The 72,089-nt window shown below is 35.2% G+C and overlaps 2 protein-coding genes across 7 annotated transcripts; one reads left to right on the top strand and one right to left on the bottom strand.

Annotated features, from left to right (window-relative positions):
• Positions 1–26,344: 26,344 nt before the first annotated feature.
• Positions 26,345–43,782, bottom strand: LOC110370169 (uncharacterized). Of its 6 annotated transcripts, none has more exons than XM_064036889.1 (8): positions 42,148–42,388; positions 36,437–36,603; positions 32,864–33,032; positions 31,729–31,929; positions 29,508–29,613; positions 28,268–28,392; positions 27,899–27,980; positions 26,345–27,755 (listed from the first exon to the last, which is right to left on the bottom strand). In XM_064036889.1, the coding sequence occupies exons 1-7, from the start codon at positions 42,179–42,181 to the stop codon at positions 27,934–27,936; spliced, it is 849 nt and encodes a 282-aa protein (XP_063892959.1). In that variant the 5' UTR covers positions 42,182–42,388; the 3' UTR covers positions 26,345–27,755; positions 27,899–27,933. The 6 variants fall into 6 exon arrangements, with proteins under 6 accessions (XP_063892959.1, XP_063892960.1, XP_063892957.1 ...); XM_064036890.1 differs by having other exon boundaries at positions 27,899–27,965; positions 42,148–42,386; XM_064036887.1 differs by lacking the exons at positions 27,899–27,980; positions 42,148–42,388 and adding an exon at positions 43,624–43,782 and having other exon boundaries at positions 36,437–36,600.
• A 15,121-nt stretch (positions 43,783–58,903) lies between these two features.
• Positions 58,904–59,239, top strand: LOC110370190 (insulin-related peptide 2). Its single transcript, XM_021325930.3, has one exon. It carries the CDS (start codon positions 58,904–58,906, stop codon positions 59,237–59,239), a length of 336 nt encoding a protein of 111 aa, XP_021181605.3.
• Positions 59,240–72,089: the final 12,850 nt, after the last annotated feature.

Genomic DNA, 72,089 nt, shown 5'->3' with positions numbered 1-72,089 from the left:
CGTCACCACTTAAATCAGAAAATAACTCTAGCTTGTACAATTTCAAAACGACACCCCTCTGCTTCAATCTCAGCAGCGTGTTAATATTCTATTGCTAGCTGCTGGCTGAATAAATTTAATAATATTGAAAACATCTCCACCTTGAGTTCCATTTTTAAATTCTCCACGCGTCCTCATATTCCTTCTAACCTGCTCTCTGACTTCCCAGAGATACAGCTCACAGATTTGTTTTCCCCCATCGTCACGTACATACAACACTCTTTGAGGATTATCTTGTTTGCACTAGATCTGTTAACAGTGTATGGCAAGCCTTATTTCGGGGGAAAGGAGTTCTTATTGTGAGTAATCCGGCACATCAGAGGGATTGCGTTTTTTATTGTCATGTGACCTATTTTGGTTTGCTTTGTGTTGGATTCGATATGGTTTCTTTGTTTCTTGTCAGAAAAAATTTTTGTTGAGAAATATTAAGTAGGTTGTATTCATGAATCATGAAAAATGCTACAGGTTATAAGATATTTGCTGTGTTATTTAGTTATGTCCGAAATTAATTTACCAGCTAGTAACGTCTTCTAAAATTAACCGGCTTTCAGAACATAAGCCTAGAAAAACTTTCGGTTTATTTTGTATCGGAAATCTTCTGACATTTATTTTCTAAATATATAAACAAAAACATTTCTATTCCATTCCAGTTGTTTCACAAGGACGACATCGCCTACGTTTTGACCGTAGGCGTAGTATATCGATATAAACTAAAGCTGCGGCGATAACATTGACAAAACGCCCAGTGTTCTCTCAAAGGAATACAGTGGGCCACAGGCGGAACTTTGTCAAAAATCTTCCACGTTCCACATTCTAAAGTTGTGCTAAGCTTCCCAACAATCCAGGTTGAATAAACGCTATTCAACAAAAGGCACAAAGCGAACTGTAAATTGTGTGTCGGAAACAGAATCAGATATCAATCGACTCTGTGCTCTTCCAAGTCCAGAATTTCCAGCGTTTGGTAGCTGTTCAAAGTGATAGTTTAGGACTAGATATATGTACGATGTAGTAGATAGTATGGGACGTTTCAGGGAACAGCCGTGTCATGTAATACGAGATAAAGCTGTCCTTTATCTATGTTACCACTGATGAGCAACGAGCAACGAAGGTTGGTCGGTCTCAAAGTGCGAGGGAAGTTTAGATTCAAATTAATTATTTCAATTTTATGGATTCACAAATTAGTGTAAGGAAATTGGTTTGCTAGTTTTTTTTTACACAAGTTAGAATAGGTTGGTAGTCCAACACTTGTAAAATATTATCTATAGCTAAAGAATATTTTTGCAGTATGGACCGTTTAAATTAAAGAAAAAATACTATGTAAATGTTAAACTGCATTATTAAATAATATTTTATGTCTTAATATAATCAGCTCTATTTTCCGTGAAATGGTATTTACGTCTACTGGAAGGTAAAAGTGTAAAAAATATAATTCGTTTGAAATTAAATATGTATAAAATTAATTAAAGAATGCAGTATCGAATTTAGTATGAAATTCCTTCCTATCGTCAATCAACATACTTCTGTATTTACACCAGTTTCTAGGAATATTGAATTTACTGAAATCAGTTTCAACACAGTCACTGTGTAATATTTGTATCATTTAATAAGGCAATATACAACCATTCAAAACAGGATGATATTAAGTGACCAATTATTCGTAGAATCCCAATCTATTTGACACTCCATGGAATTTGGTTGGGCTGGAACATGGATACTATGTTAGAAGTGTTATTTCGTTAGGGCGGTTTCAGACTAGCAAGTTTTCACACGTTCTCTGCAGTTTGGGATAAATATTATGCGTGCAACATTCTGGGCTAGAAAAATGTAATGCATTTGTGGCATAGTGGTGAGTAGCATTCATTTTCTGCAGCTCACTGTTTGCCAACATGCGCTTTTAAAAATTACCTATATGCTATGAATAAAAAACTTTTTACAAAAAATAAATTAAAACGACTTTGAAGTGTCCTCAAATCCAAAAGCAACAAAAAAACTGTTAGCTGCATAGGTCTACATAGAAGTCGATATCTAAAGGTTGCAGCTTTGTTTATTTCGCACCGATTTCTAGATGGACTAACAGTATTTTTGTTGCTTTTTAGTGTTTTCAGAAGTCGCTTAAAGAATTGATAACCTCCTCTTTTTTGGGAAGTTGGCTTAAAACACGCTAGTCTGAATCTAGTCTTACGGCAGGCTTTGGCTTGCTGCCTATGTCATCACGCGTCTGGCTGACTGGCTTAGGCGTTGTCGTGGAAACGGTACCCGATTCAAGACGATCTATAATTACCCTCGTCTGAACTGATGTGTCTTGGTGTCCTGTGAATGTGGAAAGGGCTTGTGAGGTGTTAAGCTATTGGAGATTTCCTGGAATACCAAATGTGAGATTGTTGCTATATTCTGCAAATTTGGTAGTAAGTAGGGTGCGTTAAGTTTGTCTAGCTATGTTCAAAATGATTCAATTTAGTTGTTTTTTAATATGTACTAGCCTTTTCCCCTGGTTTCACTGCATCCCATAAACTACTTACTGCCCGTTTGGGATTTTAGCCAAGATATACCAGGATACGTTTTTTCAATCAATTAAGTAGTTTCGGAGCTTAAAGGTAAAAATACATGTTTCCTCTTTATCAGGTATATTAGTAACGATCGGGTTTTTCGTCGATTTTTTACTATAAGAAAAACTTGAACACAAAATTTAATGATTTTCCAAATCTGATTGTCAATTTAAAACTACTATTTTTATTTATTTATTTATTATTTATTCCTTTAATTCAGGCAACTAGGGCCCATAGAAAAAACAATACACAAATTATTATGTTCGTAATCGTACTAAGCTTTTACGAAAACGAAAATTCGTGGAAATATGTCTCAACTGTTCTGTATGAATGCGATTGATTTACAATCGTTTGTCATTACAAAGGGTACAATCTTTTGTTGAAAGAAAATACTACATCATGCCTTAAAGGCCTTTTGACTTTTCAGTTTCTACATTGCGGAGTCAATGACATTATTCTTTTCAGGCATTCGTCATTGTTACTGGCAGTTTTGAAATTGTCAGCTGGCTGAGGCGTAAGAACGTGAAACTTTTCCCATAGTTTGTACATTTTGTCACCTCTGAGTAAAATATGTTTTTATTTATGTAACTCAATATCTAATGCGTAATATGGACAGCACCATTAAGTAAAAGTCCTTTTATTGATAAGCAATATTAAGGGCAAGTGTTACCATTAAAAATTAACTTAAACCTGCTCATATAAATTTTTCCATAAGACTTCTTTCAATACTTTTCTTAAAGAATGAGAATCCAGAATGGAGTAAAAGAAGGTAAAAGAATTCTCATTTACAACTCCAATTTTATATGTAATAGTAAACTTTAATATAAATTCGAGTTACCATAGTAAGGTTGTTCTGAAGTTGCAGTGAAACTGTGATACGTCGGGACAAAGGAATAGCTAACGAATGTTTGCCATTCTGCACTGTCAACGGAAGCTATCGACCTATATTTCTAAGAATGCCAACTAACAAGAAAAGAAAAAGTGTTTTCTGTTGCTCCAATAAATAAAGGAACTCGTTAGCAGTATGTTTTTGTTTCATTAAGAAGTTGATGGCTAATTTGTGTTAATAGATTTGTAACACAGACTTTTCTCTTCACAGTGATAGAACTAGACTAGACTATACCTCTATGTACTTGTCTTAGTATAAAAAAGTTAAACAGACGTTCGACGCGTGTTTAAGAGAAATTCTCAAACACGTGACGATAACCTATTTTACTTTTTTGTAGTAAGGCCACACGTGTTCGAAGCCTCCTGTGAAATAAAATTACTTTCTATTTCTGCTAAATTTAAAGATTATCAGTCCAGATTTAGAGTTTGGCACGCATGTACACTTGGCTTAACAAACAACGTTATCTTTGACATGCTATCTGACACAGTCATTACGCTGTGGTAATTTGTTAATTGTAGTTAAGCCTGATTGCATGCTAGAATTAGTATTCATGGTTGGATCCCAGCCAGAAGCTTTATCTTGAATCTGCACACCGAACTAACGGGATCGATTCGATTCCGAAAGTCGAGATAAAGGCATCGAGTAAAATCGATTACTTGATTACAAATTGATCATTTGTCATTGCATCGTTTAAAGTCATTGGTGCAAACGTTTGAATTGTTACTAATTACTGGGTAAACTTGAACTCATGTAATGACAGGCAGAGGAATTAGGTAATAATCAGTAAATAGCACACAACCCTTGGAGTGTGATCTAAAGTGCAAACATTACGTAAAAATAACTTATCGATGCTTACGCGCTGTATCTATATTGAGATTGGTTGAGTCCACATTAGTACCAAGACATTGAGAAGATTCTACATCAAAAACAAATAAACATCTATCCTAAACAGTAACCAACTTGAGTTCTGAAGCACAGAATCGGTTTAATGTGCATTCTAAGGAACTAGGCGAAACAGTGATCTTTCTTCTGTCTCAAGTCAACACATATAGTAAACTAAACGTTAAAGACCTAATGATGAGCACACCAAGTTATACCCAAAGCCAAAATGCGTAGAAGGAGTTACTTGCAAGTTCTTCTCATTGAGACCAACTCCTTGGAGCCGGAAACCTCGCTACTTTTGTTTCAAAAGAACCTGAAAAAATAAAAACATTTGACTTTGAAACTATGGTACTTGAAAAAGTTAGCCAATACAATAAATATTTTCTTTTTTCACAGCGAAAAAAAAATAAAAGCCAGCCTCAATTGTTTTTTTATTTGATTGAAAATATTTTAAAGTTTGAAATCACTCAATAAACTATGTTATTTGACCGTTTGGAACAAAAATAAACTAAAGGGTCAGAGCGGCCGTCGGAAGTTTGAAACAATATCCGGAACAGATGAAAACAATTTGATTTCATTAGTTTTCAACTAATATTGCTTGTGATATTAGAAACTGTTAGCCAGTTCATCAGTTATTTGGAAAAGTATTTTTAATTAGACTATGTAAATACGTTGCTGAATTATTTTTTAATCACTTCGGAACCTTACGTATTATTTAATAATTGGGAAATTATGTCACTTAAACAAAATGGAACTGAGAACCATTATATGGCCGGTTTCTGAACAATTATAATAGTAGGTCGGCCAGTCATGACTTCTGACTATAAATGGTAAAATAAGTTTAAGAAGTTAAATTAAAATAAATTAGTTTAAGGCTAACAGTTTTGGTCAGGATCTATCCTAACCAAATTTAAGTCCAACCAACTTAAGTTAGATTTAATTTCCACAAAATAAAATAGGGCAGTAGGTCACCTTTGCACAGGACTGGCGACTAGCCAACGGCTTTGAAAGCGTAAAGTGAATAAATCACAACCTTCATGATAACCTTGTGAGCGATGATAAAATATATGGACTAATAATAGACCACGGAAGTCTGAAAATTCTATCATATATGGAAACTTGTCAATTTGATTACAAAGCATAACACTAATGATACGTATTATATTATTTTTAAACTTAAGCTGGATGACGCTATTGAGTGTAATGGGCGACTTACTTAAAGCTTATATTGATTAAGGAAAACATTTCTTTAAATGTTATATTTTACTATTATATGCAACCCTTATCTCACGCGATAATGATAGTCAGACTTGGAATATACATAATTATAGACACCAAAGGACAAGTCAGCTGTAAGCCCTCAAGGTCTATTAAGAAACTTGAGAATAATATTTTCAAGTACCAAAATAATAATATACAATGCAAATTCTTCGTCCGTAAAATGCTTTTCTAGCGTCTACAACTATCATAAGTCAAGAGACGATGTACGAGTATACGCATTCATAATTTTGAATAATGTTAGCAACATTTCACAAAGAGAAACTGTAGCTCCGAATGTGGAGCTCAGGTTTTGAATGACCGCGTGCGTTTTGTTGCTGCTTGTGTGGCCGCTGTACCATCAAGTACTTTGATCTCAACAGTCCAATTTGTAGTATGTCTGCAGTATGTATACCTCTTCTAATTTACCAGTATGACAAAAGGTTCGTTTTGTCCGAAAGGTCATTTGAAGTTGAACCTACTTTAATAGACATACATATGTCTTAAGTCAAAAACATTGACTTAAAACTGCTAAATAGTAAGTAATTTACCTATAAGCAACTTTAGCCGCAAAGCTAACATTTCTGATGTCACCCGGCTAGAATTGTTCTCACACAGAGACTTTAGTGAATTATCCCCCTGGCTCAAGGTGAACTGATAAAATGACCAAACTTTTAAGTCCAGATTTGTTCACTAGTCAACTAATGCTGTATTGTAGATGAACTGAATGCACTGAATGTGGGGCTCAGGTTTTGAATGACCGCGTGCGTTTTGTACCAATCTGCTTCTGTGGCCGCTGTACCATCAAGTACTGGCTTTGATCTCCAATTTGTAGTACGTACCTCTTCTAATTTAGTTGATTCTATTGTAGGATAAGTATGACAAAACGCTTGTTTTGTCTGAAAGGTCATTTGTAGGGATAGCCATTGTAATACAGATATGTTTTAAGTCCCACACATTGACTTTTGAAGCTGCTAATGAATTTATGAGAGGCAACTTCAGAACATTTTTGAATGTCGCAGCTAGGGCTTTTCTTCTTTAGACTTTCGTAAATTATAACGCTTACTCAAGTTGGCTTGGTACAATGACCAGACTTAGTCTAGGTTTCTTCACCAGTCGAGTAACGGTGTATCTGAGCAAAAAGGCTTATAGGCTAAATAACTTTTCACCGAAAAAACTAACAAAACCACATACTGAAGTATGGGCTTACAAAACTAAATAACTGTATACAAATTCTATGCTGGGAAATCCATTGAATAGCAAAATAATAATTTAGTGGAATTTTGTGGTATTCACATTCCCATATTGGAATCATAAGCACCACTAATTTGTAATATGCTAACTACTTCTCAGAATACAAATTGCTTGCATGCGCGCCAATGCCGTATTAGTTCTTCAGTAATACCTAGTTTGAGAAATGCTAGTTCTCGCGTAGCTCCAATTTACTGAGAAATTGAACGGATCTTCAATTACAGTAAAAATCTTCTTCGTGGAAACACTTTTTTATTTCACTTTGAACGCTTTTGATATTTATTTGCAGTTGAGAGATTCAAGTAAAGTATAGCACTTCATCATCCTCCTGCCCTTATCCCAATTATATTTGGGGTCGGCGCAGCATGTTTTCTTCTTCCATACTCTTTTATCTGCCTTCATCTCACTTAGTAAAGTATAGCACTTATCGAAAAGGAATCTACTCATACCGATCATTGATATCTTTTGTCTACATTACAATATTGCGTTTATAGTCTCTTGGTGAAACAATTGGTTTCATTGCATAGGATGCCAAACAACAACGAAATACTGCCATTTACTTCAGAAATCCAATACGGGTCCTTACAATAGTGTAACACGAACACTTGCTTCAGTCCAAGCCTTTGTTTAATAATGGGAACTATAGAGTTGCGCAGAGCCATGGAGGAGAGAAAGATAGCGGAGATGCCCTAAGAAAGGTGAGTCAGTGTGCCTTCTAGTAGGTCAATGTAATGTACGGTAGGCGTGATCAGTTACTGGAACTAACGAGGCGTTCGGCTTCCTCGTACAATCTGCCAAAGATTTTATTTTGAAAATAACAGGTGGGTTCTAAGTAAGGCATGTAAGGGCGGAGCTGGTTACGATTTTCGTCACCTGAACAGTCGCATTTTGGCGCGCTACTTTCTTAGGAGGTTTTGCGTTAGGTATGACACCTCTAGTCATTTTATCCTCCATGCTCACATCATAGTTACTACAGTTGCCATAGGCTACATTAAGGGTCGGTATTTCAGAAATGCGTGGGACGAGGGTCGTCACGACAACCTCATGATAAGAGGCAAATCGCAATTAGATAGGTATTATTAATAAAATATGTTTCGTACAACATCCATCGCTGAAGTTATTTGAAGATTTTTGGATATTAGTTTTATGAGAAACCTATTTTTTTATGTTTAGAGGTACATTTAAATTTATTTTTGATCGTAATATTAGCTTCTTGTTTTACCTGTAACTAGGTCGCGGTCCGATGTTGTATAGGTGTTTAGAAAACAGTCGAGTAGCAATACCAGGAATAAGAGAAGTTTCTGTTATCACTTCAAAATTATTCTACGCTGTTGTTATAAATTACAAACTTAGGTATCTGTTACTATGCCACTAAACAGCTGTGTTCCAGTTTGAAGATATGAGAGGGTGTAATTGCTAGCACATGAGACGTTACTATTCTATTTCTGGGATTGCACCGCATAAGCTTAGCTTTTGTTATTGTAGGAAAATGTGGTATCTAAGCTCTATTGTCGGATATGGTCTCCAATTGAACAAATGAGGTTCTATTTTGATGTTAGCTTATCTTATAGTTCTCCTGGCTATTTCACCGAAATGTCTCGAAAGAACTGCTTGACTTAACTAGAAATAAAATAGCATATAATTATTGTCAACATTTATCAAAAGCCGTTTAGTAGTTTTTGCGTGAAGGCGTTTTAAGCATCTACAATTCTAAGCATCCATACCATCTTCTAAGTGGTCAAAATATTAAACAGGTTTATAACTTAATAACCTAGTAAATAAGTAAACTTTCAAAAAATAATCTAAACGATAGTAATGTTTAGTTTATTTAGAGTTAGATTTATGTGTCCCAACACGAATATGAATACGAATTACGAATCCAATTTCATTCTATACCATACATGACACATTAAACCATCATATCTATGTAGCTTATCATAATAATTCACATATCAAATACACTATTATTTATTCTGTTTATATTTAAGGCTTAGTGCTGACAGATTTAAATAAATATTAAAGATATATCATATTTTGCGAAATATTGTGGCGACGCGCGGTGCTCTGCGGTCGACGTTCATCGCGTTTCATAAAATTTCCACTAGTCTGTCTGAAAGTTTATTTTTGTTTTGTTAAAACAGATTATTGTAATAAATCGTAGTAATATAATATGTTATTTAGTATAATGCTTTAATAGTAATTATTAAGTTACAGGTCAACCGAAGTTAAGAGAAGCTTTTCGCGGTTCGTACGTGGATGGATGACCATAAAACCATGTAGAGAGCCGAGAATTTGTGCATTTTGAGTAATCTGTGTGCTGGTTGTCTATGAACACGATGGGAATATGAAATAACATAGGATACGAAACCAATGTTTTCAGGAGACCAAAAATGAACTGTTACTGATACAATTTTATGTTTATATAACCTTATATGCGACAATAAGGTCCTACCCTTAACTATCCATTAGTGCAGAACAGTGATAAAGACCCGCAACTAAAGCCAAACCCATGAGAGGATACCCAATAAAAAGTAGTTTAGCATAAATCGTAGCCGTCATTTGCAGATTATGCCGCTTTTCTTTGATGTAAGGAACGTACGCTCTTCAATATCTTATTCGATATTTGTTATTGAACTTTGTTTGTTTTAATTGGTTGTGTTGGTTTTAATTTGTAAAGGATTTAAATAATGTAATTTACTTTTATATACATTTATCAATTTAACAACCAGTACCTATTATATACTTATTTATATAGAATGCCTTCACTGTCCTCAAACTGGGGTAACTAGGTAGAGTAGGGTGAAATTAGTACGGATTTAAAAGTAGTAGTAACTTTTACGTGCAAAAGCAAATCATTCACAACTTTTGGTTCAAATAGTAACAGTAACTATACCTACGACAATTTTTTTTTCACGCAAAATGCGTCGCTTCTAAAAATCCAGCGAAAACCCCTAGTGTGAAAACGCTGTTATAACTTACAAAACAAATTAACCCAGTTTCTGAAACATTCACCATATTTAGCACTTATCTCTTGAGAATCCACTTTATTAAGACTTTGGTCCTTCAAAAGGTCACACAAACGATTCATAATTCATAAGTCTGCAGAAAAGATTAGTCTTCAGTAATGGCCTCAAAGAGCCAAGTATTAAGATAAATGGTTAAACGCCGTGTTACTTATAAATATATATTTTTTCTTACATACTTTTTTATCGGCATCTTGTCTGTAAGAACAAAATACTCGACCTTCGTTATCGAACATCTGTTGTTATAATTTTTCATGCACAGTTCTAAGACATGGTATAGATTGTGTTATGATAATACACGAACAGTTAAAAAATATATATATTTTCCATGATTCGATAGGAGGCAAGGCTTAATAAACGAGTACTTTGAGATCCTGCATTTCTAATGTGAGAATGCAATATTCGGGGAATAATTTAAGCTCAGAAGCTTTTTATGACAAACAACGCGGTAGTTTAAACTAGACGGTGGGATAGAACATAATATTAGGTATTATATCGTACGAGTGTACCCGGTCGAGAAAATATCCTACAGCTTTGAACATTTTATAGTTTCGAATTTCACATCCAAGAATCCTATTTTAATTTTAAACGGGTGAATAGCCACGTCAAAAGATGTTCCTACAATCTTGTTCAGTTTCCCATTTCCTTGTCGACGAAACTTAGATCATAAAACTAACTGGAACCGTCATTAAAAATCACTTTTTGAAAAGTCTGTTAATGAAAAAGGCAACATAAGAAATGGTGCTAGCTACTCAATGCAGTTATCAGATCACAAAATAATCATTTTTGATTACATCGAACAAAAACAAGGTATATAAACTTCCCGCACACAGTCCACACGTATACGTACAAACTATGTGTACAAGTATAAGCAGCACTTTCGATCCTTTGGCAGAGGGGCAGGCACCGCAATAGCGTCTCCAATTAGTTACCTTCTCTAAGCGATGAAATGAATATCCACTATGTGTATAATATTCTATGTAATCCCGACATTGCTGTCGTATATAATGCGATGTGTGTCGATGTCGTGATACATAATAAACCGTTTGCTTAGCTTTCGATCAATATTGCCGACTGAATTAGGAGAATATCTTATAGCTTCGCTAGAGATATAGTGTAGGTATAACGTATTTTCGGTAACACTTTGTTGGTATCTCGGTCGTCAGTGTATTTTCGGAAGAGGTTATGGTTCGATATTATGATGAAATATCGTTTTCTGGATATTATTTAGTGTTCCGTTAAAGTAATACCTACTTATCGTAAGAAACAAATATTTGTGTGGGTATTTCAGAAGAAACAATGTAAGACGAAGCGTTTTCGAATTAGTGCGAAAATTGCGCTACTGTGAAGCAGTCTTACTGTACTTAAAATTTCCACGAAATAATAATACTTTTTTTAACGAATTTTTCAAATTCATCATAACAGACCGGTTTCCAAAAACAGCTATAACGTATTCCATCAAAATCTCCCTTGATATTAAATGCACATATGAAAGTGGCTCTGCAAGGTAATCTCATGAGCTAAAGCAGAACGGAAGAAATACAATCAGGGTCACCTAATATAACGTGCTTTGATTCCATGAATATTCTGCTCGTGTATTAAGTAGGCAGTGGAAATATTAAGAGGGCTGAAATCATAGGGAACTTGATATGGCGGAATAGAATTTGAATGATCTTTGTTGCAAGCTTTACCTTTTTTAAAAAATAGAATAATGTTTTGGTTTTAAAGAATTGGTAAATTGGTATTAATAAACGGTATATTTTGTACTGAGAGCTGTCATTAGTTTGACACCGTCCGTTTACAATGTCGCACAGAAAACCGCGCGGAAAATTGCTGGTATGTAAACGCTGTGTCTACTCCAATCATTGTCAGAAATGTGATGCTTATAATAATGAAATGGTTCTCAAGAAAACATTTTTGTAGCTATATTTTTTGGATAAATAAATTACACTGGTATCTGCAAATAAAATCTAGATAACTTTCTCAGGCATACAAGATCAGACTAGGATAACGATTTATCCTTTGAGACACATACTGAATGTGAAACTTTGCGTACGCAACTTCTATTTACTTATTTAAATTCCTGTGGATTGTACGCAGAAAAGCCTATTCGAACCAAAGTCAACATTCGTTAGGGAAGAGCGTGTGTCATCTTTGATAAACGTGACCAGACTGTTTTATATGGACGATTTTACAACTGAACGGATAACAAAATAAGAAAGTTTACTTCGTATTAAGCTAAAGTTTGTGAAATTCGATTAATATGTATGTATTGTTGGCTGCCAGTTGTTACATAGCAGTAGAAATGAAACCCGTAAATAATGCGCCGCCATTAGGTTCGCGCCTCTGATTAAATGATTCTTTACCGAACGTTATTGTGAATAGACATGTTCTAGTTTAAAAGGCAATACGATTTAGCCGCGCTTTGAATTCTAGTTAATTTCATATAAAAACAAATTTCCTTTTTACATAAACCTGCTTCTGCTTAAAAATATTTATTTAAATGCGACTGAGCCTCTAATAGGTCTTGGATTCGATAGGGAGGCAGGATTATTGAAATGTTCAAAGAGGAATTTCTTAATAGCAGCGCAGAGTTTAGATTTGTGCTCGTTGATGGCATTAGTGACCTCATTTTTTGTGGACTTTGGAAGATATTGAATTGAAAAACCGTGAGAGATCTGATGGAAATAAATAATTGTGGAATAAGCCGTATATATTAGTAATTATTTAAACGCATATTTGTGTTTGGTTTACCTAGTTAACCTACAAGAAGTTCGTAAGCACACCATCGACATTATATTTCGCTACCTAAACTCCTTAATTCTTAAGTTTCCCGATACTGTTACTTCACATTTCTAGCTAAAGTTTGTCGAGCACATAAGCTTTACTCATAGTTTCTCCAGCACTTTGAATATAAAGTAGGTCACATTTTATAAGCGACGTGGCACAGAAATAAACAGTTCACGGAACAACATTTTTGCTCCAAATTTAGCACCCGTTAACACAGACAGTTATACCCATTGTACCATACAAATGTTTGCAAGCCGTGCGAAGACTTGTTGCATAGACTGCGAACATAGTCAAAATGCAAAATGTTAGCCCAAATTGCACAGGTAACTGCATTCTACATAGACTGCTTTTGGAATAATTCAAAAGATACATCTCTCTTATACAGTTTTCCAAGTAAGTTTATTCCGCCATTCGATATTTAAATATTGTATCTGCTATTGGAAGCACGGCCAATTTAAAGTTTTGAATAAGTAGCGAGTTCGGTGAATAATTTGCTCGGTACGCCGAAGCTTACATATTGCTTAAATTGTAAGTTTTCATGTCGGACTTTGTAGGCACTGGAGTTTTATTTTATTTGTAATTTTAAAATATAAAATATTCCTTGTAGGTATTACAAAATTTTTAATTAAGTTATCTGCTTCATCGCCAGTTTAACCGGAGGCAGCTGAATGCCAGTGTTTAGAAGAAGCGACTGTCTATCCGACTTCCCCAACCTAGTTACTCGGGCAACCCAATACCTCTAGGCAAGACTGGTTATCAGACTGACTGGCTTCTGAATACCCGTAACGACTGCCAGAGATGTGCAAATGAAAATATGACCATCACACAAAAATTAAAGTGAGACCAGATAAAATTAAATTAACAGTAAAAAACTTGCTGTTTAAAATTAATTTGAAATCAATTCAGTAGTTTCCCAACCGCCGAACAATGGCACAAACTTGAGCTGTTCATCGTATCAGATTTTCTTCATTCCGTACCTCTTCAACTAACTGCTGACAGTTTCAAAACTCCAACTGGTAAACTTCCTTAATTTCTCGTCTTAAGTTTGTCTTACTTCTACAACTTGCAATTTATCCCGAATTTGGTGACACATTTCGTTATGATATTTATGATTAATTTGAAAATGAAACCTTGTATCTGATCCTTGTAATAGAAGCAGTAAAAGGTATTAATTGCGACCTCTATCACCCACGCTATCACTCCCACTATCATTGGAAAACTACAAAAGATCACGGAGTGGGATATGTCTGCATGAAAGTGTTATGAATTATTAGGTATAAACGCTCTTACGACACAAGGGAAAAGAGACTAAGAAAATACAAACGCCCAACATGAAACCACTATTTTAGATAAACTCAAGCAAAACTAAACAGCATCAAACCACAAACAAACATATGATCAGTTATTCCCTTTATCAATCATCTGAGCTTGACGTGACAAATTTACCTCCCCTCAAGGGTTGCCCTGACACCCCTGACACTATGTAAGCGAGTGTCAGAGATATGCCAATGTCACGTGCAAGCCTGTATCGTGGGTTTAGATTTTTACATGGAATAAGGAAAGATGAGCGGAGATGTCATAATGCAGGTAGGTCAGGCGCCTTCTCCTAGGTCAGATACGTACGTGGGCACAAATAAAGCGATCAGTTACTAGTGAAAAAACGAGGTCTTCGGGTTCTTTGAGACATCTGACAACCATTTTTGGTATGACAACACATAGGCATGTCCAAAGAAAGCTTATAAGGGTGGAGACAGTAACGTTCTTCGTTCTCCCAACACCCCCAATTTGCTGCGCTTAGGAGATGTTTCGTTATGGCATGTCCGCTAGTCATTTTGTTCTCCATGTATCTCTATGACTAATGATTATTGTTGTTCTATGTACATTGTTTGAATTAGAGCAATTGTCGTTGCGGTTGAAGGATTGATGTTCGATTTTGGCAATGCGGTTTGAGCTGAATACGATTATTATGTGGTGCTTGAATTTAAGGGCATGGGCGAAGCTTTATATGTTTGCTTCTGAGAATTATAATGGAAATAAGATGTTTGTAAAAATGAAACGTTATCACGCTCGCTGGGAAGACTTAAACTAAGAATTTTAGGAAAATTTTGCGCATATGTTGTGAGCATCACTCAATATCTTATTCAATACAATTGCTTCCAATGAAGACCATTTCAATGTTTACTATCAAAGCATAAACAGTGCGAGCATTCTGGTCGTAACACTGAAACAATGTTAGTATTTATCTGAAACCGTTGATTTAACCAGAACTGTGTAGTGTGTACCAGCAATTGTTGAAATCCATTTAAAATTCAAAATATTACAATACGGAATAATATGAAGATAGCTGTAGTCGATAACGTAAAAAGAGGAGTTTTCTTTGCTTGTTTGGACCCTGAGGACTCCAAAACTATTGACTTGATTTGTGAATTTCTTTCACTGTTTAAAAGCTACACTATCCCCGGAGGACATATAGTAACGTATGACTATGCATATCCAGTTATGGAAAGAAGTTCGATCGCGGGTAACATATAGTAATGTTACGTTTAATTTAAACGTTACAAAAATTTATTGTTTCATTATTTGATACCGTTAATTTATTCTAAAGCATTGTGTATGAAGTTTATGAATCGTAAATACCAAGTATGACCAAGTTACGTTTTGTGGTTCAACGACCGCTGTTTAGGAAAATTGTTTCACGAACGCCATGTTCGGTACACGTGTATTTTTTATAGATGCAAATAAAGAATATTGTTTTATGGGCAAAACCAGAATTTTAACTTTAACGACTACTTATTTTAGTGTAAATTTTTGATTTTTTTCTTTGAATTTTTGTACGTTGGCTGGGGGTTTTATCAAGTCTTTCCTTGAGTTTCTATACTTTAAGAATCTACTGTGTACCCACTCAGAATTCAATAATTTTGTATGTAAATCTTAAAATAATAATAATTTTCGTCCATCATTTGTTTACCAAAGATTATTTAGTTACATAGAATATTCAGAGAAGATATGAGATCAAGTAAATGGGATTCAGATTTTGTGTTAATCAATAAATCCACTTAAGTTGATAAAATATGCAAACCATTTGAATTGGAAATAGCTATCGTTTGATTAAACACTTTAGCTAATTCTATAAGTGGACTGGGCGAATTAGGATTCTAGAAATATTTTGCGTCTGATCTTTGGCAAAATCTTGAAAAGCATTTTTGCTTGATTTGATTCAATTTAGATGATAAATGTTTTTTGATTGAATGCATAGAGAAGCTTTGACTAAGATTGCTGTTTTATGATTTTGATACCGAATATGACAATCCGCCGAATGAACATTAAGTTTGAAGCTCATAATGATTTTTATTAAAATATTCCTGAGATCCCGGTCTCGAGCGCGATACGCGCTACAGTACCTACAGATACTGAGTAGCTATGCGTCATCATAAAAGTATCATAAAGTTTAGTATCGTCATCATAAATCATTTGAAAACAAAATATATCGGGTGTGTCGTTCATAATCACATTAAATGAAATGCGTTAATATACTGGTTAATATATGTCGATTAACACAAAGATAAAAGAAAAATACGTAAAAATAGAAAAAATGATTTTTTCAAACAAAGTAAATGGAATAAAAATGTGCAAAGATTAGAACACCATATAAAAGTCAGTCATTACAAACAACTGAAATTCTCCCTTGAAAACTGACAGCTGTCAACTGATCAAAACATACGATAATCCTAACTTTATCTCTGCTTTACACATGATGTTGTAAATTATAAAAACGAAAAATGACTCCTGTGGTTAAACCACTGAATGGATTAGGTTATTTTTTTTACAATTCGCCATAGAATATCATAAAGTATATGCGATATGATTTAATGTGATTGTGAACGTCACACCCGATATAGGTACCTAGGATTAGTAAATTAACTAGATGATAACTGCATTGACTATAATTACAAGCTAATCAGTGATATTAGCTGGAAACTTATAATTTGGTCAATAAACGTTATTAATTATGCCAGCCTAATAGTTAATTTCTCGGAACAAATATCTAATTATATCCCAGATTATATTCTCTACGCGACAAATGTAGCTTAATTTGCAGTAACTGTCGCTAAGCCACGTGTAATACAAACTGCAATCAGTGATTTAAATGGAAACGTGGTTCTATTATGTGCAATAATAACCTTTGGGATAGAAATAATACTGGTATATGTATTTTTTTTGTTTCTTTTAAAACTTTCTTACGGGACTTGAAAAAAAAAAAACATTTTAGTTTTAGAAGGAATACTGAAAAGTGACCTATTAAATATGAGTAGAATTCTCACCATCAATTTAAGTTAATAAAAACTGAGTTTTTATCAGTCTTCTACAAGCTCAATTTATCTACATATTTTGAATAACTTACTGTCATCTATTTATTTTATTTAAATTATATGTACAGTACAGAGCAGAAGATTATTATTGTCTGTTTACAGATTAACGTTTAATTAAGTGCTTTGTATACATAATCAAATATCAATTATCCCGATCGCCTGATGTTCTATTTGGACTCGCATCATAACTTAATCGTAATCCATCAAGTCATATCTAGGTAAAGCAGATTACCAGTTTCTGAGGCTCTGGTACAGTCAACTTCAGGTCACTGGTAACAGTTTTATAGGAAAATCGTACTTATTACTATTGAGTTAAGGTGCATGACAGTTACCGCTGATGTGCAGTCTACCGTACACAAAGGGATTCACAAGGAACAATGAAGGGCTTTTGCTCAGAAAAAGTCTGACACTGCCTATCGCTGCACGAGGAGAAAACTGCTGGATGAACCATTTGATTTCAAAGAAAGGAGTCACCCGTTTTAAAGAGAAGATGAAACAGATCATTCGATGTACTCCTCATGTCGCTACGTCATCACGCTGTTGTTTGGCTGACCATGGAACATAACACGTGATTCTAGTTTACAAAGCCTAATTTTGGGATCAATAGACCTAATAAAGTCCTATGGTGCTCAATATTTTTTTATCTTTGTACTAGGAAATGTTTTTCAGTCAGTGAATTGTTTTGAACAGCGAGAATTCTTCAACAGTGAAAAAATTAAAATCAATATTGCACAGCTTTCCACTTGTAATTGCGATACATGATTTCATTTATATTTTCCAAGTACCTATTTCCATACAGCAGTAATTCCACTACCACATTACATTTAAAGCAGAGCTTATGCCAAATATATTCCGAATACATGCTAATAGGAAGACATAACGTGCTCTCTCTAAGTACCAGATGGAAGTACGTGCCGCAATCAAGGTAATTGATATACAAATTAGTTAATACGCTCTCTGCATTCACTATGAATTAACGAACAATATTGCTTACATAATGTACCACTGATTACTCGTAAGAGCTTATCGATAACGTGATTTTGATTAAAGAGAAACGAAAAAGGTTAGGACGAGGTTCTACATTTAGTATCATTCTGTTATGAAAACTTATGTACTCATAAATAGATAATTTGACTTGTGTGATAAATAGCATTCATCTCAAAGTAAACAAGCACACTGCTAACTTTTAGTCGGTCGATAATTTCTTTGCACTCATCAATCAGTGTGAAGATGAATGGTACACACATTACATCATCAGCCTATCGCAGTCCACTGCTGGACATAGGCCTCTCCAAGTGCACGCCACTGAGATCGATTTTCGGCTTCTCGCATCCAGCTCCTGCCAGCCGTCTTGCGCAAGTCATCACTCCACGGTGCCTACACATTACAAAGATCAGGTATGTAGACGGTTTCTCTCTAGCCGGTACCTTACGAAGTCCTTAATGATCTACTATGCAAATAGAAATACAAGAACTGACTTATAAACTGTAAAAGGTTAAGTGGTAAAAGTCAATCAAGCGATTCGACTTATTTGGCTGAAGGTAACCTTGAACTTTTGGGCTTCCACGTGCATACATAGTACAGTCACTACCAAACTATTTACCGGGTTCCTTCACAGAATAAGGGATTTGTTCTATTAATGGAAGGTTTCCCCTTATCTGCTGAAGAAAATAGGCTTGACATTTTGTAAGATCTTTATCATTGCATTAAATACAAGCCCACACATGTGTGTCGTTAATGGAAGTTTTCTATGGAAGGTAACGTACTATTTCGGCCTACGCTTCATTTTCCCACGAAAGGTTAACTATAAGTGACATTAGTGTATGTACTGGTATTGATGTCATTATTATTAAGTCCCACGCGCTCCGATTATGGATGTAGACATCTTGATTTGATTGAAATTAGTATAGTTTTATTAGAATCGAAAAATATCACTTTACTGAAACTCCATGAATATAATAATGTTTTAGCAGTAACGCCTAAAAATAAATTTCTTAATTCTTCCCTAATTTTATTATTGTCTTCTTATTATTTCACGATTTTTGTTATTAGCAGAATCCGCAAAGGCAGATTTAAGCAACTCTTTTCAAAACAGCCTTTAGTCTTACAAAATTGTCAGCTATTTTTCATCTCCGGGCCTAATTTTAGGGCGTGCTAATACGAAATTCGTGACCCATAAATCATTTATAGAAAAAAGTGGCATATTTTTTTTGCATTTTTGTATTCGCGTCACGCCAATCGACTAACCTTAGAATTTAAATGAGGTTGTCAGCAAAACGTTTTTCATTTTTAAAATAAGCTGTTTATTGATTAATTTTACTGTTCTGACTATGTTAAAAGTAGCTACGTATCTATCTGAATGAAAATTATTTTTGGACGATATACATATGTAGGTACCTACATTAAATTAGGGAAGTAAAAAAGAAACATAAAACATTAAAAAATGCAGCTAACATTAAAGTTAACACAAACCTACTTAAGCAATTAGCACACATATAAAAAAGAACATTACCATTTTATGGGGTGAATTACAAAAAAACCTGTAGTATTACTGTAGTTATCACGTCGTTAAGGAAAAATATGCCTTGTTGAAGTGCAATTAAGCGCAATTGCAAGCATTCCATTGGGCCCCAATCGCTTTACAGTTTATGTATATATGTATGTATGTATGTTAATGTATAAAGTAGGCGCGACAAATTACACTCAACCCTGTTTGATTGCATCGGCTATTTTATTGGAGGGTTAATAGAAAACAGGCTATAAAAGCCTTTTAAGCCAGCTTGCTACTGCTTAAGGAGTAATCCAATATAAGAAGTCGGTACTATAGGTGGAGAAACCTTTTTTATTATCTAAAAAGTTTCAAAAGAATTAAATACACACTTGAAAACAAGCTCCACAAAAAGGGTCTAATTTTAGTTTTTAACTGAAAAATAATATTTTCTACCTATACCTTACCTATATTTTCTTTTCATTTACCCCTTACCTACTAGTAACATATAAATATATCGGGTGTGTCGTTCATAATCACATTAAATGAAATGCGTTAATATACTGGTTAATATATGTCGATTAACACAAAGATAAAAGAAAAATACATAAAAATAAAAAAATGATTTTTTCAAACAAAGTAAATGGAATAAAAATGTGCAAAAATTAGAACACCATATAAAAGTCAGTCATTACAAACAACTGAAATTCTCCCTTGAAAAATGACAGCTGTCAACTGATCAAAACATACGATACTCCTAACTTTATCTCTGCTTTACATATGATGTTGTAAATTATAAAAACGAAAAATGACTCCTGTGGTTAAACCACTGAATGGATTAGGTTATTTTTTTTACAATTCGCCATAGAATATCATAAAGTATATGCGATATGATTTAATGTGATTGTGAACGACACACCCGATATACACAGGGTTAAAAAATCTGCCAAAAAGAAGATGCAAAAGCCACAGTCTAAACAATAATGTCGCATTTGAAATATAGCATTGTCTGCTAAGTTATACATCAAGTAATTTAGCTCAACGTCAGTTGTACAAAATTATGGCGTCCATTCAACGCCATCTGCAGATGGCATAGCCTGACGTTGCCTACTCATTCGCCTAGAATTAATTCCACCAGAATTAATTCCCAGCACCTTTACCGCTTTATAGGTAACAGTTTGTTCTTATTACGTACCCACAACGGCTATAATGGCGTCTCAGACGGAATTAAACAGGCCTTGTCTGGGTCGAACTTTTTAGTTAGGACTCATTGTTCGAATGGCCTTGGTTGAGGCCTGTTTCCAAGAATATGATACTTTCCTTCAAGGCCGGAGTTATTCTTCAACTGAGAAGTCTCAATCTGTCATAGAGTTTCTGATCTTAACTACGATGTATGCTTAACGTGAGCTAATACCTATCGGTCCTCAATAATAATGATGACGTAAAAAAATAAACTTACTTATAGTATCGTCGTAAAATATAACCTAATTTCCTTTTCTGGGTTATGGTATTTTGTTTGACAACACGGTAAACATAAGAGATGTTATAAGCGAATAAAAGGGATCAATAAAACACGTTTATTTTGCATACAGTTTTCCTTAACGGGAATTGAAACATAAAATGTTGTTGCCACTTAAGGACTCCCGAAGGTATGATTATGAGGAAGATGTTTTTCTGCGAAATTTCTTCCGCGAAAGTTGGTTGAATGTCATTTAGTGACAAAATAAATGAAGATGCAGAGAGTGTCAGTAAGTAAACAAAGCTGTAAGCATTTGATTTAAAGGGATTGTGAGAATAGGCATGAATGCACTCATTAAAAATCCTTCCTGACCTATAAATTAACTCGTATAAGAAAAACTGATTAATAATGTTTTGTGTTTAATAGTTAATAATGATTGGATCAGAAGCTTAATCTTTAAGCTTATATTTAAATGTGGCTAGTTACTTTCATTCATTAACACACATTCAAATAGAAGATATCTCGCTTTAACAACTCTGAATTATTCATAAAGGTATCGATTCATATTGAAGTATTTTTGTGCACATTTTAATAAACCGAGGTCGAAATCAAATCGCTCGTCGTCGCGGATTCAATAATTAAATTAAGCTTGAGTCGAGGGGACGATCAATCGTGTCTCCCGAGATTATGAATCCGAGAAGAAGCCAATTAATTATGTGAAGACGCCTTTCCTGAGAAAACTATTTAACGCTCTAAAGGGAAAGATTTTATCAGTGTTTAGAAAGGATTATAAATTATAAAGACTTTGAGCCATGCTAGCGCAGCATTTAATACTGAAAATTTTGTTGAATGTTATCTGGAGAATTAGTTTTTCAGTACTGTTTAAATTAAATTCATCATCAAAATTCGATCAATGCGGCCGAAATATTAGTTAGACATAATTAGGAATAATAAATACACATGCTATTTTAACTTTTTTCAACGCGTAGGTTAACTAACAGACTATCTCAAAACCGAAATAAAGTTATTAAGTACTAATCTACAACAAGCAATTAATAAGCGTCAAATGCGATGCCTCTTGCAACCTCATCAAACAGGCAACTCAAATCCCTGCAATGGATCACAAGTGCGAGAATCTAGATCGAATGGCAAACCGATTAATTAGGGCCCTAATTGATCGGCCCACAAATCCGATCGTTCATGAATCGAGTATACTTGTACTCGTAAACTCTTAATTTTCGGATTGCAACCAATAAATTATGTACTTAGCTTAAAAATATGAAAAATGAGCTATTGGTAGTTTTATAGTGCAATGTGGATCTAACTAGAAGTTATGAAATAGCATTTTTTATCAGAAACTATGTTAGAAGTATTCGATAGACAACTGTCTCTCAAATGGTAAAGTAAAATTAAAGAAAATATTATAAAATCTGCAAGACTTTTAAACTAGAAGGAAGCAATTATAAATATTCCTTAGTATGCCTTCTATAAATATTATAAAGCTGAAGTTTGTTTGTCTGAACGCGTTAATTCCAGGGAAACTTGGAAACGATTGGGTCCAATATGAAAAATCATTCAATATTAGATAACACATTTATTTATTTTAGGGTTTAGGATACTTTAAATTCAGCTGCGGAGAGTAGTTCCCACGGGCAAAACCGCTGCCAGAAGCTAGTTACGTAATATCATGTGGAGTTATTTTCATTTCTCAACTGAAACTAATATTCTAGTTATAAGACCCGTACCTATTTCTGAAGGTAAATATGGGGTTAAGCTAAGATACCTAAGCAAACATCTGAAGGTTACACATACTGTGCTTGTGTACATAAACTGAATGCAATAACAATCCCTTGAGGATTTTGAAGGTAACCATTATAATGCGAGGAGATTCTTAGCTTTGTTATAATAGTTACGAATAGATTATATTATGAAGGACTAGCTGCCCACGGTTTCAAATATATTTTGAGGGTTATTTTAGTGACTTGTTTAAATATTCATCCAATTTGGCCCGATGTTCAAGCCATGTCGATGCACACGCACGTATATCGGTAATTGTAAAAAAATCTTAAATCTGCATATTGGCAGAGTAACATTTTAAATAGGATAACCAAATTATTATGGCTGTTAAAATTTTATTTCATCAAATACTTTGGTGAGAACCACCAAAGTTTTTATACAAGTCTCAAAATTATTTAAATATAAGTTATTAAGAATCTCCGTATAGGTCTACCTCCCATATATGTATATATAGTTTAGAATAGCTAACCAACTGGAAGCCTTTCACAACACAAGTCCACAAGAATTACAGCATCAAGTAACCAAATATTGACCCTATAACTTACCCAAACAAGGAGCTTATAACCCAATACACACAAAAACGTTTTCCTTACATTAACCTTTAAAAAAGTCAGTTTCGCCTTTTCCAGCAAACATTGTTTCAATTTCGTTAGCACACCTCTAAAGCGAGATAGGCGGTTGAAACTTTAGTATTACATACGTGGTAGGGAGCCACGGAGCCATACATTGTGTAAGTTATCATAACGTACAAACGCGTACACTAAGAGTACCACATAGAGTGCATACTGTAGACTAAACAGTCGGCCGATAGTTGACCCGATGGTTGCTAATTTTTTTTAAAGAAAATCTTGTATCCATTCAAAATTTTCAGCCAGTCTGATGCCGGCCAAATACCTGATCGTTGTTATGTGCGTTCTACCATTCATCTTCATAATGATTTATGACCCGAACAAACTGTCGGCCGACTAAAAGTTTGCAGTGTGTGATACTCTAAAAGCAATTTGTCTGTTACACGAATGTTTCTCGTGTTGACAAGGACGCCCATTTCATATTCAAACGGGATGGCTTGTTTGTTTAGCTTCAATTTTCGAGTCCTGTTGAATTTTCTAATGTATTTTCGTACTTTTTTTCGTAAATAGGTTCTTGCTAGTGCTGTGAAAGGAATTAATTAGGAGACATCGAAGTGCGACGAAAAATCGGTTGTACCTACTAATTTATGTGACTTTCAGTTCACCATCATTTCAATTCTTTGTTTTATGCAGGTACATACCTAGTAATGGGTATATGTCTATCTGTCTTTATATAGAACACACAAAACGATACCAAATTAGTTTCATTTTCTTACTAGAAATTTTCGCATAGAGGCTTAGCAAGATAACTTTATTATACCTACATTGATTAAGCTAGACATTAACAGCTCCTTAGTATCTAATATAGCTCAGTAGAACAAAAGTTAATTATGTGTCAATCAAGAGAATTAGGCTCTTTTTCTTTCTACGCAGTAGAGATAAGTATTATCCCCGGTCTATTAACTATCTCATTACATGCAAAGGTCAAATTCTCTTAGAGAATACACAGCGAGCGTTCGCGTAAGAAATAGACCTAATAGTAATCTAGTTAAATAGTATAATATGTAACTGTTAACCCTATTTTTCATTAATTAAACAGCATTCATGCTACTTATTGAAATATAACATGTACCCCAACATCAAAAGGGTAGTCAAATTTTAAATAATTTAGCAGCTGTGAAAAGCGAGTTTTCGTTTGCGAGCCAAGAAATAATGAAGCGCATTCCAGCGCTGTCTCCTTAATGAGTTGTCAAACGTCTGAGCCCCGGGACTCGCTGTAAAAACGTAATTTGTATCTTATGTTTAATTGAAGTTATGAACTGTGAGACCAATTGAAAACGTCGGCGGAACTTTTATTTTTATTTCGCTGCAGTTTAAGTTCGAAGTCAAGATGTCGGAATAAAAGCCAGAACTTTTTAAATGCCGGTTCTACTTTGCTAACGTTTTTGTCCTTGTTTTAAGGGTTTTTTTTTTGAAAGCGTTTATTGCATTGACGAGAGTCATAACCTTTAAAGGAAAATACTGAGTTCACAACTAAATACTGAAGTTCTTTTGAGGGCAAGTATGGAATAAATACAAGTCAGACAATGTATCCTGATCGTTTTATTGTACGAATCCGCGCAACAAAAGATTCTCCGAGGGAAACGCTGCCAAAATGCTTCCGAACAATTTTGTTTGTACCCCTTCCGCCCGTTCTATAATATTTTAAACAAAAAAGCCAAACATCATAAAAGATTTGAATAAATTTGTATTTGTATGTGTACGAAATTATTGTATGATGAAAATTTGCAAGCGGACGCTAACGTAATAAATTTCATGCTCTCATAATTTTGTGGCATGATTTACAGGATGATTTTCAGCGACACAGCCCCGCCGTTTTTGTACAATATGCCAATTAAACCTCGCCCTGTACATTATTCAACGGAAAGTCATTATATTGAGACAATTACGACGATGTTTATATTGATTAAAATTATGATGTCTGCTTGTAAAATTGTACTCGTAAATTTTCCAACTGATGCCGCTTAATGAACTACAGCATTTTCAGTTGAACTTTATAATAAGTGCTTGTAATTTTGTTATGAATGTAATGTTGAAATATTGTATGAATTTTGGAGAGACTTTTGATCTATGGAGTTATAGCACACTAAAGAGCATGTGTTTAAGGAAACGTAAGAAATAACACAAGGCGAACCCATAAAGAAAACTAAAAAAATTACGTCTTGGCTGAAAATATAGAAAGAAAAAAAGAAAAGATGTTTGTATCTACTTTCCAAGAACCCCACACGTGCCCAAGGCGCAAGTGTAAATAAATATGTATGCAAACAGTGCAAACTCATCAAACGGAACGAGCCGAAAGTTCAAAAAGCTTTGCAAATGAAGTCTCGACGAAGAATAGTTTTCAAAGGAATATTTTGCTTTGTCCCGCTTCCTATTTCCGATATTTTCTATCGTACGCTTAAAGTTTAATGGTTTGTGTGGGAGATCGATTGCAGCGTCAATATATTTTTATTTGTGCACACAATTTTCAGTTCGTTTGCTCAGAACTGCGGTCTGAAGAAAGTAAACAAGTTGCTCTGGGTGAAGTTTGAATGGGTGATATGTGCCTATTGTTACTTTCCACATGGAGCGCGCTCGATCGAGCGTGAAAGTCAATCTTACGATTCATGAGTTTCGGTAACCTTTTTAAGTAAATTGTGTAAAAGTGAATATTACTGTTGATAGGATCGTAGTTTTCCCTGTACGGGTTGACGTTGTGTAGAGGATTTTGAATAAATTCATAGGTTGTATAGTATTGTGGTTTTTGTTTGGTGAATTTGAATGCTATAATGAAAGTAATTCAATTACTAGGTATACTTTATTAACATTTAAAAATATGTTTTAAGTACAATGGCCTCAACAAAGATCTGGAAGATGTATTTGAAACGATAGTTTGAGTTATACAATCCCTTCTACAGGTAAAACAAAAGAAATAAAACACACAATCACAAAATATTTGTTTACTTATTTAATATCGTACAAAGTTTATTTTAAATACAACAAAGATTGTGACGAAAACAACAAATGGAAGTTTCAAAGTGAACTCTAAAACTATGCTCTAAGGACTAAATTACAATGGATTAAGTTAACTTCGGTTGGACACAACTCTTGTTTTGTTTGATAAATTGTTTCGATGTTATTCTCTTAAACTATCTAGTAGTTGATTACGCTCGGGGGAATATTTTTGCGGCCGAAATATGTTGAAAATCCCGAGTAATCCCTTGCCAGTTGACATACACGTATTTACTAAGTAAATTCAGCTATTTGTACAGGTATTTATAAAGAAACAACATAGGTATAACCTGTAACAATACCTTAGAGTAAAGAACGTATTTGTGAAATGAAAAACTTCGAAGTTCGGTCAATTTATGTACTGACAATTACAGATTTTTAATAAATAATCATAAATCAATTTTTCGATATCAAATAAATCAATCTAGAAGTAATAAAAGTCCGAGCACAAAAATGTTACGCACCTTTAGAAATATTGTGTAAACGTCATTTTGTACCCTCGATATAAATATTATTGCTTAGTTTCATGCTGTGTTTCATATCATACAATTACATTTGAATGTACAAATCTAAGGATAATTTCACCATTTCATTATAACGATAACCAAACCATAACCAGCCGCATACTTACCGCCCATTGGTCAAATTGGCGATTTGACAACTGAAAATGGCATTTAGGTAATGCAGTTTGAACTAAAATAACAACAGCCTAGTATATAAAATATTTCAACAAAACGCATAGAAAATACATAGTTGGCATACATGCACAGTTATGTACGGAGTTCACGGACCAACAATTTCGACGCAGTTGAATTCATTGTTGAAACTGAAAATGTAAAAGAATTTGCGAAAAAACATTTGGACTACCAAACTAAAAGATGGTGACAGATAAAAAAGCAGATGAATTTATTCCTTCTATTTATTTTAAATGATCGGAAAGAGTTCAGTTCTCGTCAAATATATTTGCTGCGAATAGTATATTTACGATGGTCAATATGTTCAAATAGTACACTATTTTGCATGGATGCACCAAATGGCTGACTTCAGAGAGGCAAACTTATTTGACAAGAACTATAGTATTAAATGTAATCATCATCATCCTCCGAGCCTTTTCCCAAACTATGTTGGGGTCGGCTTCCAGTCTAACCGGATTCAGCTGAGTACCAGTGCTTTACAAGAAGCGAATTTAGTATTAAATGTAGTGTTTAATATATATTTTATTTTTAAAATAATATAATAAGGTCCTGTTAGTGTTTTATTCATCCTTGCGGTCATCGTTGTGAAGTAAAATGATGCTCTCACTGGGAGTAGGAGTATCGAAAATCGGCAGATTTTCTACCTCACCTGTAAAATTCGATTTCATTAGAATTTCAACTTTATTCAAGAGTACATAATAGTTAGTTTACCATGACAGATATACCCGTCAATAAATAGAGTAAAAGTAATAATATCCCCAATAATAAATTTTAATTTCTGCAAATACTCACAACGAAAAGCGGTGACAATAATTTGGAATTTTGCCTTATGTGTCTTGGTACGTAAACCACCATTTTTCTACAAAACGCATACCTTCATCTGAATAAGTTATTCTTTTGTAGAAGATGTTAAGAAGCAAGAATCGCGTCACCCATTCAAGTTGAAAGATTTTTCAAAATGTCACTACGTCCCTAGCTACATTGTCCAACAAAGGCTTTTCTTTCAAACAAGGGTGGTAGACCCTTGTATGGTGACTGTACTTGTTTCTTGCAACTGTATTCTATTTACTTCTTTGTGCCATTATTTTTTTCTTAGTCAATCACAAGGTAGATCTCAAACAACTTGATTGGGTGACGCGACACGTGTTTTAAAGTTCTTACCAATTCTGACAATAAAGTTGACAGACTCATCCTCGTCTAACATAGAGAACACGTTCTCTACGGGAATGTACACGTTCTGAGTGTGCTCCAGAAAGTCTGCATCTTTCTCGCACTTGCATGGCCGTCTGAAAACATTATATATGCTGTTTAATAATAGTAGGCCAATTTTATCACGATTACACATTTACAATCTCTTACAATCTTACAATCAAATAAAATGCTAAAACTAATAGTGTGGCCTGATTGTTTTTTGACAGGAACCAAAGACTGTCCTAATTAGAGTATTACAATCGAATGTGTTAAGTAAAATACTTATTAATTAACATCTTGACAGAGTATATATATCAAGTTTTTTCGAAATACTGCGATAACCAATAAAAGTAGTATCTACATATCTTTCAAACCTTCAAAACAATCCCAATTACATTGTTATTTGTGGCATGAATAATTTAATACCCGTTTTCATGTAAATATATTTATACGTTTTCTGAAACACAGCTTTAAGTTATTATCTGCGATTTCAAGAAAATCTCATCAGACAAAACATAATACAAGCAAAATTATTAATATTCAACGTGCGCAATACAAAAGAAAAATGTCTGAATGTTTTATATCCAGGCAAAACAATTTATAAGGCTTGCGAGAACATTTTTTATATAATAGAATTTTATTTACGGCGCGTGTATGGTAATCTTACAAATTGTGTCGAAAGGTGAGACAATTTTGACACTAGTCTGGATTTTGTTTTTTCTACGTCTTTAATGAATGATGTGTCTAAATTATTTTATACTGCGTATGTATGTAAATAATTACTTTTCATTTTAATAGCAGTAGGTATACAGAGCAATTTATCTACTGAACATCAGGCTACAGAGAACTATATAGTAGAAAGTGGGTGCATTCATCTGTCGCTTTTATAAAGTAAAGGAATTAAATTAAGTGTCACCGAAAATAAAATTCTTCATGCTTTTTCGAGGTCTACTATCTAAATTCTCATCATGACTTGACACAAATATTTTATAGTTACTTAACGTGTTCCATATAGAAGGAGTGGGCGTTCATTTACCTCTATTATAGAAGAAAGTTTTTAACGTAATTGGTAAAACATTTTAGAAAGATAGATCACCGATCCGAAACTGTTATTAGAAAGTGTAAAATAGAGAGAAATGGTCTGAAATTTTTTGAAATTAATATCTTAATTGCAATTACTAAAATGAGAATTAGTGGTAGGTATACTTGCCTATAAACAATCCTTTTGCTCGGTAGGTTTGGCAGGAAGATGTCCACTTCAAAATAAAATTTCTCAGCGTGGTCATCGTTCACGAGCACTGTCCACATCATTCTTCCTGAAAAGAAAATGGAGAGTCAAAAAGTAAATACATATAATACAAAAAGTAATAATACTATATTATCAAAGTAACGACGTTACTATGACGTGTTATACTGTTGGTCTTATCTATTTGGCTTTATTTTTCAATTCTATTGATTGAAACCAGTTTTTAAAGTAACTTAATTGATCTGAATACTGTTTTTTATGAAATGTCTTAATTTTGTTTAAAATATTACCAATACCTAAAGCTTAGCCTTTACTAAAAACATTGACCAAAACGATAGTTGTAGATAACTAACAACCATTCTGTATATAGGTACTAAAACTTTCGATATATCTATACACTATAGTTGACAATATTTCAACATTATGTATATTTAGCATATTTATCACAATTTACATAGCACCCGAACCGACCGTCTGGCTTCTTGCACAAGGGTCGCGGTCGTTGAAGACACAGCTTAGCTTAATTATCTCAGGAATTACAGACACTAGCTGTGTCTGTCCTGTGGCACTTTAGTGGTACTCGCAAGAAGGTACCAAGACGTCTTTATAAGTACTTCATTGGAATATTACCTACACTTTTTTGGCTTTGGAAGTCTGCGGGTGCACTTGCAACTGGGGTAAGGTTGAGACTGATCGTTTGTTGATACTTTGAAGAAACTCGCATGTATAGTAATGTCACGAAAAAATATACTTTGGTTAGGTATGCATATATTATATAAAAAAAAATATAATAAAGACCTCCTAATTTTTGTTCACTATAAAATGCGTAGAGTGACTTAATCAGCTGCTCAATCAGATTTAGACTATTCAATTTGAGGTACTTGACTGTCGCTTCTTTTATTTTACACTTTCCGCCTTTCTATAAAAGTTCAGTTGACATTAAACACCCAGTAGTTAAAAACAATGGGTACAATCATCATTATTATTCCTAAGAAATACGAAAGCTGTGTTCTATATCCTTTATCCTTGCTTCTATCGGCAATGCTAACAGATGGCAGTGATTTGCGCTGACCCACTTAGATTGCTAGATAACACGGTTTCAATAGAGTTATCTACTACACTGATTTGTTGTTCTACTGGTTATCGCATCAGTTACGCTTCAAGTAGCTGAGGTTTTAATATCCTTATTGTAATGATATTGATTTTAATGATAAAGTTTTCGATATTAATTAAATTAAGGATGTCTCTATGTTTAGAAAATTAAAATATGCCTTTTATATTCGAGACTACTTCCCGCCCGCGGTTTCAAACACGACCCGAGTGTACTATTTCCCATATGGGGATGGAGATGAAAATTAACAGATATCCTATTTCTAAGCTTCCTTAAAACCAATTTTCAGCTTAAACGGTTCAGCCGTTTTTGAGTCGTTGTAACTAACAAGACTTTCGTTTATACAGTTAAGAAAAAGGAGTTTGGGTTTGATTCGTATTTTGTGAATTTTCTTTTGAGGCTATAACCAAATCAAAATTTCGGAATGTTCACGTTATAAATTATTACATTGCTTTTTATGACTGGTGTTTCACGCATAAATTACACGTAGTAATATAAAATGCGCACACGGTATTATTATGTTACCACCGCTACCACAAAAACATTGCCAAACCCATATTTCGCTTTTCATAACAACAATAAATATTTTAATGCGAAGTAATAAGCTTATCTATAGTTTTTCATACATATTTCCCTCTTAATTGAGTTATTAACGCTTCATTTATTCAGGTCAGCGATTAATGCGGCCAGGGGAAGCCCCACTTGGCAGTTTAATATGACCCCTTTAAATGAATATTGAATTGAGATTTTAAGTTTCTGCACTCTTCACAAAAAATACTATGAAATATCTATTATGTATGAATGATCCTACGTATTTGGTTCATCTCCTTAAATGAGAACAGCCGCCATGGCCGATATTCGGCTAGGAGGACATCATCATCATTTATGAATGAAAAAAATCCTAGCTACTTATAATCTTTCAACTATTTTTTTATTCTTGTCATATTTCTTAAGAAAAGATGGACCTAAGTAAAAGACAACTTCTACGTGCCTTACTTTAAACACCTTATTTTTTCTCAACCACTACGAATACCGTAGCTTATAATATTACTTTAGTACCTACTATCCACTCACCTCCTCTCTTATCATAAATCTGGTACACATTGAATATTCGGTCGTAACACCTCAGTAGAAAGTAGTTGAGCACAGGCTCCGTTCTCTTCGCGTCCCATCGGTTTTTCACAGTGATAAATGGGAGTTCTGTGACCTTCTCACTATGTTCCATGAAACAATGGTCCATCCAGTCGCCGGCACGACCTTTCCATTTGCAGTCCCCTGGAATTACAATTATTTTTAACGAAAGAGTTAAAGAAAAATCGGGGTGGTAATTGCCAGTGTGTATGCATAGGGGAATTGTAGAGGTACTGCTGTCTATCAAAACCAGCAGCATTATTTATTATGTCCTTTCTCAGACTTCAGATTATATGGAATGAATGAACAACAAACAGAGTTACTTTCGCCTTTGTAATACTAGGAAGGACTCAAATTAGGATCAAAATCATCTCATGGACAAAACCACCAAATATATGTATTATGTTTGTCAAAAACGAAGAGGGGGTTAGAACAAAATATTCCTCAAGAGTTTTGTACACTTTTCTTTTGATAAGACAGATTTTCTTATAAATAAATCATGACGTCATAATACGTGTTTTGGTTACATTACATGGATGACAGATGTGGTGATGTATTCCATTTCGCATCCGAAACACAAAATAGATACTCGTCGCTAACATTTATACACTCTGTAACGTTTTTCTTGAGGTTCATGTCAACTGATTCGCAAAAAACAAGAAAACTTTGGCTATCCGAATGTTATTGGTTAATGCAAAATAAAATTATATTAAATAGAATCAGAATTAATTGAAGTGAATATTTCATTAGCGGCACTGTGCACATTTCGTGATGGGAAAAAATTTTAAACGCGTGACAGGTCAAGTGACCGACGAGTTCAAAGTCATGAGTGAAATATTATGTTTATTGAAATTAGGCTAATAAAATGAGCATTTTCACGACAATTACATTGAACAGCACGAAAACGTTCCCAAAAATGTCCCCCTTTCGTCGTTCTTTAGTGCTTTGGCTGATTGAAAGATTGGTTAGGACGAAAATTCGTAAGACGGACACGTGACCTGCGTACTATTATATTATTAAAGTAAGCGGTTAAAATGTTAAGCTGAAAACAATATAAGTATTTAAACTTTTTACATACCATAAACTCTAGCCATGAAGCAATCAATGATGCGGAACTGGCAGTGCGCATAGTGCTTGTCAAGCTGGGTGAGCACCGCATGTTTGGGACAACCCGGGTTCGTGCACGGGAACAGAACCTTGTTCGCCAACGACTCGAGCGCCGTCGATCTGATCGTGGAGTATTCTTTCTGTGGGACAAAGAATGTACGGTTAGTTACATAATTGTTTAGTTATAAGACACGTCGAGAATGGAACCTATAGTATGTGCATTGGAAACGAGTGTACGTAGAATACGTTTCGTTTTGCTAAGAAATTAATTTATGTACTTTTTGAAGTGCGTAATTAGTAAGAAAGAAGGAAAGAGTAGCATAAATTGCAGAGGGCGATGCATTTCTCAAATACCTATATAGTAAATTTTACCATTTTAAGTAAAATTTTTGTTTGTTTTTCGTTTTAAGAGATTCTTTTTAAGAAAACCTACACAGCCTTGCTATACCATATTTTGTAACAATAAATAACCAAAAAAGAATCCTAACTTTTATTTCTATGTATTGCCTACATGTTTCGTTATTCAGGTCGAATTTCTAGTTCAGCAAAAACGTTGATTCAGTCTGTTATTTGTCGGCCTCAACCGTTTGGCTGGCTGTCGATTTGCGGAGCACGGGCCTCCCGATGCAAAGGTATTAGAGGTGCACTGGCACACTCATGTTAAGCTACGTCAGACCCACGCAAAGGTTGATGAAAGACTTTGAAGTTTCGATATTTTTTAACCTTTTACTCTGTTGTGTATGGGTTGTGTTGATCGAGGTAAAAGCCAAACGTAGATTGTTGAGAATATCAGTGGTCATCTCTAATGGTTTGCTGCTATTTATGTTTTTTTCAGTCATCAACTATATTTATATAAAAACTTACACATACTATAAGTATGTGACATAAATCTCCCTTTAACCCGATGGTTGACTGGTAAAGAATTCCTTGCGGCATTAAGTCCGCCGATGTATCAATTTTGAACATAAAGTATAAATAAATAAATAAATGTAATTAAAAACTAATGCTCACAAAGTGTCACCGTCCTAATAAGTTACATACATATGTGTTATTAACCATTACCTACATAGTCTCTACGAAAAACGAGTTAATCATATTTTCCTTTTTGACAAAGAATTAATAATTCAGAACCTCATTTCAAAAACGTGCTCAGTCAATTATTGCAAAAAGCATATTTAAAATATTTCATCATTAATAAATAAGTTAAGCTATGCACAAATACCGTTGCTTTGCTTATTAGAAAATGCTGGACATTTTATGAAAATGGCTTGAATAGTGAAGATATTTTTAAAGCGAAGTTAAGCATGGAAAAGAAAATTCCAAGTATTGTTTGTACACATTTTCTTGAATGCTTTTAAACTATTTATCGAAGGTATGAGTTAATTGGATTTTATAATTAAAATATGTCATTATCTCGACAATAATGAATTTTCTGCTTTATGCTGTAGTTATTTTATGGTTCGGAGAAACTTCCTTTCCTCGTTGGGAAACAGTTTTATGGTAAAATTTTTAAATATTTTGATATGAAATTATTTTCTACCAATATTATTCTGACTTATACATTACATTTAAAGAAATTTTCTTTCAGGGGTACGATAAAAATAGCAACGGTCAAAATTTAGATCTAAAATTGTGTATCAAACAAAATGAGAAATTGCTAAGCAACAGATTTTTCCTTTATGCCATAAATCCTCGTATTATTCATCCTTGTGATACCTTTGAACTTTGTTTTCTTTCCTTTATCGTTTATTTTGTGGACTGCGATTGCCTTTGGAAATATAATTTTCGAAATGTATTGATGTTTACTATATCTAATATTGACTTTATTGTAATCAATAGCTATATACAAAATTACAGTTTATTTATTTAAACATTTATTTCGAGCATAAACTATGTTAGTGCTACACAAATACACAATATTTATATTTGTGGACAAAATTCTCGAGATATTACTGCTGCAAGTTTAAAAGTTCTACTTATGCGGTGCCAGTATGAGAAACTAACACTAAAAAATATTCTATAAAACAGTCAAATCTCTAAATTCGTCTTAACCTGTTTTTTTACGGTAAAAGAGAGAAACTGTTTATTCGAGATACAAGACCCGATAAGATATTTTCCAAGACGAGAGTAAAACCGCTTGATGTAGCTAGCATATAAAAAAATACATATTAGATATATTTAAATTGTTATTTATGCGACAATTATTATCTTTAAATACTAGGTATAGATAAATAATGTCGCAGTATGATGAGGGCAGAGATTTCCCGAGGTATTATCTAAACTATCGATAACATTGTTCAGGTATTTTGTAAAATAATTCCTTCGTGAATCACTAGATTGTCAGATCATTTCTTCTTTATGTTTAAAAATTATTGGAAAATTATTGTATATTAAATACATTTTGTTTTTGACCACCAATGTATTCTGGATTGAGTAAGAGAAGATGTTTTCGAAAGTAGTCTTATTCTTAACATTAATATATCAAACCAGACAGAAAACATTTTTATTAATATTAAGGGCTAAATGCATTTACTGAGCACTTGTGTAATAAGCTATAAATTAATTTATGAATTTTCTTATTGGGTACAAAAACCACTTTAAAAGCACATAAAATCAAATCAAAGTAATATTATTTATCTTTTAAAATCATTATTTGGTCCATCAAATTGTATCAAATTGATTCAGTCGATCAAAGCGAACGTTTTCAATTTAAAACTTTTTTCTAAAACGAAATTACTTCTAGTGTCTTGTAGTATAAAACCATTGATTTTTTATTCGTGTTCAGAGTTATTTTAGATTTTACATAAGTCGAAGTATTCAAAGTTAGGTAAGGTTAAAAACACTAAAATACTAAACAGTTAATATAGGTACAAAACACGCTAGCTTGAGTCACACATTAATACGCTTTTGTATAAAAACCAATCCTATATCATATTTCATAAACAATCTATAATTCTCGACACACCTAAGGTCAATGATTTGGGAAGGAGGTAGTTATACTTAATTGGATTAGGTAGCTATACTAGATACTGCTTTGTTTTAACTACGTAAATATTTAAGTAAAACGGCGTTAATACCAGCTTACAGAACTACTTATTATTTTAATATTTAAATCCTCCAGTACAGCCAAGTCTACTTTTTAGACCATTTCACTTGTTTAACCTTTCTTTGAGTCATAAAATGAGTCATTTCTTTGTTATTCAAAGTCAAAGTGGCATTGTATGAGATATTAAATATTGATATTACTAAATACGTCTTAAAATCCTTTTCAAAGCTTGAAAGGATTTTTTACACAATAATGACGTTTTCAGATCTTGCCGTAGCACCGGCTACTCAAATGCTCATAAAAAAGACAGAAAAATTAGTAAATACATTTGGTATCCGTTACACTGTCAGTTCTTAGACCAGGTCCTCATAGTCTTCCACCCAATTTATATTCCTAAGCCCATCGATGGGCTATGGGCGGCCTCAGGTGATGTTAGAGGTACATTTGGTACACAATATTAGACTCTATGTTAACGACATTAAGATTCAAATTACTCACCTTGCATATATGACACTGGTAGCTCTTCTCATAGCATTTGCCGCACAGACTATGCCCATCCACGCAGAGGTGGATGGGTGGTCTCATGTAAGTGTTACATTTGGTACAAGTCAACTCCTTGATCAGGCCTCCGTAGTGATCCGTCTCGAGCAATGTGTTGAGAACTACTGAAAAAGAACCAAAAATAAAATTAATAAATTATTGTAACTCCTGTATTGATAGATTTTATTTGCGCACTAACTTTTAGTCGCAGCTGTACGATGCAACTACATATTTAACATTTTGTCAAACCTTTTGCTTTGTCTTTGTTTTTTTATCAAATCGAATCTATTTGAAGCTTTCTTATTTCTTTCTAGATTTCAAAATCTACAGTTTTCTGATATTTTGAATTGCAAGATTTATTTATGTATTCGATTTACACGGCTTTAAAAGCCAATTACAATCCGTAGAAGATTAAAGGATGTGATGAGTTTTCTAAGTCTTTCCGTGTTATGGGCTCACTCAACCAAATTCAATTCAGGAAAATATAATTTTAACACCTTACAACAAGTAATAATAGGTATTACACTTAACAGTAATAGGTAGCTGTGTTTATTTACTTTTAAACGTGTGTCTGTTATACAAATATTGCCCAAAAGTAAGCATACATGTTTATTGACCCCAAATTGTGATTGGTGATACATCAATATTATTGAATAAGGAGTTCATAACAATACGCATTATTCCGCACCCACTTTATAAGTGAATAAATGCACCCAATGTTTTCATTAAAATTAGGAATATGTGTAGCTGCAGTAGTTAAATTCTTTTGCTTGAATGAAATAGTAAGGATAGAGCATACAATGTCAATGAAAATATAGCACCCATTTATGCTGTCATAGTTTCATGAATGTCCAAACATAATCAATTCAGCTTAACTCGACATAATTCCTTTCAAACAAATGTTAGTTAATTTATTTGAAAAGAGTTCTATCAAAATGTCAATGCCCTGGAAATCAGCATCGACCATTGTACTCGTTCCAAATATAAATCACGAAAATCCATTTAATTAACAACATTCTATATTCAAATTCTAAACATTTGAAAATCAGGTCATATTGACTATACAAATAACGAACGCAATTTAGACAGATTCACTAAAACCCGAGATGATGATACATTGGAAATCCGAAAATAAACACAAGTGGATATCTGTCGATTCCAATAAACGTAATCGAGCAGAAAATTACGAACATTTATTAGAAAGACATTCCTCTCACAATGATTTATTTAGACTCACGATCGCATTATGTGTGTGGGTAAAAAAATGCTGAGAGGAATTCGAATATAATTGAAATAAATGATCATTATAATGATGCGGGTGAAATAAATTGAAGAATATGGAATAATGCTGGTATGAAATTCTAGGCACTAATTATTCGCTTGGCAAACAAAGAATTTTATGTTATTGATCGAATTATGAACGTAGTACATTCAGCAGTATTCGAGCTATTTAATACGGTATAATATCGATACCTCCCACGTAAGTTGTTGTATCTTCAAAATCGTAATTTTACACTACAGCGTTTTAAAGATTGACACTCGCGTCAAATAGTCTTGCTTCAATATATTCTTTTCAAATTTTGCATACACATATATTTTAAAGTGCTTTCAATGTTTGCCTACGATTTTTTTGTTCAATAGTTGTAGTTTTTGAGATTTTGTTCATACAACATTCTAGACTGTAGTGTTACCTTACATAAATGTTGTACAGGATACTTACAACCATTTACAGCGGAAAACAATATTTGCATTTAACTGTATGTGCTAAATACTATAGTGTACGTTGATATAAATTTAATATTTTGTGGCAGTATGTGTAGTTCCATATAATTAGGGCTTAGTAAAAAACCATATTTAATCCTCTTAAGTAACTCTGAAATAGTAACAATGCAACATAATTAAAAAATCTAAAAAAAACAGTTTCTTCTGACATCAAATCAAAGATTCTAGGTTAATTATTAGTAAGATTAATTATTCCAGTCTTTTATTTATTAAAACTTTGATACCTATATTACGTTAAAGTTACTTAAACATAAAAAGAAATAAGGTATCGATGAAATACTGTGTGATACATCCTGTCACAACAGTCTTTAAACGGTAAAAAATTTGAATTACTAAATTTGACCCAAGAATGAATAAATAATAAAACAAACTGGGTGAGCTAAATAAAACCGTTTAAAATAAATAAATTGAAAACGAAGTATTAAAATAAGTATAGTACTGACTGTAGAGGCGGATGACGGGGAGTAGCGAACCCGCGGGGCTATATATCCGAATGCTCCCAGGAGAGTATACTGTCCCCCATCTGCGGCCTGCCGGAGTGAAGCATGGCGGGGGATAGGTCTCCCGCCTCGCTAGAGCAGGGTTAGCAGCTCTGCTCGGAGGGTAGGTGCCTCGTGGTAAGTGGCGAGTGGGCCGGTGATGCTGGACCCACAGGGAGCGCGTGATCTGCGTTTAAAGTCCGCCGAGGTATCCTCACCCTTCAGCCGCTCATGTAACTGTTGCCCTCTTGTTACCATTTAGCGACTGATTCCCGGGGGCCCTGTAAGTGAGTTGGCGAGTCTGCATCTGCCATTTTTACGTATACAAAACGGCAGGTGCCATAGTTCCCATAGTTATCCCCATTCCCAGTCCATTACATTAGCATCCCATCACAATAGCCCTAGTAGTTTTATTCCATATTTAGCAATAGTTTAGCACAGAACCGGGGATTGTCTTTGGGTACGTTTTTATATAGTATACAGGGATAATCGTCGGTTTTGTGTCGCCATTTCATTAAAGTTGTCTCAAAAGGGCTTCAGCGTGTTGGCTTCGGCCCCACGCTCGCCTTCCAAAAATCCGGGACTTTGTAGTCCCGTGGTCGAGTAGAGACATACAAGATAATAATAATGCCCGTTGCTCTCTTGTTGCGATTTAGAGACTGATTCCCGGGGGCCCAGTAAGTGAGGTGGCGAGTCTCCACCTGCCATTTTTACATGTATTTAATACATTGTCATCGGCAGGTACCATAGCTCCCGTAGTTTCCCCAATCCTAGTCTATTAGCATCCCATCACAATAGCTCAAGTAGTTTTCATCCATAGTTAGCAATAGCTTAGCACAGAACCGGGGATTGTCCTTGGGTACATTTCTATAGTGTATACAGGGATAATCGTCGGTTTTGTGTCACCATTTCATTAAAGTTGTCTCAAAAGGGCTTCAGCGTGTTGGCTTCGGCCCCACGTTCGCCTCCCAAAAATCCGGGACTCTTTAGTCCCGAGGTCTGGCAAAGACATACATAATAATAAAAAATACTTAAGAAACTCTACTACTCCGAATCAGAAGTTTCACTATCGGAACGCGTTGCTACCACAACTGGCAGACTCCTGAAGAAGTCATGATATGTAGCTGGGATAAGCCCACTGTTACAAAGATCCATCAAGTTTATAGATTGCGGACTATTTGATATTACGGACGGTGGACTATTTGCTTGTGGAGTTGAACAGCTACTATATGCAAGTAGCTGTTGGTGATAGTTGAGGTACAATATCCAACACTGATGAATTTTCTTGTTCTCGTCGTGTGGTCGGAGTCGTGGTGGCCTAGTGGGTAAAGGACCAACCTCTCAAGTATAAAGGCGCGGGTCAGGCAAGTACCAATGCAACTTTTCTAAGTTTGTATGTACTTTCTAAGTATATCTCAGACACCATGGACTATGTTTCGGATGGCAGGTTAAAACTGTAGGTCCCGGCTGTCATTGAACATCCTTGGCAGTCGTTACGGGTAGTCAGAAGCCAGTAAGTCTGACACCAGTCTAACCAAGGGGTATCGGGTTGCCCGGGTAACTGGGTTGAGGAGGTCAGATAGACAGTCGCTTTTTGTAAAGCACTGGTACTCAGCTGAATCCGGTTAGACTGGAAGCCGACCCCAACATGATTGGGAAAAGCCTTTTCTTTTCTATGTAGTACGGGCAGAAGTTATTGTTACAATCATAGTCCAAATGATTAATGCTACAGGTAGGTGAAGGATGAGCTGTTTCAAGAATTACGGAGTCATTAGAATTTGTAGTGTTTGTTATCTCCAGATTTTCAAAAATGTCAACATCTGATATCATATTCGCTAATTCATTCATCTCAGATTCATTAAAAGTAACTGGCAACGGAGAATCTGTAATAAAATGTAATGGTATCAATTTCATAATTATCTATTGATTACTGAACTGAATTCGGCCCATGATCATCAGAACTTTAAATCAAAAATTTTAGAGCGTGGTAAAATCATCAAAAGCATCCAGAGCAGAGCGGGAGGGACTGTCAGACTTGTACTGACTAAAATCCACGGTGTTATTCAATAGCCCTTTACCTATATTGTTGTATGTCATTAAAAAAAGAAATATCTTCGCAACGTAAAATATACTATGTCAACATCCAATAATTATTTGTGTATGTAATTCAGACGTAAACTGTTGTATGTATTACTTCACATATAATTTGTTATTATTCAACAACGTAAAGTGTTGTATGTGATTATACAACGCTGATTTGGTATCTTCTAAGCGACGTAAGTTGTTGTAAGTAATCTTTAAAACAGTTTAGGTTGTTGTCGTTATAAAACTACATAATTCTAAAATATCGTTATAAATTATTAATTACGTAAAAATCGGCGATCATAGGCGCGCGACCTCCACTCTTCATGAAGTCCGGCGTGAACTGTCGCATGTCATACATACGCGGCGCGAGCGCGCAACGCACCCCGCGTTCTCGCCCGCGTAAACCGTTGCGGAGGTAGATACAATGTTACACGCCGCCGTTGTAATAATGATACAACTTAATACGTCTGGTAAATATACTTAAAAAAAATTTTTTTTTTTTTTTTTACTCTTAACGCATAGAGTAGGCAAAAATAGGCGGTTTGGTTTAAAAAACGTAAAACATGCATATTGTGGGTTACAACAACTTACGTGGGAGGTATCGATATCATTCACTAGGAGAAGGCAACCGAATAAAAATATAGATGAAAAAATGTGCATTTACATTTTCGTATTTACACTCTCGTTCAGTGTAATCGTATTGATATTTTAATGCGCATATCGAATACATGCATGTTGACTTATTTATTTAACCCAAAAATACATACAATTTCAGGCAATATTTTGATACTTTGTTGACTTTTTAACGGTTCAAATATACCTAATATAACCTGAATTCTATTTCTAAATTAATTTCGCCAAACAGTCAGTCGACAAATATTAATTACGAACTTATTTAACGACAACTGGCAGACATTTACTGTAGACATACATTTGAACAACACAGTCTGTATTTATAGTATGTGAGAATAACTATATGAAAGACTGTACCGAAAGAAGTTCAAGGTTTTGATAGAAGACTAGACGAAGACGTTTTGCTCAAAAAACGGTAGAGAATTAAAGCATGCTTTACCTCAAAATGATATGACCACATACATAAACGTACTGAAAAAGTATAAAAACAGTGAGAATATAACTGTTAAAACAATACCAATTTTCAAGCAATCACAAAACAACACACATTATAATGACACGTGACGAAACAACGGTATCACTCGATAAACCAAACACAGCTGAGCACCAAAGAAATTCCATTAACGTAACCGACCATCAAATCACAGATTATTACAGCACTCATATACGCAACTAATAATAAACACTAACTTTTTCTCACAGCCGGCGACGAAGTGGATGACATTCTGAAAATAACGCTCCGACCCACAACAAACGTAGCTAGTTCGCGTCCAATACAGTTTTATGCTTCGTAAACACTTTTTGATTCACACGTACTGATGTAAAGCGATTAGAACGTAATCGTTTAGCCATTTTCTTTGATAAGACAAGTAGTATCTGAAGCGTGATTGTGGTAACTCGGTTTTGTTGTTGGCGACACTGAACGAGTCTATATTTATGCCGCAAGGTCGCTACTAAGGGCCGCAGTGGCGAGAACGGCTGACCAACTGCGCTTCGGGTAGTCACGCATCCATACGCAGATTATGTTTGGGTGAATGCTTTAGTGTTTATAGGCCAGAATTAAATTACCTATGACGTGATAAGAAATTCAATTGAATGCACAGATTGGCTGACTCGGATATTCTTGAAATTGGAATCGATTCTAAACATCATTTATTTGATAGTAAATTTTCGCAATGATTAATTATACATCAAAGATTCTGACAAACTGATAAGTTCCTCCTTTTTTAAGGTCGGTTAAAAAACATTTTGCACAGCTTTATTTAAATGATCATGAACATGAATGTAATTTGTCCGTGAAAAAGTCATTTTACAAGTAGGTACTAGTAAAATGAAAAACCAAGATTAAGTTCTTACAGTTTCTTTTTCTAGTTCAAAATAGTGTATTACCCCAAGGATGGGTGACTACGCTTAAATTAACGAAATGGACACGTGAGTAGTGTTCGCAAAGCACTTCATTTCCACGGTGACGCGTTTCCAAATGTACCAAATTATGCTATCCTCGTGTTCTACGTAGTTATCGATAATATACGGATACCTGTCCTGTCGATAATACGCTATCTATACAAAAATACTGCATTGAATTTACGCACCTGATTACGTCTTTGATAATTTCACTTTTGTTTTTCAATTGTTTTTTTTAGCTACGCACACATTCACACTTTTTAACTCTAACACTTAAAAAAATATTCATCTATATTAGGGGCAGTGGTTTAGAATCTAGTTTGATTCTATCACAGACAATGCAAAACTTGGACTGATTACCTATGTACGGTCTAGAGTATAAAATGTTTTGCCAAAATCTATTGCAATTGCAAAGACAATATAGTTGTCTATTTGAATATGTCTTGTTACCTTCTTATAGAGCGGTCAATAGTAATTCAATGCATAAAAATATCTGTTAAGGTATTAATTACATAACTTTTTGCTGAATATTGGTAAATATAAAATATTTTGTTTTGACTTCAAAACTATTGAACATATAATTCTTTTTCAGTTTTTAATTCCAATTTTTAAATAGACCGATTTCATTATTATACGTTCTCAAATTAAAAATCTTTCAGCCTTACTACAAAAACTTAAACATCTGTTGAACACTTGAACAGACATTTAAAAGTTTTTGTGGTACGACGTAGATAATAATGTATAGCAGAAAAATATTTTCACCTGACAAATCCAATTTTGATCCCATAATACTCATTCAAAACACAATATTTTTTTCTTTCACTCACTCAAACTTATTCTGACCCGTGGTCTGATCGGACTACTATCAGACACAAAGTAAGAATAATTTGGATAAGGTGTATACTTTTATTTTATGTATTCGATTGTAATTAGATGACGTACTTACCGCATAGTGCGAGGAATCTAGATAACCTTAATATAATCTATCTTTAAAACAAATCTTATCTTTTAAAGGTACACCGTTGGCTTCCTTAGTATGAAATTATATTACAGACACTCGATACTGACGTTAATAAAGATGTTTTATATAACTTACCTGTTTAAGGGTAAACTACTCCTCGTTTTACTAAAAATATACAAATTTTCCGGAATATCTAAACTCCATTCAATAGTTTTTGTATTTTACGTAAACAGACATACACACATTCGGCGTAAAACTAAATAATTCAATAAATGGCTTTATTTATTGAATTATTTAGTTCATTTAAATTAATTATATTGATATAAACAAAATAATGAAATTAAAATAAATGTTTTTTGAGATTTGAAATCCTAGTCTTTCAAATAAACTAGTTAACTTAAGCTTTACGTTAATTAAGATCACTATCATAAAGTTAGTTACAATAATAATTGTAAACGCTCAATTCAAATAGACTTATCACATAGCAGAAATTGGTTTTGTAAAGAATATTTGTATATTTTGATTAAGTTTATTTACAGTAACGATTCTATTGATAAAATATATAAATAAATGTATCATCTTTTTCAGAAAGAACCTCGGTACTTGAAATTTTATTTTTTAACGATATCCAAGAAAGCAGCCGAAAATCGATCTCAGTGGCGTGCACTTGGAGAGGCCTATGTCCAGCAGTGGACTGCGATAGGCTGATGATGATGATGATGATCCAAGAATTATTTGGATATGGTATAACCTCAGAATACTAAGCTTTGCTGTTTTGATATGTTTTCTAAAGGGCCATAAGGTATATGTTATTCTAATCATCACAGTATTGATATAATTTGCTTTGTATCTCTCAATGTTTTGGCCACATTGTAAACTATCAGCCTTTATGACCAATTATGAAGTTGTCTCCAGTTCAAATTGCATGTCGTTATAATACTCAGAGCACTTACCAATAGGTAGGTCAACAGAGTCCTTATTACGTAACGCGATGGCAATCAATTGCTTTCTTTTGAAATCACATTATACTCGTACATCAGATTCACGATTGTCAAGGTGTGTAAACCATCTGTCATGAAAAAATAAATCTATGCTTTGATTCTTTAGCCAGTTCTTTTATTGCCATCATCATATCACCCTTTCACCATTCACTGCTGAAAATTATTTTCTTCATTTCTTTTCTTCATCATCGCACCGTGCGGACAACTTGTTTGCTACAAAAACTTAATAAACAATAACTAAACTAAATAAATATCAATTGGGACCTGCATATTTTAAATTAAAAGCATCTAAACTAAAACAAATTTGTCATTACGACTGTTACTGAATAGGCAGTAGTGTTACATTTCACATTTAGTCGCAATCTATTCAGAGACGGCCCCTAATTGGACGGTTTCGACTCGATCAGACCCAAACAGCGTAAATGTACGTACATTGTAAATTGCTAATTTTGGTGCAGTATGTGTATTGAAAATGGGTCGTGTGTACCGAGTAGGCGATTTAATATGGATTACGTCACACGACTGAAGCGTAGTATAGGTAAGTATGTGGTTCAGTTATAATGCCCACATGCATCCCTAATAAACAATATATTTTGCCAATATTCTATCTGACTGTATAGTTACTAACTGAGGTAAAGGAAAACTAAATCAACTTACAAATGCTAGCAAAAGTTTTAAATACATAATATTATCAAAACAGTTCGCTTGCTATATTTCTCTAGCTGTAATTCCCTTAGATTGGAACTCATCCCTGTTCGATCGTCACTTGTCATTTGCCTTCCAGGGTCAGCTCTACCTCCTCCTTGCGTCGTAATTCCTCAATGCTGAGGGTCGTGACCTCCCTGTGTCATCACCTTCGAACGTATGATGTTCTTCCAATTGTTTCTGTCTCTGGCGGTGTGAAGAGCACTGTGCACCGTGGAGTCAAGAGCAGTGCGGATCTGGTCGGACCAACGTATGGGGCTGCGACCGCGAGGCCTTTTCCCATCCACTTTACCGGTCACGATTAGCCTCTCGAGGTTTCCCCCGTCTTTCCGTGCGATGTGACCAAAGTATTGTAGAACCTTGCGTAGGCACTCTGTTGATAATCGCGAGGTGATTTTTAGTTCTCGCAGTATGGATACGTTAGTCCGAAATGCTGTCCAAGGGATCCGGAGCATTCTTCTCCAGCACCACATCTCAAAAGCGTCAGTGCGTTTGCGGTCTGCAGATTTTATCGTCCACGTCTCAGCGCCATACGAAAAGATCGAGAAGACCAGGGTCCGTACCAATTTAGTTTTGGTCTTTACCGAAATGCTACGATCTTTCCAGATTTTGTCTAGCTGAGACATAGCGCTCTTAGCCATGCCGATTCTCCTGCGGATTTCCTTTTCGCACGAGCCATCATTACTGATATTGGAGCCCAGGTAAACAAAGTTATTCACTATCTCTAGGTTCAAAGCGCCTGTGAGCTCCAATTTCCCAGCCCTGTCTACCACCATGACCTTGGTTTTAGACCTGTTCATGGAAAGCCCCATCTCCTCGCTGAAACGTTCCAATCGGTCCAGGAGTGCAACCATTTCCAACTCATTTGCAGCAAGAAGAGTAGTGTCGTCGGCGTAGCGCAGGTTGTTGATTTTTAGGCCACCAACTGTGATGCCTCCCTCCCAATCCTCGCAGGTACGTCTCATAATGTATTCTCCATAGATGTTAAAGAGGATAGGCGATAAGATACATCCCTGGCGCACGCCTCGGCAAAATTTAAACGGCCTTGAGGCTGTATTATCGACTCTCACTATTCCTCGGCTTGAGTCATACAGGGTGCGAAGTAGGGCGATGAGATGATTCGGTACACCAAGTTCGTTTAGGACTTTCCACAAGTAATTCCAGTTGACACAGTCGAAAGCTTTGCTGTAATCAACGAAGCACATTATTACAGGCGTATCAAACTCGTATGCCTTCTCAACGAGCTGCCTTACATTGAGAATTTGCTCTCGAGTACCCTTGCCCTTCACGAAACCCGCTTGCTCCTGCGGGATTTGCCAATCCAGGTAGTAGCGGATGCGATTGTTTAAAATATGGAGCAAAATTTTACTGGCATGTGAGATGAGGGATAAGGTTCGATAATTGCCGCAGTTCTTAGTTGACCCTTTCTTGTGCAGCGGGAGAGTTACGGATTCCGACCAATCCTGCGGCCAGTCACCGTTGTGCCAGATGTGTAAACAAATCTCGTGAAGTCTCTCTATACCCAAATCACCCATAGCCTTAAGAACTTCTGCAGTGATTTGGTCGGTTCCTGGTGCTTTTTTCTTCTTGAGGGAGTGGAGTGCAGCGGATATTTCGGAACGGAGGATCGTGGGTTCCAGTTCTAGTTCTTCCCAGTTCAGGACGGCTCTTGGCGTTGAAAAGGGATCTGAGTACAGCTGCTCACAATATACACGCCATCTCTCGGCAATGCGGTCAAGCTCGTGTAGTGCAGTGCCATCGACATCTTCAATGACCCACGATTTAGCCTTGAACTGTCTAGTGAGGACTCTCACTTTCTTAAAGAGGTCTGCAGTTTGTAACTTGCTAGAAAACCTCTCTATGTCGCTGCAAATGCCCTCGATGAAGCTGTTTCGGTCACGGCGACAACTGGTTTTGATAGCTTTGCTGAGCTCAGAGTAAACAGCCATTACAGTATGGTTTTGCAGTCCCTTGGTTTTCAGGGCCTTTCTGCGCTGGATGAGTTCCCACGAATGATCGGAGATCCAGCATTTTTGCTTCTGTTCTGGCTTCCTCGACTTAGAGACCAGGTCCAAAGCATCGTTGATGTGGCCTTTAAAATCTGACCACTGTTTGTCAGCGTTAGCAGGCTCCTGCGCTGGATAATCCTTCAGTTTCCCTTCTAAAACCTCTCGGAAGGCAGATTTTTCGGCAGGCTTCAAGTTTCTAGGCTTAGGTGGTTGACGGGTAGGAGCTTTTAAGCGCAGTGCGAAATTGGCTACGAGGATTTTGTGGTCAGAGCCGCACTCCGCGCCGGGGAAGGTCTTCACATTTGAGACTGAGGATCTCCAGCGGGTATCTAGAATGATGTAGTCGATTTGATTTCTGTGCCTATCGCCTGGAGATCTCCACGTGTACAAACGTCTTGGATGATGTTGGAAATACGTGTTCATGATACTGAGATTTCTATCTATACAGAACTCGATCAGTTTTTCACCCCGTTCATTCCTAGTGCCAAGTCCAAATTTTCCAACAGTGCTTCTGATATGATCATCAGCAAGTGTACTACCGACCTTGGCATTCCAATCACCAAGAATCATTTTAATTTCCCGACCGGGAATCGAGTTCAGCGTTTCCTCTAGTTTTCCATAGAAGTCTTCTATTACCTCCTCCTGAGCTTGTGCCGTCGGAGCGTATACTAGTACAATATTCAGGGTCAGCTCCAACAAGTCGTTATAAGTCGTGAAGAAAAAAAAAGGAGATTTTTTTCTAAATTATGATGCTCATTTATGTCTTATAACTTTAAATACCAAATAGGCCAAACCCTTAACGATACAGTTTAACCCTCCCCTAAATTATTGCTAGTAATTCGTGCTTGTCTATATCAATCGCACAAAGGCCGGTCAACTCTAATTGGGGTACAAATGTCCAGTCATTCCTCTTATTAGACGGCCTTTACTAATTTCACGGGTATAGAAGATGCTCTAAATAGTTTTATCAAATGCTCTCTGGTATTCGGGTCAATTAGATGTCGATCAATCAAGTGTATTGTTAGTAACAATTGATATCGTTGTTATTCACTTATTAATGTAATTTATACAAAGTATCTACACAACAAACACGCTCAGTAAAAGCTGGTACGTACTCAGCTGCTTCCGATGAGATCACAACAGAATTGCCAAAAGTCTAGGCTGATACCTAAATACAACTTATATACATATTTGATCTGATAATTATTGAGAAATAAAACCTTATGCAAGATTGTTCTGATCATCACTTAAGAGATAAGTATTGTATACAACAATACGGATGGGGTGGTTGAAAATTGCTTCCATCCACCGAATAGCATTCCAATTCTCATAATATAATATCTATTGAATTAATTGGTAAACAAAACCTCCACTAAACAAATAAATAAAAATCAACAGCCCACAACAAAAACTAATAGCTCCGAAAATCCTTTTTTCCAACCGTCGATAACTGTCGTTCAGAAACGCAAAGCTAGTGACGTTGTGATTTTTTTAGTTTGACTATTTCTATTTGTACCGGAAAAATACCAATTATTTTCTCTCTAACCAAAGGCTCGTCAAGGAACGGAAAGGAATCGGATTTAACGAACAAACTTTGTAACTCTAGAGTCGTACTAATTTGATGGTAGAAAAATACGGATTCGTGTGTACTGAAAAATACATTTTCTTTGTAAAGATTTTGCATTAGTGTATTTTGAATCAGCATTTATGTCCTGATTTGGCGTAATTGGCGTAGGTAATTAATACGTCGAGTGTTGATCTGACGAAAGTACTATTCTATTCGTAGGTAATATTTTTGAAATAAAACCGGACAAAAATCTATTTTGAGTTCCCTCTAAATAAATGCTTCTCAGAATGTAGATTCTCTATTAATCACTTTAATGCTGAGCACTCTAGCGCAATATTAAGTCAAACTGGTAGGTTGAGGAATGCTAGCGGCCCGGCTGTTAACATCTACTCGAGAAGGCAATTTGTTGTATATTGGAAATTCTTCCCCTCCGTATACCAGTCTATGGTGTATGCCTCATGAGCCTGGGGCGGAATTTTGAAAATAAAGTGACTTTTATGGTAAACTTACACACTTAAAAATTCAGTGTAAGGGATGAAGGAAACATGACGTTCAAAAGAAAAAGTTACTCGAAAATCTATATTGATATCACGTTTAAAAAATGTAGATAGGTATATTCATACGAATCAATAGCATTCCATTAGATTCAGCACAACCCGGACGCAGTTTTGCGTTCGAAATGAACGAACGTGTTAAAATTTCTTTTTTTGTAGGCATACCCGCATACGGCCTATTTTCGACCGTAAAAATACGTTGAATTCCGATTGGACAGCAATCACGATTTAAAAGAAAAAGATATAACAATAAATGTATCTAAAAAAAATAAATCGAGTCAAGATTTTACTAAAATGTGTTCGTAAAGTTAACAGAATGTCTGAGTAACATAATCTGTGTTTCTAAACAAAGCTCAGACTTGTTCAAGTTTCACACACCACTTTAATAGTTTGAAGAATTTGAAAATTTATTTCAAAGCTTCTAGATGAAGTTTGAAAAATGCTTTAAAAAATAAAATAAGGTAGGCACAGAAGTCGTTCTGGGGATTTGGAAGATCACCATAAATCATCCGAGAAGACCTTTTTAAACCCTCATTAAAATGCCAAGTATAAGGGCTGAATCATAAAAACGACTTGAAAATAAATTCTGTCTTGTACAAGAGTTTACCACGAACTGAAATATAATAATGGACTTAACTCGATATGATCTGTACCTAACGGCCAAAATGTATTCTCTAGCTCTTCAAAAGTTTTAGTAGGTGTCATTTGAGTCTTATAAGTAGAGTCTGCCCATTTTCAGTGCCTTATTAGACATTCAAGCAAAACAAAAGCACTTCGGAAAAAGTCACCAATAAACGACCTTCAATAGCAATCTAAAATCACTTTAACCTTAAACAACACTTCTAAAAATGACAAAGAACCAAAGAACTGACATTACACAAGTGCTAAATTATTCTGTGTCCAAAAATCCATTTCGTACAACCACAAATGGTTACTTGACAAATTATAATTCTTGAATAAAACTTTTTAGGCGTATTTTGTTTGAAAATTCGCTTTTGTGTAAGAAATTCACGAAATGTAGGTGAAACAATGTGAAGTTTCAAAGTCAATTACCATGTCTGAGAAAGAACGACAGTTTTGTAGCTTTCGTAATTTCTGTCTCGGATACTTTGAAAAGATTTGTGTTATTAAAAACTGTAAATTGGATGTTGAATATTTGTTGTATTAATGGAATAAATTTCTGTAACACTGTTTGTCACAGTTTTTTGATGAATACAATACGTATGTCTAGGTATTAATATCACTTCGGTAAGTATGTCAATTTCACAGCTTAACAAGTTTTTGAAGCAAGGATGAATCTTGTTAAAAATTTGTAATCTATAGTCGTGCTGTCTATAAAAAAACAGTAGCCGAGCCTTTATTGATTGATCCATGCGAAGTATAGTAAGATGCTACAATAGGATCATAACATAATACCTACCATGATCTAAAACAATATCTTAAATTCCCCGTTAAAAAAAAAACTGTTGTTATTTATCTTTTTTTAGTCGTAATCAAATAATTATTTATAAATACCATTGATCTTATCACCTACTTCACTTTATTTGAATTAACTAGTGAAAATGTCACTAAAGGTGAAATGAATTTAATTAAACTTGCTTCAATAAAACCATTCTAAAAATGAAGCTTTAAAGTTCAATTATTCAGCTAAAACGATAAAACTTAACGATCTCTATCGTAAACAAACAATTAAGGAGTTTAATTTATTTTATTAGGTTCAGTAGTCTAATTACTCTCTTATTAAAACAACAAGTGATTATTACTTTTTAGGAAAAATATAAATCTTTATTCAAATAATCGATTTTCAAGCATTTTTGGTTGATTTTTACTTTGCTTGGGAGTTTATTCAACCATTTCGTCTATTCATATAAAATTACTTAGAAATTGTTGGAGTGCGTACAATTTGGGAGTTGTCCTTTTTAAAATTTACCTTCAAAAAGTACTGATATTCAAAATAGGTACTTCAAATACATATTGTTTTACTAACTCATTCATTTATGACTCTTTAATCTTGAATCTGGACAGAAACTTGGAAATGAACACCATGTGACATAAGGTTTGATTCCACTGCGTGGAGCAGATCCCCAAGTATGCGGGTGATAACGGCGAATGATAAAAATCCGAAAATTCCTGCTCCCCACTTTTTCATACTCTGTGCACTAACCAGACAGTAAAGTACACACTGTTATTTTGCTCATAGTGTTCCGAATGAACATTTTATCCCTTCATATCCTAATTTTCGTATACTCTTTAAAAAGCATTTTAATGCTTCTAAGCGTTTTATTATATTTTTTATCCTCGCGTTTATTAATTTTGGTCTGGTGCACATTTTTATTACGAACATAGGTATTACTTTTCTTTTATTGTAATACTACTATTACATTTTATAAGTATCTTATTAATATGAGCAATAAAATACAAGTTCGAAAGTTTTTCCAAGTTTGAAGCACTTCAATATTTCTTCTTGTTTAGGTTAAATTGAAAATGCTGTAAAAAAATCTTAAAAAGTTATAAAAAAATCGTGTAATAAATCTAGTAATTTTACAAACGAATGGTTTTATCTAGAAAAAATCTTTCTAAAAAAGGATTTTAAGGGTCAGCGCCAAGTAAAACCTACTTATCTGTCTGGAGAACTTTATCATTAAGTATTAAAGATAAGGTCTTCTAGTTGACCTTTCTAAATAAATGTATTATCGATCCAACCTCTTAGATATTTATTGATATTATGCATTGAAAGATTTCTGAAGCTGAGATTCTTTGACTAACAAAAGGTTCTAGGCTATCATGTACTTAATATTTTTGTTAAGAGGATTTAGACTTTTAAGTCATTTATTTCAAGTGGAAAATGAAAATGACTACTTGACAAGGTGCCATTTCATTGTCCACGAACCAGACCCAAAACAATCGGTGTATCTTTATGACTCATGGGATAGGGAAGCTAATTAGGGAATTAGTATTAAGAATACAGATTAGTACTACAGAATACGTTTTTTTGACTGTTAAATATCATCTCGGATGGTTCAGAACACTAAACTGTTACTGCAGCTCAGTCAGATATTTAGTTTCAAGTGTATTTACAAAATTAATTTTCAAAACTTGGAGATAACATAGGATGTACAAATCTCACTCCGTACATTCCTTCTGCACCAGTCCTAATCTCATTTGTAGGTACAAATAAATATTTACCTATCGTCCGTTCGTGACACAGCCCTGTCTGCCAGAATTTAATTGACAAACAGAAGCTACTTAGCAACAGAGATAAATATTGTCAATATTATTTTCAAGTTATGCCAGTGACATTAAAATGTAGGCGACACGTGACAAAGTCGTGTGTAATCTCCTTATCAGTTGTTGTTTTTGTTTTACTGAGTAACTTAAGATGTGGTTTCACCACGCGAGAGACATGCCCCCGAATGTAACATGCTGTTTTTAACACGCTTATTAGCTTCACCTGTAACTATGTATGTAAGAAAAACTTAGAATTGTAATATTATTTTTTACAAAGTGTAAGATGTCGTTACTATTTGAGTATGTTTACAATGGTATGGTATTAATAGGAAAATTGGTTTATTGCTGTGCTTATCATTCAATAAATGTGTCGGACTTACAAGCATAGCTTGCAATGAATGTTAACGATGAAAAGATTTATTTCAGTAGCTTGTAAAGTAGTTACTTTTTGGAGTTAGATGGTTTAAAATACAACAAATCACAGCAAATAAAATTCTCTAATATTTTTATAGAAAGATTTTAGTAAAACACAAGCTTAGCAAGCGTAAAATTCGAAAAAAGGCACAAATATATCCCATTTGATGAAAAAGATCCTTAGAGCAAGAACTCCTTTATAAGAACAACGAAGGATTGTAACCATGCCAACTAAACTAAGCCTTATTGTAACATTGTGTACATACATTTGGTTGATGTTAATCCTAGCTTTTACCAAGATACGGTTTTTCTATCTGGTTTGTGTTTATCTTATATACAGAGTACATAATACATTGTTAGAAAAAACATTGTTTACTCTGGTTTTTGTACTCTCTACCTATTTTATATCATAGATATGAAATTTTTGATGGATGTGTTGTTGATCCAGATAAAACTCTGCTGTGCCTGCCGTTGTTCAGGTTGCGAACTATGTCAAAATAACGCGGTATAAGTCTTTGATTAAGTAAAAGAGTTGATTAATTTACCCTTCTGTCATCAGATCAAATCAAATGTCTTCCAGAGACTTAAGTATTTTTATAATCAATATTTAAAATTATTATGTTACAACATTTTTTTTGGTAATTGATGACGATTTTAAAATGCTCGTGTAGTAGAACGGCACTTTAAATTTATAGAGGCTGATTCGTCGATGACAATGAACTATGACATAGGTTCTGATATCGTTTACATAGTATTATTAAAATTAAAGTAAAAAAAAACTTATTATTAGAAATATCTATGTAATACAAAGTACAAAAAAGTTTTCAATGAAATGACTTGCTATTTTCAGTAAATTCAAGCCACTGACAGTTGGAAGATTGTATTTTTTACTTGATTTTTAAAACATTCTTTTCAGACGTTTTACATCATTTAAAAATATTTTCAGTGGGTCCCTTACCATGGTTAGGGACTCTATCTGGTAGAAATAGTTTTTTAGAGACACAAGTTTTTCCAAGTGAAATCAAGTAGGTCAAGAATAACTATATCAAAACTTCTCAAGTCCACATAGTTATTTTTTTAAACTATCCAGACTATTACGGAATAAACCCTTCCAAAGGGAATGCCCTTTTCATAGATGAATAACCTACAATGTCTCGAGGAGCAAAAGTCAGTCATAAAACTGAGATTCGAAATTGTAAACAAGTGGGATTCCCACTCGTGTATATTACATACAATACATAGATATACATAAATACAAAGTGCTGTCAGTTCGTTCACCAGTATATTGTTTGTATATAAGATTCACTTTTGTACGGGTGCTTTTAAAGTTATTGAAGGTAAAGAATGGGAAGATTGATAGGTATATACAAACTTTGTAGTTCAATAGAGAAGACTTTTTCCACTTTGTAGTCAGAATTTTCTATCTTTAACCTTCTTTTGGTTGATGAAATACGTACGTACATATAAGAATAGATATGTACCTACACAATTCCACATAGGATCATAAGATGACTTATGTAACCTAGCTGAACGTTAATACTCTTTTTAAGGTTCCGGAGTAATCTAGGAACCCTTGTAGTTTCGCCAGGTTTGTCTGTCTGTCCGTTCGTTTGTCCGCGCTTAATCTCAGCTACCATTAGCACTAGAGAGCCGATGGTGCCAATACGTATATCTAACTTTTGGAAATAAAAATAAGAAAAGTGCAGCTGATAATAATATGTCACACCTAGTAATAATTATTAGAATATGTTGACGTGGGCAAAGCCACAAAAATAACCTCTATTTATCAAACATACAAACGTGACTGTTTCTCATTTCCAATTAGTAGTTAATTAATCTAAATATATTTGATAATAGTGATAATGCGTGGCTAAGTTCGAGAAAAGGTTTCCACTAGATAATTTCAAGAGCCTTCGAGAATATTTTGATAAAGCGATTACGCTGAATAAGATAGACAAATAATTTAATATAAACACTGTTGTCTATTTGCCATTTTAGATAACAATTTTACGTTGTATTATTGATGATAGCAAAATTTCATTATATCTTAACTTAAAATAGTTTGCACAAAATTTTCACATTTCTACATCAGAAAAAAGAAACTCCTTTCTATTTTCTTACAAAAAAAGCACGTACAATCAAAACGACAGCATCCCCGAGATTTCTGACAAGCAACCCATTCAGACCACCCACAACTTGCGCCCACATCCAGCGATCCCTCATCCCGTCATACATATCGTATAGCGTTTATCTAAGAGGTGCATGTGTGTCGGCGTGAATATATTGCCTCTCTACATCAACGACATTCGTGACACTTGCGACATTCACGACACTACAGGTAATGTTGTGTCGTTAGTGTTTACGTTGTTAGTAAAATGCTGGTCTAACGCAGTTGTGTGTTGGGTTAACTTTACTCGTCTGTACATTTGTTTTCTTTTGTTTACAGATTTACTCATTCAAAGATCTTTGACCAACATTGAACGCGTAGCTTTTTACACGCTTTTTTTATTGGGCATTTTCATAACTCAATTAATGAAAATGCGCTATTTTCTTGGTCAGCTTTACACGGTCAAAAATTATGATATAGGTAACTACATAAAAGTAAATTATAAGCTAAATTATCAAAAAGTTTTAGAAAAAAGAGATCTGAGTCATATTCAATTTGGATGCTTCTAATCCAATCATAATAAAAGTAAACGCTGGGTTTTACAATAACTATTAAATAAAATGATAATGGTCTTCAAACACGTCGTGTTATTACAACCAGCTGACGTAAACATAATTAGATTAAATTGAGTTTTAGAACAGTTGAACATAATTGAAATAATTTCAAAAAGTATATATGAATCATGAAATTGCTATAGCTTTGAAATCATAAGAGGTAATGCAAAATTCCAATAGTTTTTCTAGCTATTAGTATGGTATTTTATAGTTTCTAGTTATTAATAAATCTAAATACAAATCTTTCCTCTTTTAAAAAGTTAATATTATAAATACGATTCAATAACTCTAGCACATTTACCATGGAATATAATATATACAGATATGGCATTCATAAACTGTTATGACGTAACATTTTCTTGTTCAGTGATCTAAAATCCAAGGGTGCAAGAGATTTATTGGAGCCTCATATTGCATTGGGGGTGAAGACATCTGACAGGTGGGATATCTCCCTTTTAGAGTACATCAATGTTTGAAACGTGTGCAATAACTTGCTGAATAATATTATAAGCATGAACATGTAAGTAGCTTGGAACTGGTTGAGGTGATTGAGCTGAAATGCGGAAATGTGGGGTGATAGATATTAACATCGGAAAAACATGGTTTTGTCAAACTAATATTATATTTTAAGTTTTATTTTTTTCATGTAAATGTAGATTTAGTTTATTTTAAAATATAATGTACAGATTTTATTGAAAAATAAAAAAATCGCGGTAATATTATAGAGCTGAAGAATTTGTTTATATGCTCTAATTTCAAGGACTGCTGGACCGATTTGAAATATTTCTTCAGTAGTTGATAGCCCATTTATCGAGGAACGTTTTTTTTATACAGATGGGTGGTGTGATTCCCATAAGACACTAATGAAACTGAGAGCATATACATATACAAGAGCATGAAGCGATGTGGAATAAAAGTGAAGCTAGTATTGATTAGCAATGCTGGAGCTTGCTCAGCAAAACACATTATACACTTTACATAATATCATTCAAAACAATAATTAACCTTTGACATATTCTGCCGATTTAATCCGCTTAGATTTTTGCATTTCTGTGAATTATGTATTTTGTAATGTGTAAGATAAATGATGGCATGTGTTAAGCTGCAAATAAAACAAACCATTGAACATTATATTATCACAAAACATATTGTACAGCAAAAATGACGAAGTAAATATATGTTCCTGCTTTCTTACTCTAAACTTACTTGCTTTGTGATGTTTGATGTAGAATATTTTCAAAACATTTATCGTAGGAAAAACAGGAGTTTGACTCTCTTACGACGAATATTTGTCGTTATAAACCAAATTCTCTGCACAACAATGAAAAGTTAGAATATTTTTTGAATAATATCATACCTATCCAGCTATACCCTGAAGTCTTGACTATAAATAGCCACCATCACTCCCAGTGTGCACGACCCCATCGTCTAGGAACCCATAATGACCCGTTGCACCAACTAATGCGAACTGCCGTGAGAATCCAACCAAATGTCTGGTTGTTATTTTTTCCACGTCTAGAAAAAATATAAACACTTCCTTATTTATGTGACGAGTATAGATAACAATACTTTTTTTATTGTGCTATTAATTGACACTGCAGTTGTTTATGTTTATTTTTATAAATGGAAAAGTTTGTAGTTATTAATATTCTTGTGTTAGTCATCAAGTGGTTAGTATATTGAGCACCCTGATGGTTTGTAATAAAACATGAGATTAATAGACCAAAATCACCAGTGCGTACTCCCTTTGGAAAACTCAGAATAATTCAATAATTTACGTAAGTAAATACGTTAAAAAGGACATTTATTTGTTGTAGGCAAATATGGTAATAAACAAAAAAATCACACCTGAAAAATCTTTACTATGATAAAAATACGAAAGGTCACAACCGAGAACAATGGAAAGTTTTTCCGATAAAATCGCGTGAACTTTCTATTCCTGTATGTGTCCTTCATTTCTAATAATTACGCCTGCTAATTATAACGACTCTGATTGTGTCCAGTGCTGTTAATAATACATTGTTATCACCACCAGTCTAGACAGGGGATGGCTGTACAGTGTACATTTGTGACGTGGATCTGTCTGACTTGATTGTACCACTGATTATTTTTATCGAAGAGGCTGAACACACCCACGTACAGCTTATTATATAAACAAATCCTATTTAAATGAATCCTCAAAAAGTATATTAATTTGGCAATTGCTTCTTATGGACGTTGATCCTGCTAGGACAGCTGAAATTATATTTTACTTGTAGGTATTAACGGTATTAAATAAAGACTATTTTAATCAAAACTATTTTTTTTTTGTAACTAATCTCAACGTATGAATTCATTTTCAGGTCAGTAACTACTTAAGAAAATTAAATAACGATTCCTTTGACATTTGCATTTGCCCCGGATTAGCTTTTATGATTTGATGAAACGGTTAAAGGTGCTAACGAATCGTCACCTATAGACTCAATTGTTCAGAGAGCTTAAATTATAGCATCGAAAGCTCGTTTAACTAATGATTAATCGTTTGAAATATTTTAAGAGTAAATATAACTATTATGCTTTGTTTACTCCCTCACACGATATTTGACATAATTAAAACTAATTACACACAAATCTACTCACAAACAATCAGGGTCCGTTGTACCAACCACGAATTTCTAAAAACAACTCGTTATCTAAATTCTATAAATATCAAATCGTTACAGACTTGTCTTGACACCGAGGGCCCTCCGACTTGTTGTTTTGAACTTTTGTATGTTCTGTTGTCACCGTTGACACAGGTTATCGAATCTATTTATTCAGAGACATCGACTGTATCGCAGTGTAGACGGAAGCGCCAGTTTCTTCCCCGCCAGTCAGCAGATACGACCTAAACTCCGCTCAACATGATCCCTCTCAACGCCAAGTTCGCTATTGTCATATACGCTGTATTTTTGGTCGCGGAAATTGTTGACGGAAATGAAAGGAATTCGGGAGACTCCCTCACCATGAATACCATGATAAGGGATATGTGCAGCAGATCGCTGTCAAGACTTATATACCAGATTTGTACGGGAAATGTGCAGATTAGTGATTTACCGTCTGACAGACTGTCGAATGTGCGGGGGAAGAGAGCAGCTCTGTTGTTCAAGGAGAGACTGAAGAGACAGGTCGCTGACGAGTGCTGCTTAAATCCATGTTCAGTGTCGCAACTTATTGAGTACTGTCCGGACACTTGGTGAGCCAACTGCCGGCCTTGGAACTATCAGTGTAATGAAAGTGTTAGTGATTGTCAATCGTCCACGTGGAGTGACGTCGACCATAAAATCGATAATTTCTGATGTGAACTTCATTGATGACCCTGTGCTGTGCAAATTTTCCCTGATGTGCAATCAGTGGGGTCATCGGTACAATGTGACTGTAAAGTGCCGCTCGTGTACGAGGGGTCCTAACCCTTTGAACGTGGAGTTTGAAAGCTTGTGTAAAGAAGCGATAATTCTTCGAAAATGTACGTGAAGAGCTTTTAGAGAGCGCTACATCGGAATCGCGCTATTCGAAACACGCGACTCCAGCGGATTTACTCCGGAGAGGATTTTTGGTACATCCGTTTTGAGTTTAAGTGGAAAAGTATACGACTTTTGTTTTAATCCTGTAGCAGGCTTAGCCGTATTTTTATTCCTTTGAAACCTATCTCCGTCCAAAAGTAAGCCTCAAAAAGGTTTATTGCCTATGCTATTTTAATATCCTATTAATAATCATTATTTACTTTGTAAATACATCATGTATGCTTGTCATTTAGTAGCAGCCTCACAATATTTATTATAGCTGTATTTAATTTCATAAACATCCGCTTGTTGTTTTTTAATCATTCCGATTTATTAGCCTTTCAAATATTGTGTAAGAGGTAGTCAGACATTGAGTATTTCTCTCGAGATTATTATAATAAAGTACACTTCGTAGTGGAATGAGAAAACTTTTGAATATTCACTAGTTGCATTTCCTATTTTAAATGGTAATGAACAGAAAATATGTATGGAATATTGAGTTGTTTCTGTTTACAACTGTAGCATATTTTTATAAAGCACTGACTTATTTATTGTTTGAAGAAAACTGTAAACAACAATTTCATGCTGTATGAATGTCTATTTACTTTAAGTCAATTACCGATTTGATGAAAACGAGTGTTAATGAGGGTAAGATCCCAAAAAGATTCCACGACAGTATCGAAGCTATTAATTTACTAGATAAACTATAATTACAACAACAATATAATTACTGAGTAAAATGAGTAATTTGTTATGATATAAGTCCTTGTGGCCAGGATAATGAGTCAGTTACACTTGGTTATACGCACGCCCTACATTTTACATTTGTCTTGTTTACAACATTTATTTATAGTTGACCGAATTTCAACAAAGTACAATAAAGAAGATTGAAACAAACAGTACTAACTTGCAGATAACAAAGTGTGAAAAACAAAATTGTTTATTTGAATTGGTTATCAATAAAAATATTGAGATAATAGTTTCGTAATATACTAACAAAGTTTATGTAAGAAGAAGTGTAACAACAGCCGTATATCTATAATTTTAACAGTAACTCACAGTCAAAACAACATATGTACGTACATGAATGAAACTTATAACCAAGATATGTAGAAGTACAAGTTTCATAATGTAAACAGTGTATTATGTACCTTATAGGTAACTACCGCAATGATCCTTCACAAACCATATTTATTTATTAAACACTACATTATATTAGTGATTGTTTTTTCTTTATTTACTTAACCTTTATTCCACTAAACTACAACGAAACAAAAGACTATGAAATATTAAGATTAATCGTATAGTTGGCAACAATGGTCCGTCCTGTCAAAAGCACGCACGCTACTTTGACCTTTATACTCTATATGATATTAAAACGAAATTGGAGTACATAAATATCGTTAGAGATAACACAGTGTGTCTTCGTGTAGAGATTTTTATCACGTTCTATATATCGGAGTGTTGTCCCTATTATTCCGTATTTAGGTCATGCATCGCTGCGGAGTGGTCTAATCGGCCTTTAATTTGATTTGCGTGCAGAATGGCAGTCCGATAAAGCGCTTAGCAGAGGCAAAATGGGATTTATGGTATGGATAACTCCAGCAAAAAGGGCCCGAATAAATCTTCGCCCTAACTTAATAAAGTCCCCGTTGACGGTTTTATCTGAAGCTGTGACCACGAACAGACTTCTTTTGAATAAAGTAGTATCGTATTTTTACTCTGAAAAGAGGGAATTGTTGATATCTGATGTTTGAACAGTAAAGTTTTTACTTTTTATTTTTAGACACAAAAGTTGGGAAATCGAGCTTTCAATTCGTTGTGAATAAGTTATTTTTACAAAATGCCCCACTGTTTAATGTAAGCGGTATAAACAATCACTCTATCGTTACAGACACTTATGTAAATGTTATTTCATTTTAAAATACTACTTGGACATATCGTTACTATGATAAAGAAAAACCTATTTTACCTATCTAAATTGCACACACTCTTGGCCTTCACAATCCCATTCATACCACCCAGGCTTGAACTGGAATAATATTTAAATAATCAAAAAAAAAAGAAACACATCGAGCTTGTATTTTAAATCTAACATTTACTCTAGCGTCAGCGAGGTATCCGATTTTTGTTCACAGAATCAAATTCAAATGCAATCATAGTACCCACGTATTCGTTTTCCGATGCGTCTGGGCTGTGATTGGATATTTCCAATATCTGTGGTGTTAAGGCAAAAGGGGATGAGTCAAAAAACACAACTTTTCACCAGGGGCTAATCAAAAAAACGCGTGTTTGTTTTGTAATAAAAATGCAGTTTAATCAAAAGTGTATAGAAATAATTAACACAACTCTGTTTTAATTTTCATTTATTAATTTAGTCGTCTTTTATATGTACCCGAAAAATATTTTTATTTCTTAATTATTAAAATAATTGACATATCTCCTTTTTCCGTAACACGGTAAAAATTAAAAAAAAATCCTAGAACGACTCGTCTCTTTATTTGCTATTATTATTTACGTATATACCTTTTTTTTTGGCAGGGGGGAAATCCTCATGGACTTCCCTCCACCTGGGGTCGGTGGAGGGGGTGTGCCAAACTCTTACCGGCTAAAAACCCACCCAGTGTTGCCTTCAATTACCTATTGTCGAGGGCACGGGTATCGCCAAAGCATTCTTCCGCACCCCCGACAGGTATTGGCCCCCCAGATGTTCAAAGGCGGGCCCCGTCAACCTCTGTGGCCGTCACCCAGCGGCCACAGCAAACTCCACTAAGAGATGCGCGCGCAACACAACGCCACCGTCTCGAGGCCTGTTTCTGATCGGACGACAGACGCCCCTAGTCTGTCGCCCGCAGGCCGCGCCCTATGGTGGCCGGAGATTAGTCATTCTGCGACGTCCTCCACGTCTGCTGCGGGCGGGAGAGGAAGCAGCTTCTCTCTCCCTTTCCGCCGCCTCCTTTCAAACCATCACATCCTCACAAAAGGATGCGACGGCGTTCCATCCATCTTCGCTGCCGACCATGCAGGACACGACAGCCGGCAGCGAAAGACTTCCCGCAGCGTCTACTGCTGCCGCTGGGTCACGGCGCTGCGTTGCCCCAGATGCCACAGTGGTGGCATTCGGGCGTGGGCTCCCGACCGATGCGACACAGGAACTTTCCGAAACACCCATGTCCGGTAAGGACCTGTGTCAGCCGGAAGCTGAGGGCGCCGTGGCGTCCCTCCAGCCACTCCTTCAGTATGGGCCTTACCGCCGCGAGAGCGTGCCATGCCGTGGGTCGCGCAAGTCGCTGCTCCCATTCCGCAATGAGGTCTTGGCGGAGCTCTGAACTGCGCAACTCAACTTGCTGAGGCACGAGGCGCTCGGCCCGCCCCACCGCTTCCTCGCGCCATGTATAGAGTGACGCGAGGGCTGTCGGTCTCGATCCGGCTAGGAGGCATGCAGCTTCGAAGGAGATCGTGCGGTATCCTCTTATAACCCTGATGGCCATCGCTCGCTGTGGTCTTCGCAGCACTGGAAGGTTGCGGGCCGTCAGGGTGCTCGCCCACACTGGCGCGGCGTAAAGCGCCATCGCCCGCACGACCCCCATATAGAGCCTCCGGCAGGAGGTATTGGGTCACCTGAGGTTGGGCAACAAGCGTGAGAGCGCTAAAGCTGCGACCAACAACCGAGGAGCGAGCCGCTGGAAGTGTGGCCCGAAGTCCCAACGACTTTCGAGAACGAGTCCCAGGTATTTCATTGTCGGCTCCACAGCGATGGTAACCCCTCCCACCACGATACTGGACCCCGGAGGTGGCTTCTTCCTTGGCCCATGGAAGCAAAGGGCCTCGGATTTGTGCAAGGCCACTTCGAGGCCAAGACCTACCCACGACCTGCGCGACACTGGCTGTGGCCCGAATGGCCGCCTGCCGGTACGTCTACCCATGTGCTGTGACTAGCGTGTCGTCAGCGTAGTATATCACGCTGACGCCGTGGAGAAGCGCATCGCGCAGGACCCAATCGTAGCCAATGTTCCACAGGAGAGGGCCAAGAACCGACCCCTGAGGAAGAGATGTTCTGACGAACCCATCCTTCTCGATCCAGGTACACGACAGCTCTTTCGGATAAATAGGCCCCGATTATGCGACGGAGTACCCTGGCACTCCATGATAACGGAGCGCCTCCTTTATGATATTCCAGGGCAGGGTGTTGAACGCGTTAGCGATGTCATGCGACACCGCCGAAACCACCTCGCCCGGTCGACTGCTTCCTCCGCCAGGACCGCCAGGACCCTCACGCGTATGCGTGGAGGAAGCAGTATAGCGTCAACTGTTGAACGCCCTTTACGGAAACCATACTGGTTGTCCTCCAGATCCGAATCAGCTCATAATTTAAAGGTTTTAAATTCATCATACTTACGTTAAATCGAACTTGTTAATCCTATTCATTTCTGTAGGTTTCAACACTCAAATTACTCACGTAAACCATAATTTTAGGATTTTTTGCACCGTTGCACTAGTAAAAAGACGTCAACTTCGCGCGCGAAATGCAACTAACGCGGAACGACGAATATGAATTTAGGCACAAGTCGACTTATCTCATTATACCTAATTTTATAAGTAAAGGATCACGTATGCAATAAGAAGATAACTAGACAAAACTCCTTTTTACTTTTTAGGTTTTGCTATTTATGACTAGACTCGTATTTTTTATTGGAGATTCACGAAATAAAATACATTATATTGAATTATCTCCTTTTTACCATGATAGTTCGTAAAATTTTGTACCCAACTGTGTAATTAACTCATTTTTCACAATTTCTGACTCATCCCCTTTTGCCTTAACACCACAGATATATGCCTTGAGGCGAGGCACAGACACTGGAATCTCATATCCTCATATCCGTCACGTGAGAAACTCTTTTGAAAACGACATTTTTATACGTCTTGTTTTCAATTGTTAAAATAGAAGATTGAAAAAAAATATTTAAGCAAAGACAAATTCATATTCAGATGGTATAATTTCCATTTTCTAAATTATAAAAAAGAAACATCATCGTCATATGCCTAGCCTTTTCCCGACCATGTTCGGTTTCCAGTGTTCAACAAGGAGCGATTGCCGATCTGACCTCCTCAACCTAGTTACCCGGGCAACCCAATACCCCAAGGTAAGACTGGTGGCCCGAACTTACCTTAAAAAAAAACTTAAATATCTTAATTTTATTTGATGTTTATTCATTTTAGATACCGTAGGGAATATGTAAACACAAGGGTAATTTACTCAAGTTACAACCTATCTAATGTTATGATAGGCGTCAATCTATATGTCTTACTTGACTGGCAGGTGGAATATATAATCCACCTGAAACTACTATATGTTCATATATTAATTGACGTGGAAATCCTACACCTATGTACGGTGAATATAATGCTTCATTGATTAATATTTACTCTTTTGTCTGTATTCTTGAGGTAGACTTTACCTTATCAAAATAATCGCGTGCTCATGTTGTGTGTTTTATTTAACATCAAAAACAAAAGACGATCTAACTGGAAAGACTATACCTTGATGATGTCTTACAAAGGTGTGTAGTAGAAGAAGAGATAGCCATATCCACCAATTACCGTCCACTGCTGAACATTAGCCTACCCCAAGGAAAGCCAACCATCCCTCGCCAAGGTCATGAGAAGAAGGAGTAAGTACCCACAGCAGGAAGATAATGTTTTCAAATCCCTAAAATCGTCCCATATTACGGGATATATAATATTATATCACATCTATCTATTCTAAGCACATAATTACGCAAACTTACATAAAATATAAAGCTCGACATTCACAAAGCGACAAAATTGCGTCGAGACAAAAACAGAAGCTGGAATTAAAATCTGTCTCGTTAAAGGGGCTCGGTAAATTAGTCCTATTCATACCGCGTAGTTATAATCTGTGGCCGACGTATACTAGATGAGGCGATGTGCCGAGGGCTCATCTAGTCGCACATGGAACTAATATCGGTCAGGCTGTATGGAATTTTCATACATGATTAGTCCTTTGACGAGATTTTGAGGCAAAAGTGGATGATTTGGAATGGAAAAGGGAATTAAATGTGACATGTAGGTTCATCATAAAAAACTTCATTGAAATTATGGAAATATAAGAATCGTTTACCAAGCCTTTTCCTGTTTTTACACATGGCCTATTATTAAAAAATCCCTCGGTCAGTTGGATAGAATTCGTTTAAATAAGGACTTTAGAGTTTAATCTAATACTTAATTATTTTGTGTGTTAATTGTTCATACTAAATCTTCGTTTAAATCCTTACAAAAAGTTTGAAACTTCTCACGTATCTTCCTTTCGATTATATTAACAGACAATCAGATCTCTTTATCAATTTCTACGTATTAATTAGCACTGCCAAAGCGAATCGCGAGTAAAGCAAAGTAATCCATTTTGCTATAATACAAATAATAGAAATTGTTCGTACGTCTGTGGCGGTAGAATTGCTAACGTCACTATTGATAATTAGTTCCTCCCTTTGTTCCTCTGTTAGTTTACTCCAAATATTAGTTATGTTCAAGTTTGGGTTACCTTTAAGAGCTCCACACTGCAAACTTTTAGTCGGGCGATAGTTTGTTCGGCCTCATAAATCAGGATGGAAATGAATGGCAGTACGCACGTAACGGCGATCAAGCATTTAGCGGGCAGACTAAAAACTTTCTTGAATTCACGATTTTCTCAAAATAATATTTATTTTCTCCAACTATCGGGTCAACTGTCGGCCGACTGTTTAGTCTGCAGTTTGCGGTTAATTTTAGGATTAGAGGTAGAAGACAGTTTCTGTAAGTGTTTGAAGAGAATCTGTTAGTAGAGTTTTGGTAACACTCAATGCAGGTGTTAGAGAGTTTTGAAATTTCAAGATTAGTAATTGACTAGCTTCCATTATATTTGTATACATTGTGATAAAGAATCACCATCCTCCGAGCCTTTTCCCACATTGTGATAAAGAATAAACCATATTAATTATGAAAAGGATTACAGCCTACTAATAAAAATGTTTCAGTCAAAAGCAGTGACGTATAATTTTAATGCTTTAATTGCATTCGCGGTGCATTTTCCAATTATATAAATTAAAAATACTTAATTGAGTGCACCGGTTTAGTGCAGAATGGACAATGGGTATAGCTCGGTTAATGGAGACCCATTAATTTCGGCGTACGTGGTCTGGGCGTTCACCTATCCCGAAATACGAAGTTTTGCCAACCGATTTTATTTAAACGATCATTTATAATTTATTTACTGTTTATCCCAAAAGTTTATGAATTAAACGTACAATACTAGCTATGAGAAGAGTTTGTTTGTAAATAATTTACTTATCGACATGTTTTTGCAATCTCGTTGTCCTGTGGAGTCGCAAAAAATAAGTTCTGAATTGGCCGATAGCGTGACAAAAACCTATATCACACCCGAAATATCTATTAACCTCAAGAAAATCTTATCATTGGTACAGCAATAACATCTATATTTCCTCCAATATAGACTAGCAGGTAAAAATAGATCGATGAAATAACGAACCGACAAAAAAAGGCGAAATAAAAACCCGTGGAACGCCAGGGACCGAATGAATGAAGGCAGAACGGAAGGAACGAAAGCCGAGCGAAACAGTGCGATGCAACAGCCGCATAGCTCGATCCTAGAGGCCGGATATTTCAAAATATGGCCGCCTATATTGTTTCAGATGACATTTTGTGGGCAAACCGTTGTTTCAAATAAAAAAGTAATTTGACACGGTGTTATTCTTATGTTAAGCTAGCATTATTTATCATATATTCCTTTAGTATACCTATTTTACTACAAAAAGTAGTATTATTTTTGTGTTGGTGAAAACGGAAGTCAAAAACCTCAAATGTGTGTCAGCTCGTAATAATACATATATTTTTTCCTGTCCTTTAGGTATATATTACGAACACTATTATCATTGAATGAGCGCCTTCCGAGATTTCCATTTTTAAACAGAACTCACTCAGCGAGTCCCTAATGGTGCCAACGTGATATCTAAAAATAAATAATTTGCAAGCAGTTTCCGATTCAGGTAAAAGGTACCTCTTTTCCCGCGTTCCATAAAAAATGTCTCTATCTTAAATCTTATTTCTTTTGCAAGTATTTTCATGGTCGTTAATCTTACTAAGCTACATCGACCAGTTTGCTTGAAGGTACGTAATTTATATGAAGTAGGTTTAACCGGCGCGGATAATCAGTTAAAAGCTAGGCGTGTCTGGTCCAAGGCTTTGAATAATCGGAGCAGGTGGGAAGTGCTTTAAGCTGTATAGGTGCTTATTATAAAGGCTTTTAGTAAGGAAATTGAACTAGGTTGTGGACTAAATTGAGTTTCAGTGCGTGGGCCAATCGTTAATTAGGATTTTTATTGCAACTTATTTTGCACCGTTCCTCTAGTGGGCAGCAAAGCGCGACCATAACGGCCTTGGGTTTGGTTTTCGGAGCAAGAAAATTCATCAAAATTAATGTGGAATACACACGTACATCGAAGAGCACGTATATTGTATTATGTCGTGTATTACATATTATGTCGGTCGGATTGCCGTACCATTGGACTGGGTATATCTAAGTATGAGGGAAATTGTGTCTTAAAATGTTGTTGAAAACTCATAATAAATAATAATTTAAGTAATAATTTAATCATATCGGTGGTAATAAGTATTAATAAGAATGTGAACAAAAATATTTACCGTCACCTATAAATATGCGTAAACAGTTTAAATTCGGACTTTTACCCACGATAACTAAACGCACTTCTTAGTTATAACATAAACAAGTTTTATCGGCTATACAAAATATTTTCATATTGTTAACAAATTGTTTGTCGTAATTTTGATAGGCAGTACCTATTAATGTTTTTTTTTTATATAAATAATTTTGTCAAGTCACTGTTGTATACTTTGCATATTACTAAAACATTGTATTAAGAATGCATCAATTCATCAGGCCTTGCTCTTGTGTTATTCACTCAAAAGCAACTTTTTTAAGTCCTTTGAAAATAAGGAAGTAAAAAAATAACAATACATCGATGAACACTATCATAACATTAACCAAAAAATCTGGGTTTTTATCTAGTTTTTAAATATCATCATCATCCTCCTGGGATAAAGGCGGGAGGATCCAGTTTTTAACCTCTGAGTAATTTTATAGCTATTTGATCACTGTTATGTATCAACATGGATCTTTTCTAAACTTTTCTTGACATTATTTTCTTGAGGGGAAACACGTCTGCACTTAAGCAGTGCAATTCAACGCAGAATTTGTTTCCAAATTAGATATGGCGGTTTATTGTTTTGTACCATCTGCTTATCACCCCCAACAATTTGTGATGTAATTGAGGAAAATTGCTCACAAAACGATCCGGGTGAAGGGTTATCTATCTGTGCGTATAGGCCTAGTGATCTATTGTTTTGCACATATTTTAGGAGGAAAATCACGAGTTTTGTCTTATATTGGCTCCTGTAGAAGACAGTAGGATTTATGTCGTTTTTTATTGAGTTCCAGAAATAGATTTAGGTTTTTTTCTATTTTTAGATATGGATTTTTCATTATACCTTGCTTAGTAAATTCCGAGTGCCATGCTCGAGCGTCCATCGTAACTGAAATCCCTTATGTAGGTACCTACTCTGTTTGCGCTACGTCGCTTTCACTTTGTTGACTATTTAACAGTAAAACGCAAGTCAAACTGTCTTCTTATAAACATACATCTGCCTAGCCCAGTATGGAAGAACTCTTTGTGGCAAGATAGTAAGAGAGAAGTTCGCCCATCCACAGACCAACTGCGTCAAGCCTTGCTTATCTTTTTGGTCGATACCTCGTAGCTTTAACTTAGAAGCGAGCTCTTTAAAAAATATTAAGAGCATTCATTTCTTCTTTCACCTATTGACTTCCTCATATCTGACTGAAAACCTAGTATATTTACGTCCACGCTCAACATCAAACAACAGTGAGAAAATGAAATTCTATTTACACAATAAACTGCATATAAATGTTATGTTTTATCGCAGGAACAGTCGACGTTGTCTCTTTATGTCAAGTTACGGCACCCATAGGACCTCTTGTTGTTAACATATTCTGTACTACATTGTTGTTTATGTGAATATGTAACTATTACTAAGGTTTCTAAGTGTGGAAGATATAATTCAGTTTCGAAGCAATAACAAAAAAGTTTAGTCAGTTTAACAAAAGCTCAATATAAGTTTCAATTATTAAAAAAAAATATGTTAGTGTGGATAATTTCTTGAAAATTAAGTATTTCTTTCTATTTTATGAAACCCACTACTTTTGATTAAGCCCTCATGTTTGCTTTACAGTGAGAAAAATAATAGGTATCTAATAAAGTTCATGAAGGTTTTAAAAATATACTTATTTCATACCTACCAGACGCCTAGCTCAAATATTCACGAAATAATCTCCAAAGTTTTTCCCCAATGATACTTCGTCGATTTTCTCCGAATTCGAATTCACGGCCGTTCAATTGTAATTCAGAACTATGCGCTGAAATAAAACAGAGATCATAGTCTCATCACGTCGCAAGGGATTGAAAGTTCGAGCAATAACCTTCTAACGCTCGTTTACAATGTCTTATAGAATTTGCAATACTCATGTCGTAGGTTAAGGCCAATGCTCACAAATTGCAGATATTTTTAGCCAGTAGAAAATTGTAGCCACATTTGTCCTTGCACCTATGAAGCTGTAGAAGCACTACGGGCCTTTAACATAATACCTATAAAATATTGCGTGCCAAAATTTTTTTTGCAGAATTGAAGTAGAAAAAAGAGTATTCCATTTTCCAGCTAAAGTAGTTAGACAAAACAGACTTAACTTATTATTTATTTATTCAAAACGTAAAACTCTTGATGCAAACAGCTGGTTTTCCCCCCCCGAGTTTCCCAAGCAACTCGTAGGCAAAAGTTGACTATAAATAAATAAAAAATAGAGATGTCCAGTGCAAATAAGCCGAGGTTTTAACACACCAGACATGTCCTTTAATTCTAAAGTTTGTGTTTGTTTCGGTAGCCCGCAGAGGATTGGGTCTGTGGAACTTTTTACGGGACTTTAAAACTTTTTTTGCGACGTGATCACTCGGCCAGCGGTGTAAACTTATGTGGGTCTAAAAGGAGAATTATTTTTGTTTGAAAAGAACTAGAATTTATAGTGGTATATTTTTCTACTCGCTTGTTAGTTCGAGCAAATGGAATCATGAACGTTTGCTGTTTCTACAGTGGTAAAAGGACCGAATGTGTTTCACAGAACATGGTTACAGTAAAATATTCAGATAGCCGCTAAAATACACATTAAGGTTATTTTTAAGCTTTATCTTTTTTTTTTCTAGGGAGATCACTAGCTAACCACAACATTTCGACTGATAAAATTAAAGAAAGTTCGATAAAAAATATTACCTCTTATATAAATTGATTTACTTATCATACGTGCAGACGAGTGTTCTCGCCTATCCAAACCCAACGTGTGTTATTGGAACATTTGCCTCTTTATATTCATTCGACGATCCCGCTTAGGGGGCTACATTATTGGCATCGATATAACACGGAGCATCCCGCATGTCATTTCGTTGCCTCCAGGCGCAAGAAATTGCATGAAATACATCTATGATACCCGACCAGTAACACAAGACCTACCGCGCCCTCTTAGAAGTGAACAGACAGCTATTGCGCGGAGTAACGAGGTGTGAAATAAAGGGTCTGTTGATATTGGTCGTGTTGTGCTGTTCGTGTGTGCTTCGTGCACCCTACAGGGCATATTGGACGCAATCTGTGATACCTGACGTGGCTGGGAATTTCATTATAGTGTATTGACTGCTCATGACGAGAGTCTAGATTGAAGTGTGACGGCAATTGTTTACTGCAAATAGGAGATGCGTGTCGCGTGGTGTACGCTTGGAGATTAGGTCCTATGGTTCCAGAGTGCTGAGTCGTAAATATCCACCCTTTGTTGATGGTCTGAAAGGCAAAACGGCACGTTCGTCGCTAAATAAGCTGGTTTATGGCAGAAATGCAGTTGTTTTGTTTTTCAGTCGCTTTTGATGTGGTTGTTTGTTTTGTTTGAAAAGCTTCAGCGTTTCAGGATAATACAACTTACGGTTTTTATTAAATCCTACATATGATTTTGAATTTCATAGCGATAATTGACAAAAACATGAAAATGTTTCAAATGCGCACAACGGGACTTTGTACAACAGCTGACGTAGCTATTTAGTATTTACAGTCCGAAAACAGAACATACCAACATGCCATAAAATTTTTGCACAATCCACCCAAAACTCATTTTTTTACAACAAACAAGCATTTTCTAACAAACACCCCTATACGGGGTACAATGAAACGAACGTATACAACAAAACGACAAAACAAGTTTCCAAATTATTACTCAGATTACAAACGAAATCCCCCAACAATATCCGGGAAGTCATGTCAACAAACAAACATGGCTACGAACATACATACATACATACAGACACACATACATACATGTCTGTAGGTACACAGGCCCTTAGGG

The sequence above is a fragment of the Helicoverpa armigera genome, chromosome 11 (genome assembly GCF_030705265.1).
Source record: "Helicoverpa armigera isolate CAAS_96S chromosome 11, ASM3070526v1, whole genome shotgun sequence".
Classification (NCBI taxonomy): domain Eukaryota; kingdom Metazoa; phylum Arthropoda; class Insecta; order Lepidoptera; family Noctuidae; genus Helicoverpa; species Helicoverpa armigera.
The sequence above is the reverse complement of the archived record's forward strand: the minus strand, read 5'-3'. Positions and strand labels throughout refer to the sequence as shown.

Excerpts from the sequence above, each read along its gene's own strand:
- LOC110370190 (XM_021325930.3), top strand. The coding sequence starts at position 58,904 with ATGATCCCTCTCAACGCCAAGTTCGCTATTGTCATATACGCTGTATTT.
- LOC110370169 (XM_064036886.1), bottom strand. The coding sequence starts at position 43,657 with ATGAGTATTATGGGATCAAAATTGGATTTGTCAG. Across the intron at positions 33,033-36,436 it reads ACCAGTGTCATATATGCAAG|AAAGAATACTCCACGATCAG; the intron begins GTGAGTAATTTG and ends TTTGTCCCACAG. Across the intron at positions 27,756-28,267 it reads CAACTTTATTGTCAGAATTG|GTGAGGTAGAAAATCTGCCG; the intron begins GTAAGAACTTTA and ends CGAATTTTACAG.